At 37.1% G+C, this 72089-nt stretch overlaps 1 long non-coding RNA gene across 1 annotated transcript; it reads right to left on the bottom strand.

The window, feature by feature from the left end:
• Positions 1 to 16457: 16457 nt before the first annotated feature.
• On the bottom strand, positions 16458 to 35585 carry LOC105870635 (uncharacterized). The gene is made up of 2 exons (XR_012920221.1): positions 35412 to 35585; positions 16458 to 20043 (listed from the first exon to the last, which is right to left on the bottom strand). It is a non-coding gene; the product is annotated as an uncharacterized LOC105870635 (long non-coding RNA).
• Between the last annotated feature and the right edge of the window lie 36504 nt (positions 35586 to 72089).

Here is a 72089-nt window from a genome sequence, read left to right as displayed (position 1 = left end):
AATTCAACACCCTTTCATGATACGAACACTTAAGAAAATAGGCATAGAAGGGACACACCTAAAAATGATACAAGCCATATATGACAGACCCATAGCCAACATCATACTGAATGGGGAAAAATTGAAATCATTCCCACTTAGAACTGGAACCAGACAAGGCTGCCCACTATCTCCACTTCTGTTCAACATAGTGCTGGAAGTCTTGGCTACAGCAATCAGACAGGAAAATGGAATCAAAGGTATCCAAATACGGGCAGAAGAGATCAAACTTTCACTGTTTGCTGATGATATGATATTGGATCTAGAAAACCCCAAAGATTCAACCAAGAAACTCCTGGAACTGATCAATGAATTTAGTAAAGTCTCAGGATGCAAAATCAATACACAAAAATCAGAGGCATTCATATACGTCAACAACAATCTCATTGAGAACCAAATCAAAGACTCAATTCCCTTCACAATAGCAACAAAGAAATTAAAGTACCTAGGAATATACTTAACCAAGGAGGTAAAAGACCTCTACAGGGAGAACTATGAAACACTGAGGAAGGAAATAGCAGAGGATGTAAACAGATGGAAATCCATACCATGCTCGTGGATCAGCAGACTTAATATCATCAAAATATCTATATTACCCAAACTGATCTACAGATTCAATGCAATACCTATTAAAATCCCATGAGCATTCTTCACAGATATAGAAAAAATAATTTTACGCTTCGTATGGAACCAAAGAAGACCCCGAATATCAAGAGCAATTCTAGGCAACAAAAACAAAATGGGAGGCATTAATATGCCAGATATCAAACTATACTACAAAGCTGTAGTAATTAAATCAATATGGTATTGGCACAAAAATAGGAATATGGACCAGTGGAACAGATGTGAGAATCCTGATATAAAACCATCCTCATATAGCCATCTAATCTTTGACAACGCAGACAAAAACATACGCTGGGGAAAAGAATCCCTCTTCAATAAATGGTGCTGGGAAAACTGGATAGCCACCTGTAGAAGGCTAAAACAGGACCCACACCTTTCACCTCTCACAAAAACCAACTCACGCTGGATGACAGACTTAAACCTAAGGTATGAAACTATTAGAACTCTAGAGGAAAAAGTTGGAAACACTCTCCTAGACATTGGCCTGGGCAAAGAGTTTATGAAGAAGTCCCCAAAGGCAATCACAGCAGCAACAAAAATAAATGGGACATGATCAAACTACAAAGCTTCTGCACAGCCAAAGAAATAGTCATGAAAGTAAACAGACAACCTACAGAATGGGAGAAAATTTTTGCATCCTATGCATCCGATAAGGGACTGATAACTAGAATATACTTAGAACTCACAAAAATTAGGAAGAAAAAATCAAATAACCCCATTAAAAAGTGGGCAAAGGACTTGAACAGAAATTTTTCTAAAGAAGACAGAAGAATGGCCAACAAACATATGAAGAAATGCTCAACATCTCTAATCATCAGGGAAATGCAAATCAAAACCACAATGAGATATCACTTAACCCCAGTGAGAATGGCCTTTATCAAAAACTCTCCAAACAATAAATGCTGGCGTGGTTGCGGAGAGAGAGGAATACTCCTACACTGCTGGTGGGACTGCAAACTAGTTCAACCTCTGTGGAAAGCAATATGGAGATACCTTAAAGCGATACAAGTGAATCTACCATTTGATCCAGCAATCCCATTGCTGGGCATCTACCCAAATGATCCAGTGACACTCTACAAAAAAGACACCTGCACTCGAATGTTTATAGCAGCACAATTCATAATTTCAAGGCTGTGGAAACAGCCCAAGTGCCCATCAATCCAAGAATGGATTAATAAAATGTGGTATATGTATACCATGGAGTACTATTCAGCTCTAAGAAACAATGGTGATATAGCACATCTTATATTTTCCTGGTTAGAGCTGGAACCCATACTACTAAGTGAAGTATCCCAAGAATGGAAAAACAAGCACCAGATATATTCTCCAGCAAACTGGTATTAACTGAGTAGCACCTAAGTGGACACATAGGTGCTACAGTAATAGGGTATTGGGCAGGTGGGAGGGGGGAGGGGGGCGGGTATATACATACCTAAGGAGTGAGATGTGCACCGTCTGGGGGATGGTCATGATGGAGACTCAGACTTTTGGGGGGAGGGGGGAAATGGGCATTTATTGAAACCTTAAAATCTGTACCCCCATAATATGTTGAAATAAAAAAAAAATTTTATGTTACTTGTTAAATTTGTTCTTAAGTATTTTATTTTTTATGCTATTATAAATAGAATTCTGTTCTTAATTTAATATCCAGTTTACTTATTGCTACTATATGGAGAGGAGATATAACTCATTTTTAAAATTAATATCAAAGTATTACAGGGGAGCAAATCTTTTCATTACATGGATCACTTTTTTTTTTATTTCGGCATATTATGGGGGTACAGATTTTAAGGTTTCAATAAATGCCCATTTTCCCCCCTCCCCCCAAAAGTCTGAGTCTCCATCATGACCATCCCCTAGATGGTGCACATCTCTCTCATTGTGTATGTATGTACCCACCCCCCTCCCCCCTCCCACCTGCCCAATACCCTATTACTGTAGCACCTATGTGTCCACTTAGGTGCTACTCAGTTAATACCAGTTTGCTGGAGAATATATCTGGTGCTTGTTTTTCCATTCTTGGGATACTTCACTTAGTAGTATGGGTTCCAGCTCTAACCAGGAAAATATAAGATGTGCTATATCACCATTGTTTCTTAGAGCTGAATAGTACTCCATGGTATACATATACCACATTTTATTAATCCATTCTTGGATTGATGGGCACTTGGGCTGTTTCCACAGCCTTGAAATTATGAATTGTGCTGCTATAAACATTCGAGTGCAGGTGTCTTTTTTGTAGAGTGTCACTGGATCATTTGGGTAGATGCCCAGCAATGGGATTGCTGGATCAAATGGTAGATTCACTTGTATCGCTTTAAGGTATCTCCATATTGCTTTCCACAGAGGTTGAACTAGTTTGCAGTCCCACCAGCAGTGTAGGAGTGTTCCTCTCTCTCCGCAACCACGCCAGCATTTATTGTTTGGAGAGTTTTTGATAAAGGCCATTCTCACTGGGGTTAAGTGATATCTCATTGTGGTTTTGATTTGCATTTCCCTGATGATTAGAGATGTTGAGCATTTCTTCATATGTTTGTTGGCCATTCTTCTGTCTTCTTTAGAAAAATTTCTGTTCAAGTCCTTTGCCCACTTTTTAATGGGGTTATTTGATTTTTTCTTCCTAATTTTTGTGAGTTCTAAGTATATTCTAGTTATCAGTCCCTTATCGGATGCATAAGATGCAAAAATTTTCTCCCATTCTGTAGGTTGTCTGTTTACTTTCATGACTATTTCTTTGGCTGTGCAGAAGCTTTGTAGTTTGATCATGTCCCATTTATTTATTTTTGTTGCTGCTATGATTGCCTTTGGGGACTTCTTCATAAACTCTTTGCCTAGGCCGATGTCTAGGAGAGTGTTTCCAACATTTTCCTCTAGAGTTCTAATAGTTTCATACCTTAGGTTTAAGTCTGTTATCCAGCGTGAGTTGGTTTTTGTGAGAGGTGAAAGGTGTGGGTCCTGTTTTAGCCTTCTACAGGTGGCTATCCAGTTTTCCCATGGATCACTTTTATAACACCTGAGTCATGTTTATAAGTGTGCCGGTCACCCAGTGTTCACTATATCCATTAGGTAGGTTTCTGCCAATTCCCACCTCCCCCCTAATAGATTTCCATTGAGTTATACTTCCCTCTGTGCACATGTGTGCTCACTGGTTAGTTCCAGTTTAGTAGTGAGTACATGTGATGTTTGTTTTTCCATTGTTTAGATATTTCATTTAGAATGATAGTCTTCAGTTTCATCCATATGTTACAAAAGGCATTAAATCATCCTTCTTTGTGGCTGAGTAGTATTCAATGTACATATACCATATTTGTTAATTCCCTCATGAATTGATGGGCATTTGGGTTGATTCCACATCTTTGCAATTGTGAACTGTGCTGCAATAAACATTCATGTGCAGTTGTATTTTTGGTAAGACGCCTTCTTTTCCTTTTGGTAAATACCCAGTAGTGGGATCACTGGATTTAATGAGAGATCTACATTTAGGTCTTTGAGGAATCTCCATACTGTTTTCCATAGATGTTGTGCTAATTTGCTGTCCCACAAACAGTGTATAAGCATTCCTTTCTCTCTGCATTCATGTAATATCTATTGTCTTTGGACTCTTTAATAAAAGCTATTTTAACTGAAGTAAGGTTATATCTCATTGTAGTTTTAATTTGCATTTCCTGATGGTAGTAATGTTGAGCATTTTTTCATATGTTTATTGGTCATTTGTCTTCTTTAGAAATGCTTTTGTTCATGTCTTTTGTCCACTTTTAATGGGGTTGTTTGATATTTTTTCTTGCTGATTTGCTTGAGTTCTTTGTAGATTCTGGTTATTAGCCCTTTATTGGATTATAGCTTGCAAATATTTTCTCTCATTCTATAGGTTGTCTATTTGCTATGGTGATTATTTCCTAGGCTGTGTAGAAGCTGTTTAAGTTAATCAAGTCCCATTTATTTATTTTTAGTGTTGCTGTAATTGCCATTGGGGTCTTCTCCATTAATTCTTTGCCTAAGTCAATATCTAGAAGAATTCTTCCAACATTTTCTTCTAGAGTTCTTATGGTTTCATGACTTATATTTAAGTCTTTCATCCAACTTGAATTAATTTTGTAGTGGTGAGAGATATGGATCCTGTTTTGTTCTGCATTTTGCTATCCAGTTGTTGCAGCACCATTTAATAAATAGGGTTTTTTTCCCCTCAGTGTATATTGTTGTCTGCTTTGTCAAAGATACTTGGCTGTATATGGATGGTTTTATGTCTGAGTTTTCTATCATGTTCCATTGGTATATATCTCTATTTTTATGCCAATACTATGCCATTTTGGTTATTATAATATTGTAGTAAAGATTAAAGTCTAGTAAAGTGATGCTTGCAGAATTATTCTTTTTGCTTAAGTTTGCTTTGGCTATCGGTGCTCTTTTCTGGTTCCAAACAAAGCATATAATTATTTTTTCTAAATATGTGAAATATGACATTGGTATTTTGATGGAGATTGCATTGAGTCTATAAATCACTTTGGGTAGTATGGACATTTTAACAATGTTGTGTCTCCTGATCCATGAGCACTGTATGCTTTTCTGTTTGTTTGTATCATCAGTGATTTCTTTCCTCAGTGTTTCATAGTTCTATTTGTAGAGTTCTTTGACCTCCTTCATTAAGTATATTCCTAGGTATTTTATTTTCTTTGTAGCTATTGTGAATGGTATTGAGTCTTAGATTTGACTCTCAACTTGACTGTTATTATCTATGAATTCTACTGATTTGTGTACATTGATTTTGTAACCTGAGCCTTTACTGAATTTATTTATCAATTCCAGGAAACTCTTGGTGGACTCTTTGGGGTTTTCTAGATATAAGATCATATCATCAGCAAAAAGTAAGAGTTGAATCTCTTCTTTACCAGTTTGGATACCCTTAATTTTGTTCTCTAAATGAATCAAAAGGAAAAAATAATCTAGAAGATCAATTATACAAAAAGTTGGTTTTTTGAAAAGATAAACAAAATTGATAGGCTTCTTGCTAGATTAACAAGGAATAGAAGAGAAAGGACCCACATAAACTCAATCAGAAATGAAAAAGGAGATATTACAACTGATAACACAGAAATACAAAATATCTGTGAATACTATGAAAACCTCTATGTACATAAACTCAAAAATGTCGAGGAAATGGACAAATTCCCAGAAACACACAACCTCACAGGACTCAATCAGAAGAAATAGAACTCCTGAACAGACCAAGATGAGCAGCAAGAATGTAGCAGCAATAACAAATCTTCCAACAACAAAAAACCCCCAGAACAGATGGATTCACAGCCAGATTTTATCAGAGCTACAAAGAAGAGTTGCTACCCATACTGAAGAAATTATTTCATAACATCAAGAAGGAGGGGATCATCCCCAACTCATTCTATGGAGCCAACATCACCTTGATACCAAACCCAGGAAAGGACACAGAAAAAAAGAAAAGAAAAGAAAAACAAAGAAAGAAAAAAGAAAACTACAGACCAATATCATTTATAAATATAGATGCTAAAATCTTCAATAAAATATTAGCAAACTGAATTCAGCAGCACATCAAAAAAGTAACCACTATTACCAAGTGGGCTTCATCCTAGGGATTCAAGGACAGTTTAACACACATAAATCAAGAAATGTGATTCATCACACAAACAGAACCAAAAACAAAGATCATATGATCATTTCAATACATGCTAAAAAAGCATTAGACAAAATCTGCACCCTTTTATGATAAAAGCCCTCCAGAAATTTGGCATAGAAGAATAAATCTGAAAATTATAAAAGCCCCATAGGACAAACTGGAACAAGACAAGGATACCCTCTATCACCACCTCTATTCAACACAGTGTTGGAAGTCCTAGCTAGAGCAATAACTCATTTTTTTATATTGAGCTTGTATTCTGTTAGTTTATTGAACATGATTATTCTATCTAATACTTTTTAGTGTATTTCTTATGAATTTCTATATACAAGATCATGCCATCTTCAAATAGAGATACCTTTACTTCCTCCTTTCCAATATGGATAACTTTTATTTATTTTTCTTGTTTATTGTACTCTCTAGCATCCCTAATATGATATTGAATTGGAGTCATGAGAACATTTTTCCTGTCTTTGACCTTGATTTTAGAAAGAAAACACACAGTCTTTCAGCATTAAATATGACATTAGCCGTGGGTTTTTAGTAGATGTTCTTTTATCAAGTTAAGGATTCTCTTTTATTCCTCATTTGTTTCATGTTTTTATCATGGAGGAACGTTGAATATTCTTTTTATTTATTTAATTGAAATGAAATTTACATAACAAAAATTAACCTTTTTAAAGAGAACAATCCAGTGGTATTTAGTACATTCAAAATTTTGTGCAACCACTACCTGTATCCAGTTCCAAAATGTTTTCATCACCCCAAAATGAATTCTGTAGCCCTTTAGCAGTTGCTCCCATTCTTCTCCTTCTCCCAACCCCAGGCAACTACCAGTCATTCTGTCTTTATGGATTACCCCATTCTGGATATTTCATATAGATGGAATCATATAATATGTGACCTTTTGTATCAGGCTTCTTTCACTTATCCTAACATTTTTTAATTGACACATAATAGTTATACATATTTATGTTGTTCGTGTAATATTTTGATGTGTGCATACAATGTGTTATGATCAAATCAGGGTAATGAGATGTCCATCATCTCAAATATTTATCATTTTTTTGTATAGGGAACATTCCAAATATTCTAGCTATTTTGAAATACACAGTAAATGTTTCTTAACGGTAGTCACCCTACTATGCTATCAAATACCAGAACTATTCTATTAATATCTAACTGTATTTTTATCACACTAACTAACCCCCTCTGCCCTTTCCAGCCTCTGGTAACTACCATTCTACTCTCTGCCTCCATGAGATTAGTTGTTTTTTTGTTTTTTGTTTTTTTTTAGCTCCTGCTTATTGAGAACATACAGTATTTGTCTTTGTTTGGCTGGCTTATTTTATTTAACATTATGCCCTCCAGTACCATCCATGTTGCTATAAATGACAGGATTGCATTCTTTTTCTTTTTGTTTTGATATGGGGTCTTGTTATATCACCCAGGCTGGTCTTGTTTACTCTTTTAAGAGAAGGACCATGTTTTTAAATTATTTATAGTCTTTTCAGCACCTACCAAAGCATCTTTTATATAATAGGTTCCTGAAAATGGTTGATTTTAGACTTAGCCTGAAAGTCTTACCACCTAGTCTCCACTTACTAGTGACTCCATATATCACTTGCAAAGTCAGTATCACATAGTGGTTAAGAAATTTGACTCTGAATGCAGACTATCTAATTCATATAATCTATACCACTTTTTAGTATGAGTCCTTAGCAAGTTAGTTAACTTTCAGTACTAATTTTTTACATCAGTATAATGGGGATAATGATAGCCCCTGCCATATAGATTTATTGTGTGGATTAAATATGTGAAAGTACTTATAATAGTGCCAATCACCCAGCACTCAATAAATGTTAACTATTATCATTATTATTAATATTCAACACTACAGCTTTCTCATTCCTATGGAGGAGAAAATGATTTCAACCTGACTCCAGAAATCATTATAAAAAAGATCCAGTGTACCAAACTGATGAACTCAAGCCAGTCCATCTTGAATTCAAATAACTGGACCAGGATATCTAATTGCCATTCCTACTAAAGAACTAAGTAGAAACTACTCTTGGACGTGATCTGATAGTGAGTAAATTCACTCTCTGAGTTCATTCTGCTCAGTTCTGTGAGATGGATTATCTCTCCAATGTAGTTGGTCATCATTTAATGTTATATATTTGTCTAAATGACCTTTTGTGCCATATGAAATCTTTGTTATCTACAAAAAGTACAATGTAAGTATAAAACCCAAGCAAACCTTCCTTAGCTAACAATGTGTTGTTTAACAAGGCACCAGAGCTGATTAATGCCACAAACATTGTGTCTGTTAACAGTTGGGTTGAAAGACTAGGGTATACCCTACTCCCCCAAGTGATAACACAACTGTCATTCAGAATCTGTGTCTTGCTTTGTTTCAAAACCCTGGAGCATATGGTATTTGTATCTCAGACCTTAGGGAATTCCTTTTTTAAGTTTAGATATACAGCTTCTTTCTTCATTGTGAAATGGTCTAATTTATTTTCTTCTTCTTTTTTCTAACAGTGGAATAATTTTTTTTATTTTTAAAATTGACAATAAAATTGTATGTATTTACTGTGTACATGAAGTATATATACATTATTTTGAAGTATATATGCATTGTGGGGTGACTAAATCTAGCTAATTAACAGACATGGATTACCTTATATATTTATTTTTGTGGTGGGTGAGAACACTTTACATTCACTCTCTTTGCATTTTTCAAGAATACAATATATTGTTAACTATAGTCATCTTGTTGTACAATAGATCTCTTGAACTTATTCCTCCTATCTAATCAAAATTTTATTTTTTGATCAACATCTATTTCTTTTTTTTATTAGAAAGAAATATGCATGGAGAAACATTGATTATATTCTCTGTGAAGCAAAAAAATTATGAACAATTCAAAATAAACATGAAAGAGTTTTAGCAAGGATCAGCTAGAAAACCGCTTTCATTTTAGGAAAATCATATACAGACCCATGTTGAGAATATGACATTTAGTCACCATGAGTACCTCACTTGACTCTGTTTTTTAAAACAGCTGGAATGGAAGTCATATGATGATAATCAAGGTACTGAACTTGGTTGTTCTTTCTGGCAAAAAGTGCCGCAATTGTAAAGGAAACCATTTGGATTATATCATCTAAAATTAATAATGATTTAATGCTAGGGTTAGTGACTATTTACTATGAATAACAAACTACAGAAGCTACTTTATGTACCTCTTTCCACTGAATTTTCACACCTATTTTATAAGACAAGTAAATTCTCCCCATTTACAGAAGAGGAAAATGAGTCTTGAAGGCATACCTGATTCACTGAAGAACCTCAGTTCTTGAACCCAAGAGCCAGGACTTACCTCAGCTATAACTGTAAGCCTATGCCAATTCTCTTGTACACTTTGGCTTCTGCTTAGTTTACTATTTACCATTCGTTTATATTAATAATTTTAAAAAGCATTTATAAATCAAAGATTCACCTTATTCTTTTGGGAGCTTTCCAGTGGTCCACACTATCTTTTCTGATTTTTAGCTTAACTGTCCTTCCTCTCAGCTCCTCTTATGGAGTGAACTAATACTTTTCTTTTTTCACTCCCAAACAAGAACAAGATTTTGGTTCTGTTTCTATTTAACTATCACTTTTCACTTCCATTGCTTGATGAAATCGGTCTGTCCTTTGGCTCTGAGGTTCCTCTGACTTATTTTTGACCCCAATTTGTATAAAACCGCTGCTCTTAGTCATGTTTTCCATTCCTTCCATTTGGTCAGACTGCCTGAGATCAAACTATCCAAGTCTAGCGTCTATAATTATTCCCCTAACTCTTAAAAATATCAAATAGAGGGACAGAAAATTCATCATTATGTGTTTTAGGTGCTTTACTCTTATGACCCTTGTGTGTCCACAGGAAAGTGTTTTTGGTCTAGTCTAGCAATGTGCCTGGCCCATCATATGTGGATCACTGCAATTTATGTGGCTTAGAGCCCAGAATAACTGTCTGCCTATATCCTTGCCAACGTCAGCCCTTTGGAAGTGTCACTTTCTCCTACAAGATGACTATATGCTTTTCTTCCCAAATGCCTATCACACCTATAATCTAATGTCTAATACTCAATTTAAAACTAACTTTTAATGTTTCACACATACATTTTTATTCCCCAGAGTAGATGTAAGCTCCTTCAGGTTGTATCCGAGTTACTTTTTATTTCACTGGTGGCATTTCTTCCAGTGAAAACTGTATCTTTTTTTCATGTAAATTTATATTAAGAAACTCTAATTTTTGTCAACACTGGCTAGTTTTCATCATCTATTTCTGTAAAATTGTAGCTTACATTTTGTGGCTTGAATTTCCCACCCTGCCTAGCTCTGCCTTCCGGAGACCAAGCTGGTCTCAGTTTGAGGTCCAGTTATATTCCAGTCTCATCGTTGCTATGACTCTAGGCTATTGAGAATCAAGGAAATCTCTCAAATGTGAATTGTGGCTAAAACAAGAACAGGACATTGCAGCTCTTTAATTATTTCTTCTTCCAAAAAATTGTTAATAGGTCTGCCTTTTGTGTTTGGCACTTAGTGATCAATTCCTAGCTATGTTGACAGATTGCTTGTGACAAGATGATCCTATAGTGTTATTGTTACGAGTGGAGGTAAACTTCAGTTATTAAGTAGTTTATTAAGTCTACATTATTGAACTGCTAAAATGAAGTGCTATTTTCCTTCTGTAATGCTTATTTACAACAGCTGTACCACTCTATGTAAGATCTGAAGTTGGTGGAAGGAGGAATTTGATATAGATATAATTAATATTTGAAGATTATTTTAAAATACCTTTTTTATGTCATTTGAAATATAATATCCTTAAGCTTATCTTTAAGAAAATCTGGAGTTATTTGTATATAATTTATTATCAATACCATTAAGATTATCTCTTGGATTATACATTTTTTAATTCTATAAGAAAACCATACATTCTGAAGTCTGTTATCTAAGATATTCTAAATAAAATGATTAGCTAGAGACTATGGTTAAAAATTTGCCATTTTTCTCATAATTCTTTTACATTCAGAAGCTTGAATAATTGATTGAAGGAAAGAACATTTCATGCTTTAAGACTGTCTTTTCCGTTGTATGCAGCATTATTTACGAAGGAAATGAGGGAAGCTAAGTTGGTAACATAATTATTTAGATTATCTCCTCAAATTTACACATTTCACAATAACATATTTGTTGGAAAAGGCATCAGTGGAACTTAGGCTTACAAATTGATTGTAACTCCCCAAAGTCATTAGAATAATAAATTTATAGATTTTGATCTTTGTATTTTATATATGCAAACCAGATGAACCAAAACATTTGCTTTTTTTCCGTTTGGCAGTAAAGATGATTCCACAGCAAAATACAATGTGAAACATGAAAAATTATACCTTATTGAATATTTTAGATCATTTTTAAATCTCTGGGTCCCACCAGGTTAGGGGCTTAAACACAGGTGGGTTTAAGACACGAGCCCAAGGCTGGGTGCAGCGCGGTGGCTCATGTCTATAATCCTAGCACTCTGAGAGGCCGAGGTGGGTGGATTGCTCAAGATCAGGAGTTTGAAACCAGCCTGAGCAAGACCGAGACCTGGTCTCTACTAAAAATAGAAAGAAATTAATTGGCCAACTAAAAATATATAGAAAAAATTAGCTGGCCATGGTGGCGCATGCCTGTAGTCCTAGCCACTCGGGAGGATGAGGCAGATGGATTGCTTGAGCCCAGGAATTTGAGGTTGCTGTGAGCTAGGGTGATGCCACGGCACTCTAGCCCGGGCAACAGAGTGAGACTCTGTCTAAAAATAAAAAATAATAATAGACATGAGCCCAGTAAACTGTGGCTGTGCTGCCTGGGAGAGACTTTTCATTTGTGAAATCGAGCTCATGATGTAGGCGAACTCATCTGAAAGGAAACCACTCCAGACCTGAAGAAGTTTGAACACAGACATATCCTCTTCCCCGTGTTGACACACCAAAAGGGCTGTCCCAGGTTCCTAAGGGATCCCATCACCGCACCCACACTTTCTGTCGGGGCTCAGGTTGGAATCTGGAAAGAGAGGTGTGATGATGAAAGACCACAGTGAAAGGCAGCTGGGACCTGGACACCATCAAAAAATTACCAGTGTATAATGCTTTTGCTACTCTTTGTTGTGGAGGGGCAGGGTGCTCCCCCTTCTGTTTTTCCAAATACTTTTAAGGTTCGGTTGGTCTGCTCAACTGCCTGTCCAGTAGGGTTATATGGACTATCAGTGATGTGGGGAAAATAGATATTGTAGATATTAAAGGCGCCTGAAGGCAGGGAAATAAGTAAAGTCCATTTGCAAGAGTGAGTTAGGAGTTAGGCAGGGAGGGTTATCCCCAGGTGATAAAGGCACACCTTGTACAGCCTAACGAGCTGAACAGGCATTTATTATGAGACGAGGTTGTTGCTGGGTAATGGGAAACTGTTTAATACCCATTCAAGTGTTTTGGTGAAAGAACTGATGGGATGTTATGGCATTTTTAAAGGCATTAGTGGAATGTATGTTGTAGGAAACGAGATGACCAACAGCATTATTTCCTTCTGTCAGAGGTCCAGGCAAAGGGGTATGAGCATGAATATGAGAAATAAAGAGGGGGTTTCACTGGATATCTAATAAGCACTGTAGAACAAGGAATTGTTGAAGTAAAGTTTGATTATGTATATCCTTAATGATAGCATTTTTGATACGGAGAACAAATAGAATACGTAACGGGAGTCAGTGATGATGTTTAGGGGTTCTAATGGAAATGTGGAAATGTTTTCAAAGGTAATGTAAGCACCCTAACTCTGCTTGTTGAGTGGAGGGAAAGCCAGAGGTGGATAAATATTTCCAATCACCATCTTTCCATGCAATTCCTGCTTTAGATTTATCATCCTGAGCCATCTGTGAACACTGGGCAGTGGGAAGAGGTATAGGGGAGAGTTTTGTAAGCAGTTGTACAGGAAGTGAGAAAGTGGAGAGAAGCTTGTCAGAGGGGTAATGGAAGGAAAGAGAACCTACATAACTTGCAAAAGCTGACTGCCAAAGTAAAGAATTATGTAAAGTTGCTTCAAAGCAGTTTTTAGGAATAGAGAGATATGTAGTGTGTGGATCTGATCCAAGCAATTGTGTACAACAGCATTCCTTAACAATCAAAGAAGCAAAGAGATCTAGAAGGGAAGAAAAGGTTTTGGAGGGAGTGTGAGGCAGAAATAACCATTTGGAAGGAATGATGTGAGGTGTTAATTGGCCTATAAGAGCAGTTGGAGATAGGGGGTTGTTGAAGATAAAAGAACTGGTTCATCTGAGTTGTGAGAGTTGACAGTGATTAAGGGTTTCCTTGATAGCATGAAATTCTGTAATGCCAGGGATGTTAGTGAATGAGGTGGATGGATCTGGATCACCCTTTAATATATTAGTAAGATGATGTATTTGTTGGCTAGTCATTCCTAAAGTGGGATATATCCAATTTGCATGTCTCAAAAGTTGTGTAATGAATGTAGTTTCAGGGTAGTAGGCAAGGAGATTGGTATTTGTTGGGGTCACAGTGAACATGAACAGAAAAAAATGGATAACCAAGATAACTCCATGGTTGGGTAAGTTGTAGTTTGGGGCAATTTGCAGCCCACGGACAGCAGTATATGTTTGTACATGGGCAAACAATAATTCTGCTTAAGTAGGAACCGCTAACACGTCATCCACATAGTGATAGATATAGTGGATGGGAACTGGTACCGAAAAGGGAGTAGGGCTTGATGAACATAAAGTTGACAAATAGTGGGACTATTTAACATTCCTTGTGGAAGGACTTTCCAATGATACCTGTTGACCAAGTGGGATTATAAGTGGGAACAGAAAGTGCAAATCTTTTCCAGTCTTATTTCGCTAGAGGAATTGTGAAAAAACAATCTTGCAAATCAATTACAATCAGAGGCCAATCTCTTGGAATTAATGACAGCTGCGGAAGACCGGGCTGTCGAGGTCCCATCGGGACTATAATAGCATTAAGAGCTCTTAGGTCCTGCATTAAATGCCATCTATTGTTCTTTTTAGGTATGACGAATGCAGGAGTGTTCCATGGGCTCAGGGAATGTTCTATATGTCCCGCTTTAAGTTGGCCTGGACAAGAGATTTTAAGTGTTTTAATTCATCCTGCTTAATGGGCCACTGCTCTATCTAGATGGGCGAATTAGTAGTCCATTGTAAAGGTGTGGGTTGTATAGGATGCACCTAAGCAGTGGCCTGTAATGAAAAGGCTGAGTAGTTAGAAGAAGATTCCATTGTTCTAGCAAATCTCATCCCCATAAAAATTGGCCCTCTCATAGGTAATGTTGAAAAGTGGCTGGCTTACCAGGGGAGGAATAGAGATCCCCTTTTGGGGGAGGAGGAGGAGGAGGAAGGAGCTGCTGCTCCTGTTGAGCCGCAGCAGGCTAAGGTGGAGAGAATGGCTCTGGGCTTGGGGAATTTTACGGCACAGGACCCAGGCTCCTCTGGTGGAGCAGATGGCAGCGGAGGAGGAGTGGGTTCCAGTGGATTAGAATCTGCAGGAATATGCAAGGAAGTCACTGCTATTCGCACCAGACTCCGTGTAGTTAACACAGCAAGGGGCACCGGAACCCCCTAAGATTCTTCTTAAAAATTTTCCCTACTTGTTACCAGAGCTCTAAATCTAATGTTCCCTCCTCTGGGAACCAGAGGCAATGCTCTCTTACCACACATAAGAGTTGTTGTAAAGCTTTTGGTTCGACAGAACACTAGGCAGCCTTTAAGAATTGTTGCAAAGTGCAGATACATTCGCTGATCTTTTGTCAGGTGCTGCCCCATATTAGGAATCCTCTTCTGAACTACCCACGATGGTTCCTTTCCTAAAGCAGCAAGCCTGACTGTCCCTTACCAGGATGATTCCCCTTGTAGTCTGGACTACAAAAATGCTCACTGGACCTGCGGATTTCTGAATGACGTCAGGGTCACCATTTGTTGCAGCTGCTTTGCACTCCTGAGCTCCATAGTGAAGGAAGGAATAATTACTCTAACACATAGTGTTTAGAGAGAAGAGGAGAGGCCAAAATCTGAAAGAGAAAATGGCCTCCTCAAGACTAAGTTCCTCCCTGTGTTTATTTCCAAGGTCACGTGCAAAGGGTCACAGCCATTTGTTAATTTCCTTAACAACTTCCATATAGGTCAGGTGTTTTCAGCTGACCTTTGCACACAGCAAACAAGCAGCTTCTGGCAGGCATTTTCACCTGACCCTCCGTTCACCTTGCTCACGTTCTTTCCATCCATCCTTTCTTCTAGGCCCAGCCCCTATAGGTTAAGGCATTGGTATGTAATTGTTATTTGTTACTGCTGCATATCCTATGCCATCTTGACTAATGCACTGGTTAAAACCCTGATGTCTAATTTAGACAACCCTGAGTGAGAAACTTGGTTTGACATTTCCCTTGTTATTTCCTTCCACTCTCCTAAGCCAATTCCATCAGCTGTTTCCTTTGCTTCAGTAAAGTGGTATAACAAAAACAAGAAGAATTAAAAGATTCTATCCCTGAAAAATTCCTTAGGATTTTGGAAAAAATCTTATGAGCAAGAGTGAGGCTTCCTTGCCGTCTGATGTTTAAAGCTCTCTAGGCTGGGAGGGTAAGGAAAGGGAAAATGATGGAAGTGATGAAAGAGGTATGTAGGGTCTGCATCTGACAATGGGGACAGACCAGTAGACCTTTGAAGTAAGCAGCTACCTCAGTAACAAGCCCTAAGGAGCCCAACAGAAACCAAGGCCAACTCTTTTTCTGTGGGCCACCAGTATCTGCTAGCTTAAGTAAATATTTTCAATCAACAGTATCTAAAAGCTGAGAGTCTACAGACCAACAAGTTTCTATTGGACCAAATACTTAAATAGCCTTAGCTCAGAGGTTATGATAACTGTCCTTCATGGATTTTGATAACTTCCCTTTGAATTAGTTAGCAGATCTGATGCCCACCTATATCCTGATACTTGCTAGTTATTACTTTAGCTCCATAAATTTTAGCTTCATGTTAGGCTCTCACTGTTTAGATCAAAATATTTCTATTAGGTCATTAAATATGAAATACCCAATCTCAAATCAAAAGTATAGTTTATTATATTTCAAACAAGAAGTAGTACAATTAATCAAAGTTCAAAGTGTGTGCCTAAACTATTGACACAGTTTTGATATCTTAACAGTATCTTGTTTATGCCAGCAGTGAAGAAACCTGGAGAATGAGTGGCAATGAAATCATGAAAGGCATTTTCCACAGATTGTTGAGAATTGAATATTTTTCCTTGCAAAAAGTGGTCCAAAGCCCAGAAGAAGAGGTAGGCAGTTGGTACAAGGTCTGATGAATACAGCAGATGACAGAGCGTTTCCAAGTCTAGCTGCTGTAGTTTGAGTAGCAGTGTTTGTGCAACATGTAGTCAAGAGTTGTCTTGCAAGAGGATTGGCCTGTCTCTGTTGACCAATCTTGATTGCTTGATCACAAGCATCCTTATCATTTCATCCAACTGGCTGCAGTAGACATCTACTGTAATCAATTGACCAGGTTTCATTGAAGCTATAGTGGATAATACCAGCACTGGACCACCAAACAGACACCACAGCTTTTTTTGGATGAATATTGGGTTTTGGAGTGTGTTTCAGCACTTCATCTTTGTCCAACCATTGTGCTGAATGCTTGCAATGGTCAAAAAGAATCCATTTTTCATCACATGTACAATAGAGTATAGAAATGGTTCACCTTTATGTTGTGACAGTAAAGAAAGGCAAGCTTTGAGATGATTTCTCTTTTGATTCTTGTTTACTTCATACAGAATCCATCTATCCAGCTTCTTTACCATGCCAATTTGTTTCAAATGGTCCAATATTGTTGGCATAGTAACGTCAAACCTTGCTGCCAATTCATACATAGGTTGAGATGGACTTGCTTCCACTATAGAAGCTCATCATTATCCAGCTTGGTCTGAGGTCACCCACGTGGCTCATTTTCAAGATTAAAATCACCAGAACAGAACTTCTCTAGCCATCAATGTACCATGTGTTCATTAGCCACATCCTTCCCAAACACTTCGTTTGTATTTTGAGCTGTCTGTGCTGCATTGGTTCCATAAGGAATTCATATTTGAAAATAACACAAACTTTTGACTTATCCAAGTTTTCACAAAAATTGCTCTTAAAAAAATATGAAAGATAATCACAAGTAACAATGTGCATTTGCAAGACCAAGCATGTACCATCACAATAAAAATAAAACAAGATGTGTCAATGTGATATGTCAGATTTAGTACTTAAGGAAATTGGACATTTCATACTTAATAGTTTCTCAAATGCCTTTGAATTATTTTGATGTATGGTGTTTGATTTTCAAATATTTGGATATATTTCTGGATATCTTATTGGTATTTGTTTCTAATTTAACATTATGTCAGAGAACATCATATGTATAATTTAATCCTTTGATAGTGAAGCTTGTTTTATAGCTTAATATACGATATATTTTATTAAATGTTACAAATAATTTTGTAATAAATCTATAATTGGTGTTGTCGGATAGAGTATTCTATGAATGTCAATTGGTTTAAGGCAATTATTAAGATTGTTTAGGTCTTCCATGTCCTTAATAGATTTTTTTTTTTTTGGTTTACTTGCTCTATATCAATTATTGAGAAAAGAGTGTAAAAATTTCCAACTATGATTGTTTATTTCTGCAATTAGTTCTTTCAATTTTTGATTTATGTATTTTGAAGCTCTGGTGTTAGTGGCATATGCACTTTAGATTGTCTTCTGGATAAATAATTTCCTGGTGATATTGTGACATTTCCTCCTTATTTCTGGCAATTTTCTTTACCTTAAAGTCTACTTTATTTGATATTATTATAGCCATGCCAGCTTTGTTAAGTTCTAGGTTTATATGGTATATATTCTTCTCTTATGTGTTTTCATATTTAAAGTGTGCTGCTTTTAAATAATATATAAGATGGTATTACTCTTTGATCTCACCATCATTGTCTTTTAATTGGAATATTCAATCAATTTGCATTAATCCATTTATGTGTAATTACCAACATTGTATACATACATGTTCTTTATCCATTCATCCATCAGTGAAAATTTAGGTTTATTGTATATCTTGGCTAATGTGAATTATTCTACAATGAACTTGAGAGTGCAGATATCTTTTTGAGATACTAAATTCATTTTCTTTGGATATACACCCCAGAGGTGGGAGTGCTGGGTTATATGGAAGTTCTGTGTTTAATTTTTTCAGGTACCTCCATAATCTGTAATGGCCATACTAATTTATATCAATTTTAACAATGTAGAAGGGTTTCTTTTTTTTCCACATCCTCCTTGACACCAGTTATCTTTTGTGTTTCTGATTATAGCCATCCAATCAGGTGGGAAGTGATATCTCATTTTGGTTTTAATTTGTGTTTCACTGATGATTAGTGATGTTGATCTTTTTTTTCCTACACCTATTGGCCATTTGTATGTTTTATTTTGAGAAATATCTATACAGGTCATTTGTTTATTTTTAATTGGGTTGTTTTCTTGGATTAGGGGATACCCTAATGACTTCATTTTAACTTGATCATCTGCAAAGTCCTTATTTTCAAATAAGGTATCATTCATAGGTGCTAGGAGGGGAGACTTCAACATGTTTGGGGGCAATACAATTCAATCCATGACCCAAGTAGGTACTCATAACACCTTGAATTGGGGTGTGTGGGAAGTTTATTTCCCCACTTACGTTAGGAGTCTTTTCTTCTGGGGACGTACTACTCTAGATAAACTTGTCTGCATTGTGCTACCTCTAGAACTGTGCTGGACTCTCCTCTAGTTGATATAATATGGTTTTCCAAGCTGGACTTGCTGGTTGCTAAAGTTTTTCCCCACATATATGGAAATTGAAGTTCCTAGTACTTTCTATTTCCTAACTATGCTGTAGAGAAAAGTTTTGACTGGATTTATTTGCCCTTTTTATTGATCTGCATGGCTTTTGATGGATGTTTTAAGAAATTCAGATTTTAGTGCCTACTCTTAAGAGTATGAGAAATAAATATTGTAATGTGTATTAAGATTGATATAAAGATTCCCATTTTTTTAAATTAATTTTAGTCAGAAAATACTGACTCCTTGCATTATATTCAATACTGAGCATGTGTTTTCTTTAAGATGTAGGAGCTGTGGTAACAAACTATAAAGCATTTGATGGTCAGATTCTAGTCAATACAGACGACTCAAGTAGCTCAGTTAGACACATCTCTAGCATGTGATTGGTTTCTAGCTTTTCTGATTTATTGAAAACTCAAGTGTAAAAAAAAAAGAAAATCCAAGTGTATGTATTATTAATATTAATAATTATTCACTTTCCCCATCCATTTGGATATGACAGTCTATTCACAGAAATAGAACCTGGGAGATAATTTGACAATGACTGTGAATTTAATATAACCTTATAAACTCACTAAAATAGCATCGCTTGTAGGTTATCCCATTGCTTAATCTGAACTGAATATTGTACTACCTAAATTGTTGGGAGATCAGTGGAGATAGTATCCATTTTCCTCATGGCTCTTTTTGGTGTCTGGATCAGACTTTCTCTTGGACCAACAGACTCTAACACCTCTTCTGGAATTGATTCCAACCGATGATGAGCTACATCTGGCCTGTGAAATGAAAATAGCAAAACCTTTGATTGAGTCCAAGTTAAGTGGATCTACATCATCTGCTCAGTCAACTTTTGCCAAGATGAATGATGCTGTGTCAGTGTTCCATAATTTCAGAGGTGGATTTCCCCTCTTTAAAAACAAAGTGTTTTCCTTTATATAGGCAATGAAAGAAGAAGAGGAAAAAAACCTGCTGTGTGTGAAAATACATTTTGGCTCCTCCATATATTTGGAAACAAAACCCTAAAATAACCCTATTTGAGCCTTTCTTCTTTTCCTTGGATCCCTGCCATCCTAGCCCTTACCAAGTTGCACAAGGGGGCACTGTAGCGTGAAAGTTCTGGGGAAGTGCGTTATTTCCTTACTTCCTAGGATCTGAAGAGTCTAGACAGGAACAAGAAAGGATGAGAAAGGAGAGAATCAATAACTTTCAGAGACTATGAGTGTTTCTACTTGTTTTGAGTCCCAGCTCTGAGGAGAAAATATTTACTCCAGAAGAAGCACAAGTGGTCACGATAAGCAGAGGGAGAAAGCTGAGAACCTCGAAGTCTATTTCACAAATTTGCCCAGTTTCCCACATAGAAGTACAATAAACATAGAAAGAGAAACGAGCTGAATATGGATGTTTTCAAAACAGGAAGTCACCCAGCTGTGGGGCTAGTGGCTATGGTGGAGGCTGCAGTTTAAATCCCAACATCTAAAGTCCGTTCCAGGCCTACGTGATCTCCATGGAGAGAGATGGAAGCTGAGGATTTTAATGTAAAGGTTGCTAAAGCATCACAGTGAAAGTGTTTGGGGATAATTTAATTGAAGGCATTGTGATACTGTGATTACTGGTATAACCACTATACCCTTAGGTCTTGCCAACCCATGATGCAGATGAGGCCATGTTGACATTAATTTCCAAATTCTGTCTGCTTGGTGTCTTTCATCTCTGTAAAGTTTTTCCAGATTACTTATAGGATATTGGGCATATCCATATCAACTTCTAGTGCCAAGGCATAATCTAGGTTTTTACTTACTTAGTGATTTTGTACTCTTGGTTAATGTTTTAATAGTCTCTATTGCCATCTTTCCCTTCTCTTCCTCCTCAGTTAACTTCACCCTTAGCTAGAATACAAGGGATTCTTCAGTTGTCTTGTAAAGCCTGAGCTATCACATTTAACTCTAAATAGCTCTTCTGTTTTTTGCATTAATTTAACTGAGCTCACTTTGTATCCATTTGTTCAGCCCCTCTCTGTACTGCAGTAAGTTATTTAACAACACAGAAGTAAAAAAAGACCTGAGAAGTCAATGTGCTGAGCTGCAAAGGAAACTAGCTAATGAGCTTCAGGCAGAGATTAAACAGGGTTTGCAAAATTAAAACATTGCTTAAAAATGTATGAATTATATATATGAAAACTATAACATATGCTAAATTCACATATAAATTGTATAGATTTATTTTTAAAGTAATGATTACATTGAAGAAATACAAAACCACTGTTGGCCCTAATAGAAAGCAGAATCATCAATGTAGAAAATATACCTAGTAACATGGAGGAGAAACGTGAAAAATTTTCTCAGAACTCAGAGGAAATGTTCAAAGAAACTAAAATGATGGGACACCTTTTAAACACATAGCTTGGATATTCAATATACAAATAATGTTTCTAAAGAAGAAAAGATGAACTACATATCAGTAATTATGGCATAATGCTGAAAAAGTTTCCTGAACTAAAAGAAAACAAGAGTAGGCACACTAAAGTTCCCATCATGAAGCAGGTAAAATTAATGAGAAACAATAGGTGGTAGAATATTTCCTACTGAAATTTTAGGATTGCAAGATAAACAAAAACATCCTCTAAGTAGCCATAGAAGAAAACCAGTGTACATATAAAACAACTAAATCAGGTTAGCATTAGACCTCATGTGCAGTTCATGTGTGAGAAAGAAATCCACTGGTATTTATAGAGTGTTGGTAGTATAAATTAAATGTACATTGGCAGCATCAAAGACATAATCAGGCATAGAAGAATTCAGCAAATAAACATCCATATACTTGTCTTCCAAATATTATGTGAAGGTACCCTCCAACTTACCGAGATATGATATAAATAAATATTAAATGGTAACAATTGGGGAGTTATAGAGGAAAAAAAAGTGCTTTGGAACTGAATGTAAAAAGGATTAATCAGTTGTGTAAGTAATTATTGTATGCATAATTTATTACAAAGCCTAATACAAAAGTTAAATATATATTTCAAAGATAGAATATGTAATTTTTTTTTAAATGGGTAAACTCTGGTTTTAAATTCTTAGATTGTATCGACAAGAACTGGGAAGTGGATAAAAAAGTGATGGGATGGGCTGAAAGTGAAGGAATCTCTTATTGGCCTAAGAGAGGGACTATTCTCTTTACACTGATATTTATTTAAAAGTGTAAGTGTAAATGTATTTTAAAATAGCAAAGGATTATCTAATTTAATTAAAATAGAATTTATTTTTTTTTAATTATAAGGCAACAACAAAGTGAAGATGAAAAATATCAAACAAAACAATTAAACCAAACCAAACCTAACAGAAATGTCTAAAGAAACTGCTTAACTTAGCAAAAGATAGAATTCATGTCTGAGAAATGGAGGAGAAACACAAGGCAAGGGCAAAACACAGAAGTCATAAAACAACGTGACAAAAATAAAACCAAAAGTGCTTATTATTATAAAAAATATAAATAGCCTAACTCTTTTTTTAAAAACACAAAGTTATAAATTGACTAAAAAACATATTTGTGCTTAAAAAAGCAAACTCTAAGTTTAGGCTCAATTCTTTTGTGCCACAATTTCTCATATGTAAAATGAGAATTAAGAAGTTAGTAAATACCTAGTACTCTGGGAGGCCAAGGTGGGAGGATCATTTGAGCTCAGGAGTTTGAGACCAGCCTGAGCAAGAGTGAGACCCCCTCTCTACTAAAAATAGAAAGAAATTAGCTGTACAACTAAAAATATATAGAAAAAATTAGCCAGGTGTGGTGGCAAATGCCTGTAGCCCCAGCTACTCGGGAGGCTGAGGCAGGAGGATCACTTGAACCCAGGAGTTTGAGGTTACTGTGAGCTAGGCTGACACCACGGCACTCTCTCTAGCCCAGGCAACAGAGTGAGACTCTGTCTCAAAAAAAAAAAAAAAAAAAAAAAAAGAAGTTAGTAAATCATGGACTTAGTTTCTGGAGCATAGCAAGGACTCAATAAAGGTTAGTTAGTATTTTCATTAATGGTTATTATAGTTCTCATATATCTTTTTCAAAAGAATCACATAAAATAAGAGCTAAATTATTTAAATTGTATAATATTTTATATTGCAGATATAAAATTACACTATAAATAAACTTGCAAAGGTAGTGGTGAAAATACATTTACTAGAGAAGCAGAATGGCCTGGAATAGTGGTTCTCAACTCTGTTCCTTGGAGCCCTAGGAGTTTTCACAGGGCTCACTCTCAGGCAACTATGGACTTGAAAGACAAAAAGGATATAGAGAATAATGGGACAGAGCTCAACACCTTATATAAGCAAATAAATGCAAACAACAACAGGCAAAAACAAACAAGCAAAAACCTCCTCATTGACATAAAGTCTGAGAAATTATAGGAGTAAGTTAATTGACCCTTTTAAGAATCAGTTTTCTCATCTATACAATGGGGTTAATATTACCTAGGGTTATTTTGTGGATTTTCCTACATGTTGAATGTTAAATGCATGGAACACCACAGCCATCCCATAGCTGCTGGCTCCCTGTCTAGCTCCTCTGCATCAACCATTAAATGGCTAACTTTTGGTAGTGGCCAGATTATGTGCTTTGAATCATCCTCATCCTCCCTCAACCTGTTATTCATATGTACATCATTCTTGGATGCTCAAGAAATAATACATTTCCTTTTCCCTAAACTAACAGGAAGATTTCTGGCAAAATGAAATCACAAAAGCATATCAATGCCAAGCACAAATAGCTGTTAGATCATCCACAGTTTGTGATAGTCTACATCATCTATTGGCTCAGAAGACTGGGAATTGACTCTTTGCATATTGTTGCCCAGTGCATACAAATTTTCTTTAGTTTTGAAGTAGTGTGTGCCAGTAGTTTCTAGGTCCTCTGTTTTTCAGAACACTCAACTACATTTAAAAAAAATTCTCATTGTATCTGGTTTAATTGGTGAGAAAAAGTTTGCATGTAAATGGTAAATGCATATGCTGATCTTTAATATCCCTCTAACAACAACAACAACAAAACAAAAACAAACAAAAAATATATATATATATAAATGGGGGGATTGTGAGAGAGAGAGAGACATGAAGAACTGAGAAGTGAAAGGGCTCCTTACCCACTGCCACCAGGAATACCCATTGCTCAATACCTGATATTCCATGGGTTGTGTGTGTAGCAGGCTGCAAAGGTAAAAAGGACAAAAAAAAGGAGAGAAATGGACATAGGGAACTATAAGAGAGGAATTTTACTATTTTTCCCAGAACATTCCTTCCCACTGCTCCCTCCCTCCCCAAATCCCACTGCTTCAAATAAATGCCAGCGCTAATGTTCATTCATACATATATTTCATCCAGGAACATCAGAGTGGGACCAGCAATCCTTCGTACATTCATGTGCATATGTAAATGCTATTTCCCCCTCCCAAACAGTCCTTGTCAGTAAACTGTAGCATTATTTTGCTATCTATACTTTGCTAAAAAAGAGTAAGCACGGTTTTACAGAAGTCTTAAATACAAATGTCTATATAGATAGGTGGTTATTCAATCTGCGTTTGGAGTTTATGTGATTAACAAAAATACACTGATAATATTAAAATGTAAATAGGAGTGAAATAAGGATATTGAGAATTCTAGAAAGATTCAGTAGCACAGAAAAACCACAACCTAGGGTGCAAAATGATGCTAACAAGTGCATCATATTGATGTTTTGATTTGGAAATTTCTCCATGATATTTATCCATGGAGCAAGACTTAAAAACCCATCATTTATTCAACAAGTTGCTCCTTTGCTTTTCAATTTGTTAATACGATACTCCTTAGATTGAGCATTTATCTACATGACACCAAACATACAGATGAAAACCAAAACATTCAGTCAATCATTCAGCTATTTGTTAATATACACTTGGCATCACTTAGAAATGAGTAATTAAAAATTGTTAACTAGAATTTCCATTTTTACTTATATATTTGGCAATATTTAGGTATAGTCATCATTACAAGGAAAGCTGGTCTGATTAGTAAGTGCTTTCCTTTGACTTGATGTTTTGTACTCTGTTAACAAAAGCTTTTTGTCCTAATGTGTTTATTTTTTCTGATTGTTAAATTACAAGTTTCATTTCCCTGTGACTGTTGAGCTCTGATCTCAATTTTTTTCCATCAATGTTTTGATTCTTTTTATTCTCATTTTAGCTTTCCTAAATAAAAAACATTAATTGTTCTCTATATGCTTTATGACTTTATTTCTTACCTATTTCGTTCATTCTTATATAAAGGGAGTTAAAGTGATTTAAATTTCTATAACAAATATGAAATAAGAGAGATAGACCAAAATATTACACTTGAATCAAAATCAAAAGACATTAGGGGAAGAAAAGCAAAGAAAAATGAACCAGCTCTCTGGGATGAGTGAGTTCCTGTAATTGGGTACCAACTTTCCTAAGAGTTGAGGATAAAAACAAAAACTGCCTTGAGGGTGAGGAGTAGGATGATATTTTCTGAAAAAGAAAAGAATCATACAAGTCCCCCCAGGGCAGTGGTACTCAACCTATTGTTTTTCTTCCCTAATACAACCAAGGACTCCAACAAGCTCTGATCCATAACTGTGCTTTGTTTATAATAGGATGGTTGTACCCCTAGCCCACCTCCCAGTCCACTGCAGGAAAATTCCTGGTTCAGAGAAACATGTTATCTGGACACTCATTTCTTTTAGGAACTCACTGCATACGTTAGTGCTATCTAAATAATTTTCACTGATTTCCAATGATTTAATTCAATGCAGGGATAAAGCTTAAAGAAGCTAATACATATCATGTGCCAAACATTTCTTTTGTGCAGACCGGCTGAGCATTTTCCATGCATCGTCTTATTAATTTCCACAATGTGCTTTTAGCTCCATTTTGTAGGTGAAGAAACCAAGGTTTTGAAGAGATTGAGTAACAGGCCCAAAATTACAAGCTAGAAAGTGGTAAGTGGCGGAGCTGGTGCATAACACCTGGGTGGCTGAATGTGCATAAGACTCCACTGTGTGTAAGAATCTCCTGGGCTCCCACCCCAGAGATTCTGATGCTGTAGATATAACGTGGGGCCTTGGAATCTGCATTTCACAGCATCTCTGGTGGTATTTGCCAGTGGTGGAGGCAGGTACAATACTCAAGTGTGCTGACTGCCCAGCCCTGGCTCATTCTCACTGCAGAAAGATCACTTTTCACCGTAGGGTCTCACAGTCATTTCAGTAGGTTTCCTACAACACATATGAAAAAACGTCCATGTGGGCATCATGCTTCTTATTGAGTTCACTATGATTACAAAAAAAAAAAAAAAAATCCAACATTTCGACAATAATAATCGTAATTGCTCCTTATACAGCTCTCTTAAACACAACAAACATTCTAAGTGTTTTACCTCTATTATATCCTCAAACAGCCTATCAGGCACTATTATTAATATTATACTTCTCAGAAAACTAGGGAAGAACTAAAATTTGGCTTCTGAGGCTACTGTCACTAGGAATCATTTGGCTGAAAAACGAGTAGACTTTTAGGACTTTCTGGAATAGTAAGCTTTCTTTTGGAGTATGCTTAGTGATGTAGTGATAATTACCACAATGGGCCACTAGACATTTGGACAGACAATTGTTCAGAAGGTGCTTCAAAGCTGAGTTCAAGAGGAGCAAATAGGAATAGTTCAGCAGCCTGCAGAGCACTGGCAGTATGAGAAATTCTCCCTCACTACTTTGCAAAATTTGTGAGAAGTTATGAGTTAGGTATGACTTCAGTCTCCACCACGAAGTTTGTATTTTTAAGGGGTGAAATAAAGCACTTACAACTTTTCCCAAGTTTGAAAAGGCCAAGAAAGGGAAATTTCCCTTACTCAAAATTAATGTAGTCAATCTTATTGAGGTTTTCATTTTCACTGAAACTTAGATACTAATAAAATACATGACACCATTAAATGGGTTACCAATAGATGTCGTATGTCAGCCTCGCTAAAAGGGGTTTCCCTTTTCTTTTTATAATATTCATTTCTTCATCCTGTCAACATTCAACCATTGGGTCTGGTAGAACATGTCTCACCCATCTTTGCATTCCCAGAACCAAGAAAGTGTTGGTACAAAACAGGAGCTCCATGAATATTTATCAAGTTGTATTAAGCACCTGCAATATAAGTTACCTCATGATAACAATTATGTAAGATGCTATAGTAAGATGTGTCTTCTCAGCTCTTCAGGAGCTTACAACCCACCTAGACCTCGGGCATTTTCATCAGGCAATGTTTCAGGATGCCAGATCCTCAATTTTCAAATGAAGCTTGATTATGAGACCAAACAATTGTATAAAAGACTCTATCATGGATTACATAATGAAACTTGGTAACTCTCTAGTTCAGAGGCTCACAAACTCTTTCTTCCTGACCAGAGTCTTTCTTTCAAACAGAATTTTATGCAGAAATCCAAAATGTTGCTCAGTTGAATCTGGTTGAAAAGGTACATGAAGCTGTCTTTTCGCTAGGCCTCAGAGGAGCTTCATTGCTCAAGCCAGATTCCCTTGTTGTACAGTGGAGACTAGTGAGGCCAAGAGAGGGATTCAGAAATTGACTTCGCAAGGGCAGATTGCTAGTTAGGTACAGAGTAGAAAATGGAATCTGCATATTTATTTACCTCCCTATTCTTTCTGTCAGAACTCAAGCTGGTTAGGAGAACAGTAAAATCCAAAATAGGCTCTGGCCAAGGCCCAGCACTGCAGACCTGGGCAAATCACCTGAGCCAAACATGGGAAAGTGAGAGTAACATCTGGGAGTAACATGGGCCATTAGCATGAAGAGGCCAAACTGATGAAAGGAAAGAGCCAGGCCCGGAGCCTCTGCTATGAAGGATGTGTGTAGGAGCTTCCTGGATAGTAATCCCAGAGAACTGCCTTTTATGAAGGGGCTAGTCCCCATTCCAAGGGCAGCCGGCTGGGTTGTAGAGTCCCAGTGAGTGCAACATCCAATACTGCTCAGATTCTGTACTTCAGTGGTTCAAGTCCTAAAACAGTTAAGTTTCTAATTTATAAGCTACAAAACATAGGCCCAGACAGGTGGCCTTCCTTTTGATCTTATGTGGGAATCTAATTTTGCAGTTTCTACTAAGGGGTAGTAGCCTCTGCTGTCTTCTTTCTGACATCTTTTAACTTGTGTGACCTGATACACTGCTTCTATTACTAACTTCCCTTCAATTTCTGCCTTTTCCCTGTATATTCCTACTTTTCATCTGTCAAAAGAGGGTTACTATTTAACGTCATAAAATGCTCCAAATTTACCTGTGCCTCACTGGGTATTTTTTAGAAGAAAGTTGATCTGAAAAAAACTTATTGGCAAGTTAGGAATCCTGGCTTTTATTTTACTACTGAAAGATTGAGTACTTTCAGGTTTTCCAGTTCCAATCTGTTATGATCCTGTGATAAACAGATGCTAAAGAAGCAGTTCTTGATAAAGAAATATTTGTTAAATGATAGTTATATTCAGGAGAAGTCCAAGACTACTCCAAAATCACTGAAGGCTTTTCTTGCTGGAATTGATTGAGTTGTCCTTCCAAAGAGGGTTAAGACCACTGGCATGGCAATTTCAGTGAAAGAACATCTGTTTGCAATATACCTGGCTGGTGGATGTATTCTGGAATTTAATTTCTATAGCTGCCAATCTTTTGACCTTTAAAACACAAACATTGATCCTGGCAGGAAAAAAAGAGAGTTTGTGGTTTAGCTTCCCAACCCCTGAAATGGGCCACTGATTAGGGAATCTTATATATAGTATATTTTATACATTGAAGATTATAAAACACACTCAGAGCATTCAGAGGGACACAGACCCCCCAATGAAATTCTATAGGGCTCTAGTATCTTTATATACAAAATGTATTTTCCATGTGTGCCCAACATTGATTCATTTTTTTATTCTTCCTTGTTGGCTATGTGACAAAGCCATATTCTTTCATAACAAGCACTACCCCCTTCATGCATATATAAGCATTTCAACTTCTTTGCCTCTGCAAACAATTGGATGATGTTTTTTTTTTCTTAAGTACTCAACTAGCAGAGTGTGGCATGAAGTACACCTCTCCAAATTAGCCCACTGCAAATACAAACAGAGAGGTTCTAAATATTGCATTTGATCATTTTCTCTGTAATTTGCTGTTCATACGGATGCTTTGCATATGTTGATTAAATATGCACTTTCCACTGCCTGGGGAGCCAGAGCCCCTCACAGCAGACCAGTGTAATCTGGTCCCTGGAGACTGCAGCACTCCAGAGGGGCACTGTCACACGGACTACCTGCTTCAGCTTGTCTTAGCAACAATGATCGCCATATGTGAAGCTGCAGGAAAACAGATGCTGTTTTTCCATTTGTGAAATCAAGTTGTTGGAAAGTAGTCAGGTTTCCAATGTATGAAAGCTCATCTAATCAACCTACGGAGACAGAGACAGTGTGAGCTTTCTCAGAAATATTTGACAACATTCCCTAGTATTGGTGACTAGAAGCATATATGAAATCATAGTTCCAAAGTGATAATCCTTTTCCCACACTTGTGTTGATATTATCTGTTTTGATGGCTGTAAATGGAGTCCCTAATTTTCTTAAACAGAGGGAATTTGAAACCCAGTTTTCAATTGTAAAAAGGGTTTCAAGGCACAGTCTTTAGGTATACAGTAAATTAACTGTAGCATCTTATTTTATCAAATCAGTCATAAGTATCAAGGCTTATTTCCCCCCTATGACCAGGAACAGGAATATAAGGGATTCATAAATGAAAACAATTTCCTCTTTATCAATTCAACACTAAAATTGATCCATCCTACCTCACTCTTGCCCCGTATTACAAGAAGTCATGTTACCTTCCATTTGTGTAACAAAATACTTTAGTTACTTGCAAAGCTCCTATTTATTCAGAAAATGTGACCTGCTTCTCGGAGTCAGTGCCCATAGCAAAGTATAGTTTGAAATCTGATTAGCTAGATTATATACCATACCATGTCAGGAAGAAAAGAAATGATATTTGTCAATCACAAAGTGTTAGAGCAATATAGTCACTTATAAACCAGATCAACTATGAATATTAGTTGATCTGTAATTATCATTATTTTAATTTATAGGAAGAAATGTAGACAAAACTTGAATATAAGCAATATTAAGTTTACAACCAAGGAACCTGGTTTCTAATCCTATTTTCACCATTACTAACTGATTTTATTGTAGCCTGACTTTTAATTTTTCTACAAAATATAAGCAATAATCCATCAAGAAGTTGTCATAAGAAATACAAGCTTTAAGAACTAAAAAATCTGCAGAAATCAAGGTGTTAATAATCTCTGTTCTTCACTTATGAGCTAGTCCTGGTGTCCTGATAAACAGGAGATTCAACTTTCTGGAATGTTACCCTTCTGAGATGACTAAGAAAAACCTATTGAAAGATAACTGTGTAATAGTAAAAGCAACACAGACACAAAAATTGTTGTTTTTTCAGAAGATGAAGATATTATGCCACTTAGAGTAATGTCATTTAGTTAGCATTTGAGCTGGTGTTTGAAACATGGAGATTCAACAAGCTGGGGGTGTTTCTAGAAACAGGACACATAGGACAAACACAATGGCAAGAGAGCACAAGGCATTTGCAGAGGTGAGGAATTTTAGGTTAATTTGGCCTTTTGGTGAAGGAGAATCAGAGAGAAAGACAGGTAAGTTAAGAACAGATCATGAAGATCCTGAGTTATGGTTTAACGAGCACGAGTGTGACTCTGAGCAGTGGAAAAACTTGAGATGGCTTTTGGCAGCTGAGAATCAAGGCCAGAGCTGAGCTTCTATGTACATCAACTTGGGACTTCGGTGTGTGGTACACGTTCAGCCTACGACGGACGAGCGTTGTGCTTGCATATTACAGAGGGGAACGTGCTCTGATAAAGAATCCTGCAGTCCAGGAGGAAAGACCAGAAATATATGAAACAGTTATAAATAAGTGCCAGGGTATAATTAAGCACTAAATTGTGTGGTAACAACGATTGTCATTGAACTTTATAGTCTACAAATCACTTTTACAGTATTAATCTCAGCCTCTCAATAAATACTGAATGAACAGTCAACTCTTTGAGGTAAATAGGAAAGTTAAGGAATCTGAGGGAAACAAAGTGATATAGGTATTATGTGTTGATCTGGGGCTCAAAACCAGATCTCACGGCACATTCTGCTTTTTGAGGAAGGATATGTCAGATTTAAAAGGAAAGGACATTATCTTTGACTTGTTCTGCCTTTGGAGTCATAAGTACTATTGATGGAAGAAAGAAAAAAGATAGATTATATTAGACTAGTAGCCTATTAGTAATAGTTAGATATTTCTATGAACAAAGCATTCATGAAGTGGATATTTAATGACAACTAATGGATGTGGCAAAAGTCTCTTTCATGGAGGGTTTTGGGCTCATAAAGGAGACCATCCCTCCAGCCCACCAGGCCATGAGACACACCCAAGAGCTCTTGAATAAATTAACTCTCTGCTTTAATCAGCTAAAACTGATTTTGTCTTCTGAGATCCCTGACTGATGTATACAGTAATTTGATGTAAACAGCAAATACTGGTATATGGATGTTATGAAGCCCTGCAAAGTTTCTGTAGCTAATTAAATATGGGCCTGAAGTCCTGATAAGGATTCACATCTGAGTCCTGGCTCATTACATATTATATATCCATGGACATTTCACTTAACCTCAATGAGCATATTTTGTAACCATAAAATTACAGTTGCAACTTCTAGCCCATCTACCTTATCAAACAAGTAAGTGCGTGCAAAATTACTCTGTCAAATGTAAAGCAGGTTATGCTATAAAAGTATAAAAGGTATTAGTTGCCCAAAGTATGATAAGCGGTTTGATTTCACATCATACCAACTGGTGAGAAATTAATAAATATATTATTCTAAGGGAAAAGTTTCATTTATTCCTGATTCACATAGTCCGTGTTTCCTCTTCTGTATTCTCAGGACACACTGGCTCGATGCTTTTCCAGCTAAGGGAGGAAATTCCCTCTCTCTGTCTCTGAAGGAGGCTAAAGAGCCCTCAAAACACTCCTCAGTCATTCTGCTGCGTGATGAGTAAACTGAAGGAGATTCTCCTAGGAGCTTGAAACTCAATCTGGAGGAGCATCAGAGGCTGGAGTACACTGTGTGGGGAACGAGCCGCAGGAAATCTGCCACTCAGCAACAGCAGCCTTTGCCATTTGTTTCCAGGGTGTTCGAGGACAGGCTCATAAGCCCAAGATGCACTTGTGTGGCAGGCAAGTTCATGACCACCCCGCTCATGTCGTGAAGGGAAAACACTTGCCTCCCTCTAGGAAATCTCCACAGTCTGTCCCCCCCAGTCATGATTACAGCCTCCTTCACGTTTGACAGAGGCCCAGGATCATTATAACGGAAGCCACGTGCCGGAGATGTTTGTGGCATGGAGGGCCCGAGTTACTCTACAGACAAGTGACATTTATAATGGCTTTTGGCCACACCGAGGAACTTGGAAACTAGGCGTTCAAGTTGATTGGCACCAGTTCCAAACTGTGCAAGCACCTGGACTATGATATGACAGAAGGATGTTTTACTGAGAGGAATAAAAAGACTACAAACATTTTGTAACTGTAACTGGCAAATGGCGATTACCTCAAGTCTCAATCTGCTTATAGGGGCAGATAACTGAACGTCATTTTTATGACCTATTCCTTCAAAAGCCCTTTTATATATTTTAGCCCTGTTTATTTCAACAAATATTAAATGGCTATATCGAGCATGAAGTAGGACCTGGTAACACAAGGACCTTGTCCTCCTGGGATGTACCATCTGGCAGATTACCCTCTGTTGGTGAGAAAATTCCATTGAGTTGATCTGGCGTCTCACTTCCACCAGAGTCGTAGAGAACAATACTTCCACCGACACAATTATTTCATGCCACTGTCTTTACTTTTAAATGGTTGCTTTTGTTTGTTCAATGGGGAAGGCAGCATATATTATTATAGCAATGAGCAGGTGCATACATAAAAACCCCTGCAGGGATTTCTCAAATAGTCACATTGCATTTTAGGAGTTTCAAGCAGTTAACAAAGGTTGAAGCTTTCTTATCACCTTTATGCTACTGTGGCATTGCTATATTTCATGCGTGCTATCCAACCATACTGTTGCCTCTCTTGAGAAGGCTTGCTTATTTACTGTAGCCCTAAACGTTTGGCTTTTTTTGTTGCTTTATGTAGTAACAGAATGACCTTGATTAAATGTGTTCTGTATTTGCTTAGTTTGTTCAAGAGGAAGGGAATCCAATCCATTAGCAAATCCCATCAGTTCCCAACTCTGACCACTTTCATTTCCACCACCCTCACTACCACATCCTGAGCCACCATAATGTCTTTCCTAGAAAACCGCAGTAGTCTCTTACATCTTTCCTGTTCTCTGTCTTCCCTGTTACAATCTCTTCTCCACATGGTAGCCAGAGTAATGTTTGTCAAACACAAACCAGATCCTGTCACTTTCCTGCCCCCAGTTCCCCACCGGCACCCCGTCGCAAAGTCAGATTGAAACCTAAAGGAGCCCGTGAGTTCTAGGAGGAGCCAACGTTGGGAAGTCCTCATGTCATCACTCCCAAGCCCTTGATGACTTCAGGGCTACTACTTCCCTACTACTTCAGTTACCAAAGTCAGCTCCCTCCTCCCAGAACTCACTTCCCCCACAATTCTCAGGCTTTGCTTCTTTGCTTCATTCCAATCTTCTCTAATGTCATGTTCTGGAGAGATCTTTTCTCACCCTCTACCTAAATATCACCTTCCCTTTGCCACTGCCCTTTATCCTCTTATTCTATGTTATTGCTTCATAGAACTTAAGACTGCCTGTAATTATAGAATCTGCTTATTCCTGTTTCCTCCACTCGAATGGAAGCTCCATGAAAACAGGGATATTGTGTCATTCACTATTGCCTAGAAGAGGGACTGGCACAAAATGCCCTATAAACATTTATTAAATGAATGAATCATCATATTTTATCCTCGCTAAAAATTATGAGATACTCTTAACCTCAGTTAGCAGAAAAGGAACATAAGGTTTACAAAGGGTTAATTTATTTGCAATTCAATATGGAACAGATCCAAAGTACAAATTCAAGGCCTCCCGATGTCAAAGGCCTTGCTCATTCCTCCATAGTTCTTTTCATGTGCACTCTTTCAGCTAGTTCTTTGAATAAATATAATAGTCTGGGCATTTATTCAACAAATATTTATTGAAGAATAAATTTTAAATGAATTTGGGAAAAACTATCCCTATTGGATTTAATTTTATCATTTAAAATCTGAAGCAAAGAAATCATTTTTACAAATCATCAGCATCTTTCATGAGAGTTCTTCAGGAGCCTGGGAAGCACGGCTCTCTCCTGAAACACACATCCCTTGGTCTGCTCTGTCCCATGCTCTTGCCCTAACCACAGTCTCAAATCATAATTGGAAGTCAGTATTTTTAAGATAAAAACTGTACCTGGCAAATAAAGAAACATATTTGTTCTAAGTTTAATTAAGTAAGTCTGGGCAGCCTTTTTGCAATATGGAGATTAACTGTCAAATTTATGTTAATATGATCTCAGAGAATGAAGCTGCTATAAAAAGTTTCTTCCCTCACCCCTCTCTTAAGCTCCTCATGTTGCCTTGTTGAAGTTTCCTTAAATTGGTAGTATCTTATGAAACTATCAGCAGGTCAGTTCTACAAGAGCAAAGTGGTTAAAAATGCCTAACAAATTCCAAATGTTAGTTTTAAAGGCATTAGGACAAATAACCTGAAATCGCATCTATTATACGGAGAATGGTTGAGTTTTCAGCATCTCGTTGGAATCATTCAATGCCAAGCTCTCCTTTATCTGATTAACACGGGATTATAAAGATCTTCTGAGCACTCTCAGTAGAATACAAAGGGCCTTTCATTTCTTTGAATAGCCCCCCCTTTTCTGTGTGTGTGAAAAAGATGTGCCACCCAATTTTTTTATTTTGTGATTTAAGAAAAAAATGCTAACAGTTTGAATCATGAGTCCTGTTGTGGGGACTGAGTTAATTAAAAACCTGATGTATACATACAGCTGATCCTACTCACCCTAATGAAGAACATTAATTCTGGAGCATGTGTGGCTGTAGTCACATTGCTACAAATTACTGGACTCTTTCCTTTATCTGTTTCCAAGAAAGTCTCCCCCTGTTAGTTAGGAAAAAAGAAAAATATGATGCTTTAGTTCTAGGCAGCATAAATTACACGCATCAATCAGAGGAAGCTTAAATTAAAATACACATTTGGCAAACAAATATGAATATGTTGATCTCATCTGTGAATCATAATGATTTAGTGGCTGTGTTGACCCCCTACTGTTCAACATGAAGGTCACCGTTAGCAGCGTCTTTCTCATGGAGAAATGCTTTCGTGTCTTTTACGGATGCAATTTTATATATGCCCTAATGTTCTATCTAACTAGTGATCCCTATGTAGAGACACCGATTTATTTTATAGAGAAAATACATAGGCTCATTTTTATTTATGTAATCCGAAACAGATAGCTAAATTAAAATATGGAGGAAAAAAATACCAGTGGTTTCTTGTTCCTGAACTGAGGATTCTCCAATATGTTCATGATATTCTCTCATCTAGCAGAACACTCTTTGTGAAATGGAATGCTACCCTTTTTTAATATTGAGAGATCATAAATCAGTCTACTCTTATTGCTGACTGTATGTATTTTTAGGCCAACATAACACTTGAGGGTGCCCATTACATGGTAAACCATGAGTAAAGATGATCTTGGGTCTCAGGTTGCCATTCCTTGAAAATAACTGCAGGCAAAGCAGGTAGATCGAGTAAGGCAGTGATCTCCCTGGACCAAAGCATGTTTTATGTTATGACATTTATTTTAATATTCATGTTGTATTTTCTTGCTAAGATTTCATTCTCACAACCACAAACCAGTATAAGGATCCTGTCTGTATTAATAGGAAAGGTATGCAATGCATGCCTTTAATAGTTAGGTTACAACTTAATACCGAGAATCCTCACAGCAAAATGAAAAAAAGCAAATAAAAAATTAAGATAAAACTGTGTGACAACTTGCCCACTGAAGAGTGAAAAACAAAAAAAATCACCTGTGGAACTTGTTAAATTATAGATTCCCAAGCCTCATTCCCCCAAATTCTAATTCAGTGTTTCCAGAATGAGGCATGAATCTGCATTTCTCATGAGTTTTCCAGACATTTCTTATTAAATGTTACTGAGAACAAACTTTGAGAAAAACTGTTGAAAAGATGGATGGGTGAAAAGAAGACCAAATGGTTCACAACTTGGTGGGTTTTAGCAGTTTAACAATAGACGCTATCAAGAGGGAAAATCCAGAGTTGGGATAAGCCATTTGTGCACAAATGTTCATTTAGACAGCAGAAAGAATGGTTCAAAAGTGATATATTATAACAGTTGTTTTATATTGATTTTTTTTCTTTTGGGGGGGATGGACAGGGTAAGAGTTATCAGAGAAGGAAGCACCCAGAATTAGGCACCTTTTGGCTGCAACAGCCAAACATCCCAGAATTTTTAACAAATTCTAATTCAAAATATTCAGTCCCATTATCCCCATATGTCATGTGCACCGATTTTTGACTTAAAAGATAGGGTCACTGTGTTTCTCGGGTGAATGCTCAGACAGACTATGGTTATTTACATTCTAGGGTACTAATAAATGAACATGGAAACTTCTAGAAGGAAGAAATCCCACTGAGGTAGGGAGAAAGAATGATCATCATGTTTTGCTGTGTGGCAGGGTCGGGGGGTGAAGGAGCAACTATCTGGTCTATTTCTTATATGAGGCAGTTGAGAAACTCTAAAGTCTTCAGAGAAGTAAAATGATATGACAGCAAGGATGTTTGAGAAATATTGTGTCTGAGGGAGGAAAAACAGACTAAGTCAATTTTGCAGAGATCCATGTTGATTGTGAAGATGGCCAAGATGAATGGGCTGGTTGTGCCGCAGTCTGTTCGTTTGGCTCAGATTGGCACTGCCAAGAGTAACTTGGGTATAATTTTACTCTGTGCTAATTAGAGTTGGTCAAATGATCCTCTGATGAATTTCCTCCCCTAGACAGAATTTGAGAGAACATACAACAACAAAGTAATTATCAGGGGTGCCAATTATCCATAGGGGCACCTACGCTGGATCCAGGCATGTAGAACCATCATCTTAACTTCTTAGAAATTTTCCTCCCCAACGAATGCAACCCCATTAAAAGTCCTCTTTTAGTGGGCACACAACCAATAGTGCATATGCTGATAGCATTTTCACATACAAATCTGATAGTTAGGCGTGCCATTACCCAATTTACACATGCAAATGCAGTGATTGTGTGTGCTGAGTGCTCGGGAAAACCTGGCACACACCCAAAGTGTGGCCAACCCACCAAATTCCTCTTCCACAGCAACTCATGGTCTTGTTTTAGCTCTGCCTCTATCATACAAAGTCCTGTGGGATTCTGGACAGAAGCACGTGTGCTTTGTGGACTTCCCTGAATAACTGGAACTTTTTACCTCTATTTGATTTGCATGTGTTTTAAGTTCTCCTGTTCTTCAATTAATTGATAAGACTTTCCTTTGTAATAATTCACCATTTCATTTCTCTGCTTTAAAAAAAAATCAACTCTAATTAGAAAGTACAAATTCTCTCATTATGACTTATTCTCATCTAGAACTTAAAATGAGAATGATTATGAATTGGTGTAATAACTGATTTGTGTTTTTTAAAGAATGGAGATTACTATTTACAGCTATGTGCACATGAGTTTACCCCAAGATGTATTTGATTATTCTAATTTACTGAGCTGCTGCAGCAGTAGCCATTAATTGTTTCCTGTTTCTTTGTTAATATATTTCAAATATTCTGGGGCCACTTGACTACTCAGGCAGTATAATGCAGGCAAGGTAATTTAAGAAATATAAATAAGGTTGAGTATATGTACTTTGCCAGTATTTTTGAGAAAGACAAAGTCTAAATAAGAGTCTGACATTGATCATGAAAAGATTTTTAGAATAGCTGATGTTAGCAGAAAAATCACAATGGAGGAAATTTTACTGAAAGTAGAGAAAGGAGGGATATTTTGAGAGAAAAAAATTGTAATTGGAAATTATTAATATAATTCTTATTCATTCAGAAAATATTTATTGTGTGTTTACTTAATGTTCCATATACTGTCTTCAGGTATCCTTTTATCTCCTTGCTCTTGTCTCAATTCTGAACATTCTATTTCATCTCTGTCTACCCCTTAGCTGATGGGATTCTCCAGAAGTCCAGATTTCATCAACCTACTCACTTTGCCATCGCTTCATCAGAAGCCCCAGCTTCATTTCTGTCTTCCCTCTCTCTTTCTCCAGATTAGACTTCCATTCCAAAGTTCAAATCTGTATTTCCAGAAGTCTTTTGATGTTCCCAGCTGAAGCCTCTACATGTACAGCAATCCAAATGGGTCCAGACTGGGATGTATCATCTTCCTCTGAATCTTCATCTCCTTCAGAATTTCTGAACACTCCTCCCTCCATCCCTCGTGCTAGAGTCATTTTCAAGTCCTTTCTGTACCTTCAATCTGTGTATCCTGTTAATTTCTGAGTCCAGTAACATGACTGCCATTCAAAAATGTTTCATTGTGAATCTGTCCACTCAGTTCTCTTCCCACTGCCTGCCTAAGCTCAAGCTACTATGATTTCTCTCCTGGACACTTGCAATAGCTTTGCAATCAACATCTGTCTCTTCCCTAGGCTATCCTATTTCCTCACTTTTTCACCGGGGTATCTTCTAAAAGTGTGTTCTGATTCTATATCTGCCTTACTTAAGTGTCTTTAATGGCTCCCTGCTGTATACATGCTACAGTCCAAACTCCACTGTTTTCTGTTCCAGGCCCAGTTTGCTTGACTATTTGGATTCACTGAAAAACCCATCAACTTTCATACTACAATATCATTGCTCATGTCATTCCCTTCTATTGATATGATCCTCCCTCTTCAGTAGTGCTATCCTTCATTCTGTTGCTTTTTCTCTTGGTTTTTCAAAGTCCACCGCAAATCTTTTAAGAAACTGTCATAGGATCCTCTCCAGCAACAGAATAAACTGTGATTTCTTCTCTCTAATGATACTGCTTTTTAATGTATCAATTACCTGCCGGTCTGTATAATAAACGTTAACCCAATTGCCCTTCATTAGGTCCTACCTCCCCACACTGCCACCTTGAGGATCAAGTAGCCAACACATGAATTTGGGGGTAACACATTCAAACCATAGCAGCATCTGAAATGGAAGAAGTCTTGTGAGACTGAGTCCCTAACCTGTGGAATCTGACACTATCTCCAGGCAGGTAGTATCAGAATTGAGTTTAATTGTAGGATGCTTAGCTGGTGTCCAAGAATTGCTTGGTGTGGAAAAAAACCCACACATTTGGCCCTAGTTGTGTTCTGTGTTGAGTGTTGAACATGAAGTAGGAAAAATCGGTTAGTTGATTTTTCTGATTATACAAGTGGATCATATACTTCTTTAATTAGGAACTGTATGTTATTGATCTACTGTCAGTGCTTTCCAGCCAAAGATCATCAAGAACATATTTGTAGGTAAAGTCAGGATTTTTGCAAGAAAGAATACACATCATGGGGGAACTCGGGGCATGTTAGCATGCTAGAAAGAACTAATTGTATAGAGTATTTTAGGCTAGTTTTTAATATCTGAAAGTGTCAAACAATTAGAATGAATACACAGGGTAAATTAGGGTGTAGCAAGCAGGTATAAGTTAGGATTAATTTTCATTTCTGATGTGGTACCTTTTGCTGATAGAATTGTAGTGTCTTCAACCAGACGCTTTAGTTGACATGGGATCTAGTTCCAATTTTTATAATACTTAAAGTTTGGGATTAAATGATGTAAAGGAAACTGAACTACCAGAAGGTATCTATAATAGGGAATCTATTTTCTAAAGTGTTAAATAATTAATTAATAGTTACTAAATTTTGTTATCAATAAGCCAAATTCAGAGCAGTATCTACCAATTTAGAAAAGCATGCCAGAGAGTTTTAGCTTTGATCTAAGTAAGTGGCAAAAGGTTGTAGGAATTTAAAAGTAACAGGATGAATATAAAGAAGATACTAATCGATAAATTTTTAATTAATTAAGAGAGGATATTAAAGTGTAATAATGGAAAATATTAGTGGTAGAGCAGAGGAAAAGAAAAAGGGTGCTGCAGAAGCAGAAAATCAACCCTGTTCCATGGCCATACACGGAAGCTGTCTACTCTTGCACTCAGCTTATTCCAAAGTTTTAGATGGGAGCTGTCTGCTTATGTAGTTGTCACTTATAAGGAATTCCTAAAAATACTCATCTTTAAGGTCCCTTGGGATGCCCAATGGTCAAGAGGATGTGTCCTTAAGTTGGCAATAGTTGCTAACAATTCCTGGTAATTTCTTTTGCATCAAAACTCAAAAGAAGTGTTGCTCTGGTGCCTTTTTCAGAAAATCAAATCTTTAGGTTTCAGGTTGTGAAGAAATGGCTTAGGTGGATGTTTTAGAAATAGAGCTCATACCTATTGGTGACAAAGCCTGAGATCCCATGTGAATCCATGACATTGGCTTGAAATAGGGTAAAATAAAAAGAGAAAGTACAGTTGACCCCTGAACAATGCAAGGGGTTAGGGGTGCTATCCCACTGTGCAGTAAAAAATCTGTGTACAACATTTGACTCCCCAAAATATAAGTAGTGATAGCCTATGGTTGACCAAAAGCCTTACTGATAATGTAAAGTCACTTAACACATATTTTGTATATGTATTATATACTGTATTGTTACAATAAAGTAAGCTAGAGAAAAGAAAATGTTATTAAGAAAATGACAAGGAAGAGAAAATATATTTACTATTCATTAAGTGAAAGTGGATCATCATAAGGGTCTTCCTCTTGGTTGTCTTCACATCATACTCAGAAGCAGAAGGTCTCAGGGGTGACAAAGATGGAAAAGATGGAAGAGGTGGAAGGGGAGGCAGGAGAGGCAGGCACACCAGATGTAACTTCATAGAGGTGCCTCTCATAATTCAGTCTGATTTCTGCTTTTTCATTTCTCTAAAAATATTTCTATATGGTGCCAATCCTCCTTCTACCATTTGTTTTAGTTTCAGTGCCTGTATTATAGAATGCTCCATGTATTAAAAAAAAAAGTCAAAACCAGTCTTGAAATCAGAACCTTTCTGCCATATTGTCTAATATCAACTTGTTTTCTGGCACTGCTTCTTCTGTCTTCTTACTCATCATCTGTCACTGGTTTGGAAGCACTCATCTCCATCAGGTTGTCTTCTGTTAATTCTTTGTCTATCAGCTCTTAAATTTCTCCAAGATCCATATCTTGAAATTCTTCACTTGTCCACCTTTTGCCATATGCACAATCTCTTTTGTGGTTTTCTTGACTGGCTCTGTTGTAAATCCTGTGAAATTATGCACAACATCTGGACACAGCAGGAATTTATTGTTTCAGGCTTTGTGGCTTTTTCTATAACAATGAGAGATCTTCAATAGTATGATCCTTCCAGACTCTCATGATATTCTCTCTCTCATGGTTTTCTTCCATAGTGTTGGCAATCTTTCCCATAGAGTACTGTGTTTAATGAGCCTTAAAGCTTCTTATGACCCCTAATCTAGAAGCTGAATTAGAGATGTTGTGTTTGGAAGCAAATAGACTCCTTGGACACCTGTGGTATTAAATTTGTGGTGTTCTGGGTAGCGAGGGATATTGTCCCATATCAAAAGAACTCGAAAAAGTAGTCCCTTGCTGGCAGGAATTACCTGACTTCAGGGACAAAGCATTGATGAACCCAATCCAGAGCTAGTGTTCTTGTTATCCAGGACTTCTTGTTACATAACCAAATGACTGGCATCTGGTGTTTATTCCTTCCTTCCAAGGCTTGGGGGTTAGTAGCTTTATAGACAAAGGCAGTACTGATCATAAACCCACTGCATTTGCACAAAACAGTAGAGTTATCCTATGCCTTCCTGCCTGAAATCTGAGTGCTCACTTCTTACTAACGCCTACTTTTGGCATTTTTTTCTCAGAATAGAGCACTTTCATCTGCATTAAAATCCTATTCATGCAGATATTCTTTCTCTTTAATGATAAAGGCATCTGGAAATTCATCTATTGTCTCTTGGTCAGTAGAAGCTACTTCTCCTTTTACTTTGGCATTTTTAAAATGGAACTTCATTCTAAAATGATCAAACCATCCTTTGCTGGCATTAAATTCTCCAGCTTTCAAAACTTCCTTCTTTTTGCTTTAAGTTGTCATATAATGACTTTGTTTTTTTTTCAAATCATATTGCAGTATATAGGCATGCTGTTCTTTTAGTAATCCTATACCCATGTAAAAGCTACATTTTCAATATGAGATAAAAAGTTATTTCAAAAAACGTACAAAGTTTTTGCTGCACATTTTGCTGGTGTAGCTGCAGTGATGGCTTCATGAATTTCCTTTTCTTTTTTATGATGGTCCTCACTCTGAATTCAACTTTCTTGAAATACTGGGCAACCACAGCTGCAGACCTCTACCTAAGGAACTTATCAAGCAATTCAGCTTTTTCTTGTGATGTCATGGCTTTTGTTATGGCATCATAGGAGCATAGAATCCCTAGTGAAACCTCAAATGGATCGCATGGTGTTATTCAAGGTTATTGCACTAAACATGATGCAAAATACATAAGAACCTGGAGAGGTCATTTTTTACTGCAATCTGCAATTTACTGGAGAGATAAACTGCTCACTTGGAGATGATCAGTATCACATGGAGTTTTGTGGGAATACTTGCAACACTTGAGCTCACCACAAAAACAACAAAAGGTGGCTATAAAGTTATTATAGTAGTACATTATCACTATAGTTAGTTTTATGCAGTTATAATTTAAGACTGCATGTTTACATTTCTCTCAACTGCAAACAGCACCATGCAGGGTCCCTGTTTGTGTGCGTACGTTTTGATTAACTTAAACTTTTTATAACAGACTCATGTATATTTTATGATAGTAAATGATAAAATAGACTAGCATCCACATATATTTTATGCATTCATGACATACCTAGCTTTTTCTTAATTTTTTTCAATATGTCTAGGCTACATGTTTCATCTATGAGTAATTTCAAATTGTCACAAGTCTCCAAAAAAGTTTTCCATGTATTTATTGAAAACAATCTTTGTATAGGTGGACCCATGGGGATCAAACCCATGTTGTTCAAGGGTCAACTATAACAGATATATAGCTATAATTAAAAGCATGAGGTAGCCTGTCATTAATTCAAGGGATAGCTTGTAGGTCCTAACAAAGATTTATCTTTACACCATCAAGGACAATGACAGGACTTTGGGCTTTATAAGTTTAGTATATTTATATAAGTATATCATGTAACAACTTTTAAAATAAAAAATCTGAAAAATATCCATTATCTTGTATATATATTTCTATATTTCAGTAACCATTATACCTAGTTTTATTAACCATTTATATTAATTGTTATCATTAATCAAAGTAATCATTTTTCCTCTCTAGGCACAAAAAAAACCAATGACAGAATGTCATTAAATTATTTAGCTGTTTCTTACATGAGTACTTGAGGAGACAAAAATAAACATATTTAACATCACCCAAAATCATTGCATATTTTGTTAATCTATTGCCATTTAAAAAAATATAAGTAAGTTAAAATTAGGTTCAATTAACCAGTGTTTGTTTCTTATTTAGAAATTGTTTCTTATTTATTATAACAAATAATCCAAAGATTATTTATTAATTAACTCAATCATTTGTGTAAGCCTATAAGGTCCTAAATTTGGTTAAGTATCTGGATATGGTAGAATTCAGTTAAGACATTAAGTAAGATTTGTAGCACTGTAAGAATTTCATAAAGGTAAACTTTTAAAAAGTTATTCATCATTATCATTCCATTTAGTTGAATCCAATTTTATACATATAATTTTTAATTTTAAATAAGTTATGGAAACAGTGGCACCTTAACTAAAAACGAATCTAGGATATTGAGGAAAGATGAATCATGAGAAATTTACTGTACTGACACTATTATTATATAGTAAACTAATTTTTAAAGTCTTTGAATCATTTTAAAGTACATCTTTTATCTTAGAACTAAGCTTTGTCTTGTTATCCTTGTAACTGTAGCAACAAAGACTACTATGTAAATGTACTTTCCAGTGTCAGAGAAACACTGCTTGGTAAGTTATTTTTACTTTTTTGGACTCTTTAGATTATTCTTTAGAATTAAATATTCTTGAGTGGGCACTTAACTGAAAATTATTTTTATCAGTTAATCTTAATGGTTTCTCAAGGGAGGAGAAAAAAAGAGAAAGAGAAAAACAGATGAGAGGGAGTCAGCTACATACAAATGAAATTATTGTGGTAAAAGTAATTACATGACATCATTTTCTATTCCCCCAAAATAAAAAACAAAAAGTCCTGAAACCTAATATGAGATTATAGCAAGATTACATGATAGAAAATTAATATACAAAAGTAATTGTATAGAGAAAAGAGAAAAAAGAAAAGAGAAAAGAGAAAAAAGAGAAAAGAGAGAGAAAAGAGAAGAGAGAAAAGAGAAAAAAAGTTTAGATATACAAAAAATAGTCTGACATAAATACAAAAGAGAGTGGCATTACAGCTGATTTAAACATGCTGTGGGGTTGTGACAATTTTATCAGTGCTTACAATTAAAAAGCTTGCATTTCTTAATCCCCAAAGTAAAAAAAAAACACACACAAAAGCAAAAAACACAGAGGAAGATAGATCTCCTTTGTTAAATGAAGTGATCTCTCGTTTAGACAGGGTAACCTCCTCCTAAAGATTATTTCACTTTTTCTTCTAAACTTAATACTTGTTGTGTGTCAAAAACTCCTCAAAGTGGCCACCGAAATTTCAAATTGTCCCTGGTAGCATTGTGCTTTTTAGAGAAATAAGCATACCAATTAGCATTATTATGGGAAAATGTGGAGGAGGCAGGTGTCTGATCTGGAAGAGGCAGGATTTTAGATTGAGAAGAACCCATCAGAAAGCAAATCAGTACCAAGGTTAAAGCTGTAATTGCTAGAGAAGAAGTAGTTACATATTTTATCCATGATAAGGGGAGGTAGATCATTTTGGGGATTTGATCATTTGGGGGTTTTCGTGTTTTATATGTTCAGACATGCCTATGTGTTCTTGTTTTTGTCTTGATCTATTTATTAGTCATAGAGTAGCTTTATTTGAAATTGGTATCCCGTGAAATTGTTATGTTTAACTGTAGAACACCAAAACCTGTGAATGCCTGTGAATCCCAGGCCAGCTCCTAGCCAAGACCAAAACACAAGTGACGGGGCTCAGCACAGGCTGGGGCGGGAGGCAGGTGAGCTGTTAGAGAAATCAGGTTTATAAACACTCATAATTGGCTTCCCAGGGAAGACAGACACCAAGATGGAAGAGAAAGGATGGTATGCAAATGAAATTATTAATAGATAAACCTAACTTGGGTGACATCTAGAACCCTTCTCACTTTGGCCCGACTCAGAATTTTAGAGTCAAATCTTTTGTCTTAGTCTGTTCAGGCTGCTATAACAAAGTACCATAAACTGGGTGGCTTATAAACAATAGAAATTTATTCCTCACAGTTCTGGATGCTGGGAAGTCCAAGATCGAGGCGCTGGCAGATTGAGTGTCTGGTGAGGGCCTGATTTCTGGTTCATACATGGAACTTTCTCTCTGTGACCTCACATGGTGGAAGGGGTTAGGGGTCTCTTTAAAAGGGCATAAATCCCACTGATGAGGGCTCCACCTTCATCACCTAATCATGTCCCAGAAGCCTCATCTAATACCATCACCTTGGATGCTAGGATTCAGCATATAAATTTTAGGGGAAACAGCCCATAGTATCCTGGTAAAGTCACTTAGCAGAATTTCCCTTTGTGGATTATAAGAACTGTGAAATTGACTGTGCCTCCTATTATAGTTTGAACTTCAGAAAGTTCAGCCAGATATTTTCCTCCTGGTAAGTACCTCCTTTACTAATTCATACTTTGTTCTTCTTCATTTTACCATTTTTTTTTTTGAGACAGAGTCTCACTCTGTTGCCCAGGCTAGCGTGAGTGCCATGGTGTCAGCCTCGCTCACAGCAGCCTCAAACTCCTGGGCTCAGGCAATCCTCCTGCCTCAGCCTCCCGAGTAGCTGGGACTACAGGCATGTGCCACAATGCCCCGCTAATTTTTATATATTTTTAGTTGGCCAATTAATTTCTTTCTATTTTTAGTAGAGACGGGGTCTCACTCTTGCTCAGGCTGGTTTCAAACTCCTAACCTTGAGTGATCCTCCCGCCTTGGCCTCCCAGAGTGCTATGATTACAGGCGTGAGCCACCGCACCTGGCCCTATTTTACCATTTTTTAAAACCATTTTATTGTATGTTTCCCTTCAAATCTTCTACGAAACAAAATACCCTTAAAAATCAACCAACTAATTGATACTTTTGTAAAAATTGCCTCCTCTTCACATATGTAAGGCATTAAATAAGATAATAGATAATATGGGAATCGTGAGCAAAGATGTAACCATTTAAACATGGGATTGGACTCTAATGACTGGAAAACTCTCTTCAAGTCACTGAACTCTAAACCTGGCTCTAGAATTAATATCAATTCTGAAATATCTGGAAAATATTCTTTAGAAAGAAGTTTGAAGAACTCCAGCTGCATACACATGTGTGAAATGCTTTCTGTTGATGTATGCAAAATACTTTGCTTGGCATTTGAGAAGGCACCATTTCAAAAACAGGAGATAGAAATCCCTCAAGAGGTTTTTGAATCCAACTGGGAAAACAGACACACCCACACCGTTACTAAGTTGTATCAGAATTGAGATTTGAAGTTGACTTTCTTTTTGCTAGACTATGCTGCAAATCACATAACTTTGCTTCTCCCAAGCAAGACACAGGTCTTTCTCAATGTTAACGTAATACTTGGTATAGAGTGTGTAGTCATCAAATAGCTGTGGGTTTGATTTGGTGCAGCAGGCATCAATACAACTTGACAGCTCTGTTATGAAATACTAGAGTTATGTTCTTTCTGTTTAAATGTATTTACTAGAAGTTATAGACATTTTCCAAGACAACTTTGGGGCTTTCATCTCTATCTACCTCTGAAAAATACTGAAAGCTAATTAAATAAATTAAGTATTGCCAGCCACACAAGTTCTGTGAAGACACATAGAAAGATTATTTTGTTCATTGAGTTCTAGCCTATAGGGGCAGCAACACACTCATACCTTCTTATCAGTAACCATAAATTGGCAGCCTCAATCCACTATGATTCTCTTGGGCGGGTGCTGTTACACATTCAGTACTGGATGCACGTTTCTTCCATGGAAATGTAACTGAAGAACTAAGTTGCCATATCAGGCGCAGATGTAGAGTTTCCCTTCAGAGATTTTAACTGGTTCGTCTTCATTTTGACAAACACTTCAGAGAAAACTGAGGCTAATAGAAAAGAAGAGAATGAATTGTATATATATATATATTTATTTTAATATCTACAATAGGACTCATACTAGTGATGTAGCTGCTCAGGACTGATAGCACGAGACTGGCAGCATTATATTTCTCTTGTGAGACTGAGACATGGTGTGCCACTGGGGCATACTTGGACAGGCAGAGACAGTGGATCAGGCTCACGAGACCTGAATGGGTTTGATAGATGACTAACTATGGAGGTTCTAATACGGGGCCAAAGAAAACATCTAAAGGATAAAGCAAGCTTGGTCACAATTCGGACAACAAATAACACTGAAGTTTGTAGAAGTGGCAGCAAGGTCACAACAAGGAAGTGTGGCCCACCACTGAGAATCAGTAGGAGGCTGTCACTATGCAGATTCAGCTGTAGAGTAACAGGCCCCATTACTCAGTGAGTGCTCAAGGTAGGGCTTGTGCTCTTCAAACAGGAGAGGTAGTAACAGGAACCAAAGCTGCAAGCCTCACCACTGGGCACCCCTGTGTGGGGAGAGCTGGGACTGAAAAGGTAGTGAGAAGACCACTGGTCAGCACTGGGACACTGTAGCACCTCGATGTGGGGGCTGCTCACTGCCCCACCGTGGGGAGCTGAGGTTATTTGGAGCTGAGGTTATTCAAGTATAGTTCTCAGCACATATCATGATTACCCCTAGCAATGGTGCAGGGTTGCACAGTCTAATGGTGAGGCAGAGGCTTGGAAAATAAAACAAGGACTCACATAATGTAGCGCATGGAGCTAGAATGCTACCCATCTATTTACAAAGGCCTTATAGTCTATGAATTCCACCCACTACTTGAACCCTCCCAACACATAGCACTGCCAGTCTTCATATGTGAACAAAATGAGAAGACAGAATTAAGTAATTATTCTTTAATATCTTCAGAGTTTGAAAATATAATCCTTTGATACATATCTTCTTTAAAACATATATCCTGCTAAGAATGGTGGTTCATGCTTGTAATCCCAGCACTTTGGTTGTATTGCTTGAGGCCAGGAGTTCGAGACCAGACTGAGCAACATAATGAAAACTCATCCCTACAGAAAATAGAAAAATTAGCCAAGTATGGTGGCATATGCCTATAGTCTCAGATTCTTGGGAGGCTGAGGCAGGAGGATAATGTGAGCCCAGAAGTTTGAGGTTTCAGTAAGCTGTGATGACATTACTGTAACCTAACCTGGGTGACAAAGCGAGATCCTGTCTCAAACAAACAAAAACCCTCAAAACAAAAACAGATATATCCTAAAGGAATAGAGGTTAGTTTCTATATTTCGAGGGAATTAATTACATGTCTTTTGTTCTTAAAATATAAAAGACCAAATAGCTGATAGAGAAGATTAACAGCACTATGGAACCAATTGATCTTGAGCATTAAAACCTCATTTTGAAATCCAGCTTCTCTACTCATTTTGTGATATTGAATAAGTTACCCAATATTCAAGTGGATAGTGACCAAGTCATGAAGGTCAACAGAAGTGGTAGAAAAATAAAATATAAGATTTAAATATTTCATGTAACTTTAAAATGTTTAGTATGCCATATTTATAAGCTACAAACCTTTTCTGTTTAATTTACTAAATCTGTGAAATTAAACAAACCAAGTGTCCTATACTTAGTTTATTTCTTAATGCCTTAATTTATCATTAGCAGTGAGCTACAACCTCAAATTCTGAGAGATGCTCTCTTCTTCCCATGAATCCCACCATTTACCCTGCATAGGCCATGATGCAGGATGGAAACAATTCAGATTTTGATGTCAAGTAGATCCAGATTTGAAAACTTGTTCTGCCTCTTCCTAACTATGCAAATCTGGACAAGAAATTGATTTTCTCTACACCTATCTCATAGAGTTGCTATAAAGATTAGAAATGATGCATGTACAATGACTAGCACACATAGTAGATGCTTGGTAAGTGTAATTCTTATTATAAAACAGCATAGAATAGTAGAAGAAAATGAGATTAAGCCCTAGGTTAAATCTTGTCTTTAGCATTCAGTAGTTTAGAAAATGTAAGCTCACAAAACTCAAGATTACTCATCTTAAAAATGGAGATAATAATGGCTACCTTACAGGCTTGTTTCTATTTGTTTGCTTAAATAATGCACCTGACATAATGTGTACCATTTAGTAGTCACTAAATGATCATTATCATTGGTACTATTATTATTATCATTATTATTTTAGAGACAGGGTCTTACTCTGTCGCCCAGTTGCTGGAATGCAGTGACGTGATCAGCAGCCTCCAACTCCTGGGTCAAGCAATCCTCCTGGCTCAGCCATTGGTATTATTATTAAGTTCCCCAGTGGGAGCCCAGGTGGAACATATTTACAATGACTTTCTGTTTAAAAAATGTTTACCCTATTTTACTAGCCTTATTTGACTTTCTTTAGTTTGGTGTCTGCATTTTATCCTTATTCCTACAGTTTAAACAATACAAAATAAAGAGCTGAAAATTATATTAAACAATAATGTTGAATCCAAATCACAGGCATCTATTTGGTAAATTGGGCTAAGTCAATAAGATTCTGATTTCTCCTTATTTGCTTTAGAAAAAAAAGCAGGTTGTGTTTTGGCTTCAGAAAGCGAGATCCTGCAGTTGAGACAGGATGGAGAAAGTCTTTAAAAGCTAAATGAAATAAATAGTCTTGCAAAAGGAAAAAAGAGGAATTTTTCATGAGTCCCTAGAAACCAGCAAAAAAGGGCGTCAGAACTATTGTTTTCAATAATAACCATGATTACTTAGTTAAAATACCCTGTACGAGAAGCTTTCTATGCTTTTGTTGCCTCTACAAGGAAAATTAAAACAGAACACACAGCATTGGGGCCAATTTGTTTCCAAGGAAGTCAATTATTAATACAGTATTTAGTATTTAATGAACTAAGCCTATGTATGTAGAATGCTGCAAAGAAATCTCCGTACCAGCCGAGAACAGGTGTTGATATAAGCTTTGCCCGTATGTTTACCAGCTGATTAGTACCCATTAAAATGGTAATAATCTAATAAAAATTACTTTATATCCAGTGAAAGTAGAAACTCCCCTGTGTGTTGGAAAATGATTTTATTCTCATTGCCACTGCAGAAATAGGACCGAAGTGACAAGCATCCTGACAACCAAGACACCCTGAATATTCTGAATTTCTATACTGTAGACTTTTCTCTATAAGCCTCCATTCCTCCAACAGACTGTCCCAGGCAATCAGGACAGTTCACTTCTTTTCATGGCTTCAAGAGAAGGATAGAGAGTTACTTACTCACCAACATCCTCTTTGGCAACAGGAAAAAATCTGTGCCTTAGTAAACAATGCTGCTTTGTCTGCCAGAGAAGACTAGAGGCCTAGGTGAAGGTGTGGGTGTTCTTAGGAACATCCGGGGCCTCTGCTGTCCCAGACAGCTCCAACTAGTTGCTGGGGAAACTCTCGAGCCTTCCTTGAGCTGTCAGTTCCCCAAATCCCTTATTTTAGGCTGGTCATAGCAAAAGTTGTGATGAATGTGAAGTCATGTCATCCCCGGCTTCACAATTCCTACCGTTTCTCATGAAGCTCTATTGGCTGTTTCAACTGAGCCCAGCAAACTTTACTTTTGCTCTTCTACCAAAAGCTGAGCCCAGGCAATTTTAAGAATTTAGTTAAAATGTAGGGTAAAAGTAGAAAACTAAAGGCTACTTGCATTGTAACCAGAATCAAATCCTCCAAGCTAACCAACTGAAGAACCCCTGGAGGAGATTCAGGCAAGTGGCAGAGTGCATGTGAGGCAGCCTCTGTGCACTCACCTGCCCCGTTTATCCATGAAGTTTCCAAGGCCCAGCCTGCTACACCGTGGAGTGTCTGGCATACTTCTTACTGACTTCTTACCAAAAGTATCTATGGAAACTCCAATAGTTAAAGGAATGAATTTTGGAGGTAGAAATGTAGTTTTTTATTGATGTATTTTAATACATCAATAAGTGATAGAATCCTTATTGAAATTGAGGCCACAGCAAGGAGACATAGGGAGAAAAAAAATCACAGGATTTCTGGAAATGAGGAATTTGGTATCTCAATATTAATGCCAAATTCCATCCTTTATTCATGTGCTCTGCAATATTGAGACTGGGCAATATTTTAATTGCTTTATACTTCTGATTAGCATGAGGCCAGGGTGATTTAGGGACTGTTTTGGTAAATGAAAGATTTCACATGTAAAAAATAAAAAGTCTGCCTCTGAATGGGACAGAATAAGCTTCTTTCCTAAGGAAGACTCGGTCAGGTACCAGGTAGAGGCAGAGAAGGACAAGGTCAGTGGAATTACTCTGTGGAACTGTCCTCTGCTTTTCTGGGTTGCTACAGGAAACATGAAGGGGCCCCCAACAACCACACCAGAACCTCAAGGGCTCAAACTCCTTCCCTCTTGGAAAGCACTTGCTGTGAATTGGCTCCCATATCGTGCATAGACTTGTGATGTGCCACACTCACCATGCTGGAAGAAAAGCATTGTTGTCAGATCTATGAAGGAGACTTTGAACCTTGGTGATGTTTGCTGTGGCTGGTGACATTCAGTGAGAACCTCTTGTCCTAGCTGGTGAACTTGAAAACTGGAGCTTGGATTGGGAACCAAAAAGATATATATCCCAGGACTGTATATTGAACACTTTTGGAAACGCAGGCTTTAGAAAGTGTGGCTAATGACTCTTTTGTATTCATATTTCTTTGTCTTTAGCCCAGAGGAGAGGAAGCTACCACTGAATCAACAGTTCTCAGAATGAACTGGAAGCGCCATCCGGCCTCAGGATGGCAGCTGGGTGGGGGCATATCTGGGGTGAATGGCTACAATGGCAGGAACTGCAATTAGATCCTATCTTTTCAGCACACAACCAATTCAAGTCTATGCTCTTATGTCTGATTTATGACTTACCTGGCAAATTAATGCAATGAGCTCTGTCTATTTTTATTGGTTATCTGCCCAATACATCTGGGTGAAAATACAATTACCACAGAATCCAAATAGTGAGCAAGGAGCCCAAAATCTCATTAAAAATAAAATCTTCTTTCCTTATAAAAATTTGGGAATAGTATTAGGATTTTTTTATATAAAAATTGAGTTTAGGGTAACTAAGCTTGTTCAAGGAACTAAGTTGCACAAGTGCTTTATGGATAACATAGAAAGGAAAAAGGAGAGGACTTTACCAAGTTTCCTAGGTGCGCTGGAGTGATAACTTGTAGTTTCAGGTGAGCTCACCCTAGGCCAGCCTCGGGCCCCAGACATTCCTGAAGAAGGAGAGTTGCACAGGTATGACAGAATAGTCCTCCTGATGTAATCGCAAGGCTTTTGGCCAGTTCTGGGGACAAGTTGGGTAACACAATGGCTATCATTAATACTGAGTATTGTGCCTTCCTTAATTTGAATTCTAGAAGTCATGGAAAAGGGGCTCTGGGTTCTCTAGGATCTAAGGGCAATTATACAACGCAAGACTTTAAGGGACAGCCTCTTCTTTGGCCCTGGGCAGCCAACTGGAGCCGTCAACTGGGATTAGCAGAATATCATGACAGTGAGTCCCTTCTGTTGTAGGGCTATTGTCAAACTCCAAGTGAAACTCGTAAGTCAGCTGTCCCCTCAGCCTGACTCCTTGGGACAGAGCTTTGTAACTCTGTGTAATCTCCATGAGGAGCTCATCAGCCCACAAATCAGTAGTGAGCAATGTGGAATTGTGTGGAGATTTTATCAGGGAAATTAGATATCCAACAGCAAATTATTTAAAAATGCTCATTGGGCATATTTGTTGGCCAAAATTTTGTCTTCCTTGCTGCCCCTCACCATAGTTTTTCTCTCTGTTCTTCCTTACATGGTGTCCAGACTCCTTCTGCTGGGTCCTAGCCTCCCCTGTATATTATGCAGTTACCAAGACCAATCCCAACCCCCCCCCAGAAGGCAATGGCGAGTTATAAACAACAGCAACAAAAGTATTTCTAATATACCAGAATAAAATCCTTAAGGAGAGATGGCCATTTCCATATTCACGATACTATTTACTCCTCTTTCTAACCCTGGGACACATGCACTATTCTCCATTGCTTATAGAGAACTGAAGTCCAGGGATCTTTAAAGTTAGTTTGCAAAAAGAGGTGAGATACAACCCAAATCATATAACTCCAAGTCAAGGATATCTCTGTATCCCATAGGGTGTCAGATACTCTTGGATACTGAAGGAGCTCAGGAAATTTCATCTCAAATTGTAACTCGTTGGTAGAAAGAGTATTTTGAATTAAAGGCACTTATAGATCAACAGACCTTAGAAGGGGCTTTCCCTTTTTCTTCATTAAAAAACCAGACCCTTAGCTGGGCATGGTGACGCATGCCTGTATTCCTAGCTAGCCGGGAGGCTGTGGCAGTAGGATTGCTTGAGCCCAGGAGTTTGAGGTTGCTGTGAGCTAGGCTGACGCCATGGCATTCTAGCCTGGGCAACAGAGTGAGACTGTCTCAAAAAAAACAAACAACCCCCCCCCCCCAAAAAAACAGACCTATCAAAAAGAACAATCAACTTCCCTTCCTTCCCTATTATCTCAATATATTACAGGAAAGAAGATCAAGTATACAACTAGACCTGGCCCAAATCATTTTAAATATATTACCTATCTTTCAGGTTACTTTGATTTTCAAAGAGAATCATTTACAAGTCAATCTGTTTCCCCTTATCCATTCATTCTCCCAATTAACCATATCTATTCATGCTCCCGAATTAACCATTTATTGCCCCTAAACAGAATTACCTATATTCTTCATCTCTCCCCACTCTCTAAAATGAGAGTATATAAATGTCTGGCCCCCACTGGGATACTGGGTAATCACTCTGTGATTCTCTCCCATGTGCACAGTAAATAAATCTCTTTCCCTTATTAATCTGCCTCATTGTGAGTTGATCTTTTAGAGAACCTAATGGGTGAAGGGGAAGTTTCTCCTCACCCCACAGTGCTTAGCATCTAAGAGAGGAAAGAGATTGTTGACCTTTCATTATAATCTTAATCACACAAAAAAGGCAAAATATTTTGACCAGAGTGAGTTCAGAGGCCTTGATTTGATCCATCTATCAGATTTCCTGGAAAAGGCGTGTGTTCTGAGAAAAGAAGTAACCACGCCAAATTAAGAACTCTCAGTTAAGAAAGAAAATGAGAGCCCTCACACAGGGTATTTTTCTGTAATTTTCTTATTTTGTTAGCAGGGGTTCTCTTTGACTGTGAAACACAGGAAGAAGAAAATCTTTTCTTAACAATAACATACACGTGCCATGAAAGAGATGAAGCAGAAGATCAAGCAAGAAACCAGCTATTTTATTGCCCTAAGGCATTAATCATTTTCCTGACACATTATGTTTTTAATTAAAATTGCATGTGAGTTAATTAAAATGTTCACTCAGGCACTTTTCCTCCTCTTCTTGCATGGGTTCCTTGTTACTTTTTTAGCTTTTTAGTACAACTCAGTTTCATTTTTACTCTGCTCCCTTTATCATCTGTAATTTAAGCAAAAAGTCTGTACACTAATTTTTTAAAAAATTTAATTTGATAAGCTTATCCTTAAGTGACCAGGAAAACAAAAGATAGCCAGGGGTGGAATCATTTTGGCTTTTGCATTTTCCCCTAGATATTTAATTAAAAACTTATCAAATTGGCATCAATAGAAAGTGTATTAAAAAGAGTTCTGTGATTTTTCTTGCAATGGACATGTTTATCCATCTACAATCCTTTGTTCTGGAAAGGATCATTGCTATGGCAGCAATGGTTATATGATCTCACCTCTCCCTGACTACAGTTGACTGATGAGCCTTTGGTAGACATCTGTCTAGTTCAACTCATCAATTGACAGGCCAGTATTCCAAGAGAGATATTCCTCCTTGAAAATTTTGATACAGAGATGCAGAGATCTTGGTTACTGGTGAGGTCTGTATTGGATCTGTGAGGACAAATAAGGTGGAACTGTACCTGTGTTCGCTGATTTGCAAACAGAGGAAGCGTACTGAAAGGAAGACTAGGCAGGAAGATGCAGAAATGATAACAGTCACGTAGCCCATGAAGAAGACAGAGAGAACCTTCCCATCTCACTTCCCCTGAGGCCTGGCTAAGTCCTTGTTGTACCCATAAGATGGCCTATTTTTTTGTTTGTTTCTTTCTTTTACAACAAATTTCTCTTTTCCAGAGTTAGCTAAAATGAATTTTGGATCCTTGTAAACAATGAGCTCTGACTAAAATATTCATGCTTCAAAAATTCACATATCCCTAAGCAGCCCTGATAGACATAATATTAGAAAACAAAATTATAAAGTGAGTAGTAAGAAACCAACTATGGCAATTCAAGCATATACAGGCTGAAGTTCCATGGGGAAAGTGAGGTTCAGGAGAGTGAAGAGCATTCTTTTCAACCAAATTAGAACTCCTCTCTGAAGAGTTTGGGGGAAATCTTTTATTCTTTCTTTTTTCATTTCCAGTGATTACATGTACATATAATAATATTTAGTACATATGAGAAATTGATGCCCAAGCAGCTGCCTGGCTGACCCATTTGTTCATTTTTCTCTGTTACCTGGAAAAGGGATACCACACCTTTCTTTCCAGATCAGATTTCTAGAATACCAGATGAATGTGATGCCCACCCATTTGGAATTAGTGCCGTGGATGGACAGCTCTGCCTAGGACCTGAAATCCGTTAATTCCTAAACCCCTGAACCTTCTTCCCAGCTTAAATTTCATGATCTATCATTACAATCTGATCCCAAATCTTTATGGCAAAATCATGGCTTAGGCTTAAATCTCTGCGTAGGTCTTGCCTGGATTTGGACAGCATCTGGGTGGAAAACTTACAACCACATTGACTGGACTTCCTTTATGTTTACAATCATGAACCTTAGGTGCACCCAATGTGTGCTTGGCAGCTATGGTATTTCCCCTGCTTCCTTCATTCTCTCACTCTCCAGGCCTAGAACTCCTTGATGAAATTTACTGAGCTAGTGCTTCCTGTTCCTTTGCTCTCATTCCCTCTTGAATCAATTCTCATCAGGCTTTGGCCCCCACCCACTCCATCAAAACTCTTCTTACCAAGTTTCCAACGGCCTTTAAGTTTCTAAATGCAATGGTCAGTTCTTTTTTTTTTTTTTTTTTTTTTTTTTTTTTATTTTGGTATATTATGGGGGTACAGATTTTAAGGTTTCAGTAAATGCCCATTTCCCCCCCCTCCCCCCAAAAGTCTGAGTCTCCATCATGACCATCCCCCAGATGGTGCATATCTCACTCACTATGTATGTATATACCCGCCCCCCTCCCCCCTCCCACCTGCCCAATACCCTGTTACTGTAGCACCTATGTGTCCACTTAGGTGCTACTCAGTTAATACCAGTTTGCTGGAGAATATATCTGGTGCTTGTTTTTCCATTCTTGGGATACTTCACTTAGTAGTATGGGTTCCAGCTCTAACCAGGAAAATATAAGGTGTGCTATATCACCATTGTTTCTTAGAGCTGAATAGTACTCCATGGTGTACATATACCACATTTTATTAATCCATTCTTTGATTGTTGGGCACTTGGGCTGTTTCCACAGCCTTGCAATTATGAATTGTGCTGCTATAAACATTCGACAATGGTCAGTTCTTAGCCCTCACATTCTTGACTAACCGGCAGAAATTGGCAGAGTTGAGTACATCGTTCTCTGTGATACATTTCTGTCATTTAACTTCCCAGACATCATTCTCTTGGTTTTGCTATCTCACTAGATCCTCCTTCTCTGTCTCCTTTGTTGCTAATTCTTCTTCTCCCTGAACTCTCAATGTTATGGTTCCCCAAGACTTAGCTCTTATTCTCATATCTTTTTACAGTCTCACCCCTGGTGATATCTTTGAATTTCATAACTTTAAATATAATTTCTATGAAGATGACTCCAAAATTTATATCCCTACCTCAGATGTCTCCTCTGAAATTCAGATCCCTATGTTCACTTACCTGCTAGAGATCTTTATTTGGATGTCTATTAGTAATATAATACTTCAATCTAAAACTCAACTCCTAGTATTCTTCCCACAAATAGGCTTTATCCATAGCCTTCTCTATCTTATTGGAAGGAAGCTCTAGCCTCCCAGTTTCTCAGCCCAAAACCTTGAATTACCTTGATATTCCTCTTTATTTCTCTTTCATGCTCACTATCTTATTTTATAAGATTTTATGAAGTTCACCTTAAAAATATTTATACAGAATCTGACCATTTTTTGCTATCTCCATTGTCACAACACTTGTCTGTGATCATGACTATTGCAAGAACCTCAACTGTTTTCCCTGATTTCCTGTTTGTGCCAGTACTATCCACTAACAACAGAGCAGCAAGAATCCTTCTTTTTAAATGTAAATCAAATTTTATCCTGCATCTGCTAAAACCCTGCAATGGCTCCCTACTTTACTCAGAGCAGAAGCCAACATCTTTGCAATGGCTGACATGGCTTTACATATCTCACTCAGTTCTAGACACAATAACTATTTGCTGATGCTTCAAATCTCCACAAGCACTCTTCTGTTCCCTCAGCTTTTCTCTTAGATATCCATGTGGCCAATTAGCTCATCTCATTCAAAATTCATTGTTCAAAAGCCACATTTTTAATGAGATCTACTCTAACTATCCATTTAAAATTGCAATCTTCCATATCTTGATGCCTTTTAACCTTCTCTTTTGTTTTCTATAGATATTATCATTTAACATATTGTATAATTTATATTTTTATTATTTATTTTGCTTTTATTCTGTTGATTGCCTCCCACATATGTAAATGTAATCCCCCTCTAGAATTTAGAGGTTTTGTATGTTTTTTGCATTAATATTCCCTCCAAGCATCTAGAACAGCATGACTAGCATATGGTAGTTGAACAATGAACATTTATTGAATGGATGAATGAATGCTCCTAGGCTGAGAAGGCAGATTCTGGATTAGAGAGACAGAGGTGACTTGCATTTGCATGAAAGAATATAAGATAGGGTTCAAAAAACCTGAATGAGTTACTCTGAAATTTTCTGCCAAATATTAAGCTGTGGCACACATAAAGTGAGACTGCATGAAGCTAGACAAACAGCAAATACCAAGAAAAGATCAACTACTTGAGAGCTATAAGCTAAAACATGATCTGAATCTTGACATGATTGTCCTGAGCAATCAGAGTGGGGAGAACTTCTTGAACACTATGTGTGTTTGTAGACCCCACAAAGGTCATGCCTTATCAGTAGAGCCAAAGTAGCCCTAGAGTAAAGGCTACTTTAGACTCTAGACTTGCTTAAATGAAGCTTGGCTCTCTGGGAGGCCCAGGCGGGAGGATCGTCTGAGATCAGGAGTTCAAGACCAGCCTGAGCAAGAGTAAAACCCCATCTCTACTAATAATAGAAAAATTTAGCCTGGAGTGGTGGTGCATGCCTATAGTCCCAGTACTTGGGAAGCTGAGGCAGGAGGATCACTTGAACCCAGGAGTTTGAGATTGCTGTGGGGTAGAATGCTGCCATGGCACTCTAGACCAAGTGTCAGAATGAGACTCTGTCTTAAAAAAAAAAAGTATCAAGCTAATATATAAGTAAATTCATGCCCTGAAAAATTTTAACATTATTTAAAGGAACACAGCAGAATACAGACGACAAAGGAAGACAATATGTGGGTTTTTTGTGGTTACATACACATTTTAGGATAGTTTTTTTTATTTGTGTGAAAAATGCCATTAGAATTTTGATAGGGATTGTATTGGGTGTGTATTATGGATATTTTAACAGTATTTTTCCAATTGACAAATATGAGATATCTTTCCATTTATACTATCATTTCAATTTCTTTCATCAATGTTTTAGAGTTTTCGGTGTATAGTACTTTCACTTTTTTGGTTAAATTTATTCCTAAGTATTTTTTTTATGCCATAGTAAATGAGTTTGCTTCCCTGATTTCTTTTTCAAATAGAGTGTTATTGTTATAAAGAAATGCAAGCCATTTTTGTATGTTGATTTTTATATCCTCCTACTTTATTGAATTCAGTTTTTAGTTCTAACAGTTTTTTTGTGGCATTTTTAGGGTTTTCTACATATAGGATTATATCATCAGCAAACAGAGATAATTTTTTACTTCTTCATGATTTGGATACCTTTTATTTCTTTTTTTTTTTTTTGTCTGATTCTTCTTGTTGGAGGCATCAACCTTCCTGATTCCAAATTATGTTACTAAGATACAGTAATCAAAACTGAATGGTACTAGCATAAAAACAGCCACATAAACCAATGGAATAGAATAGAGACCAGAAATAATTCCAGGCATATATGGTCAACTAATTTTTGACAAAGTCATCCAGAAGGTACAATGGGGAAAGGATAGTCTCTTCAATAAATTATTTTGGAAAAACTAGATAGACATATGCAAAAGAATGAAATTGGACCCTTATCTTATACCAAACACAAAAATCAACTCAAAATGGAGTAAAGACCTGAAATGTAACACCTCAATCCATAAAACTCCTAGAAAAAAACACAGGAGAAAAGTTCCTTGATATTAGCCTTGGCAATAATTCTTTGGATATCACATCAAAAGCTCAGGTAACAAAGGCAAAAATAAACAAATGGAACTACATCAAACTACAAAGCTTCTGCCCAGCAAAGGAAATAATCAACAAATGAAAAGGCAGCCTACAGATTGGGAGAAAATATTTGCAAACCATTTATCTGATAAGGGGTTAATATCAAAAATATGTAAGGAACTTAAACAACTCAATAGCAAGAAAACAACATAATAAAAAAATGGGCCAAGGACCTGAATAGACATTTTTTCCAAAGAAGACATACAAATGGCCAGCAAGTGTATGAAAAAGTGCCTAACACTACTGATCACTAGGGAAATGCAAATCAAAACTGCAATGATATATCAGCTCATATCTGTCAGGATAGTTCTTTATCAAAAAGAGATAACAAGTGTTGTGGAGGGTAACAAGGATGTGGAGAAAAGGGGACCTTTGCACACTCTTCATTAGAGTGCAAATTGGCACAGCCATTATGAAAGAATATGGAGGTTCCTCAAAAAATTAAAAATAGAAGTACCAAATGACCCAGCAATCTTTCTGCTGGGTATATGCCCAAATGAAATGATATCAGCATTTTATATAGATATCTGTACTTCTATGGAAAGAATATAAGTCTTCATTGATGGATAATGGATAAGAAATTGTGGTATATACACACACACACACACACACACACACACACACACACACACACACGAATATTATTCAGCCTTAAAGCCTTAAAAAGGAAGAAGATGTTACTGTTTGGAAAAACATAGATGAACCTGGAAGACATTGTGCTAAGTGATATAAGCCAGACACAGAAAGATTATATGTGTAATCTTTTTAGGAGTCAAATGTATAGAAACAGAGGGTAGAACAGTGGTTCTTGGGGTGGGGAGGGAGAGGAAGTGGGAAGAAGTAGGTCAAAGGGTACAAACTTGCAGTTATGTGGGATGAAGACATCTACAAACCTAATGTACAGAATAAGGACTATAGCTAATAATATTGTAGTGCATATGAAAAAAATTTTTTTAAAGAATACATTTTAGGTGTTCTTGCCACAAAACAAAAGGTAACTATGGAAGGTGACAGATCCAATAATTTGCTTGACTGTGTGTGTGTGTGTGTATGTCTATATATGTGTGTGTGTGTTTGTATATATATCCAAGCATCACATTGGACACCTTAAATATATACAACAGAAAGGAAAACAACAAAATCTAAATGCTAAATCTTATAACATTTACAATATTCAGCAGCGACTTTATAAAAATTACTGTACTTGTAAATAAGTAGAAAATGTGACCCATAACCAGGAGAAAAATCAGCTAGTTCAATGCAAAATATGTAAAAGAGAAAAATTTGGTTTAGTGCTTTCTTTCTGCACAACCAGTGGAATCCCATATCCCAAACTTTCCCAGCTCAACATATTTCCCAGCATCTTAGAACTCAGAGCTCCACAGAGCAGTGCTTTCTTGTCTTTCTCTTCTCTGTACCAGGCTGAGCTCACTTGATTATTATTCTTTTGTACTTAGGTTCTCTCTCCTGTTCATTCTAAATTGTAGGCACTTCACTTGAGTAGGGGAAGAGATAATTGGATGAAAAAGATCATTTTGAATGTTGGAAACTCATGGAACCACCTATTAATATAGTGTAGTTGGACACCTACTTTGAGTTTCGTGTCGGGGGGCCAAACCTGTCTATGATTATTGTTACCAGAACACAAGATCAGGGATAGTTAGGCTGTAATGTTATGGGATGCAGAATCACCAAGTGTTGGCCAGATTTCCTTAATTTTCCCCTGCCTTAGATTGGTTTGTGGTGTTTGAGACGGACGTGGGGTACACCTAGCAAGAATATATCAATTGGCCCAGATGGTGGGTTAAGTAAGTTCCAGGAGTTAGAACCTGACATGAAAGGGTCAGTATTGCTGAATGAAAAAAGGTTGAAAGCTCTCTTGTGAGCCCTGGTTACTCTCAGTTTATCATAAAACCTCCTGGATGTTTGTACAGAGAGTACAGAGAATCTCAGTCTCCACAGCCTAACCTTTAGACTTATCTTTGGAATGATCAATTTCACTTGGAAATATTGATTGTTGTAACTAAACATTTACTAAAATGCTTAGTTTAACCCAAAATATGTTAATGTATTTCTTCCACGGAATCGGCTAACTACCTAATTTCGAAGAAAAATTACTAAGGTTTCTTCTTCTTTTTTAAAATGATTTCAACTCAGCCAGCGTCTCACCTCAGAAATAGAAAAACATTATTTAATTTTAAAAGTGTTTTAGTGTGACATTTTAGGCATTTTGAAAAGTGCATAAAAGATAAGGTTACCTGACAGTAAGGCTGTTTCACAACATCATTACACTGATAACTACTGGAGCCATTTCATTTGCATCAAACCATTTGATTATGGCTTTGGGAATCAAGTGATATTGTGTTTGGAACCATTTGTGTGTGCTATTTATTTTAGCATAATACATATTTATTGGTATTTTATTCACAATATAAGTCACATGTTAATAACAGTTTAACAGCCTTTAGAGTCTTGCATTCTCACATGTTCAATAACAAGTTCATGAGTAATTCCACAAGGTACACTTATCCATGAAGAGGTTCTAATCGTATATATAAAGCAGCATTTCTCCTAGAATTGAGCAGATAGATACTTATAGCCTCCTTTGTAGGATTGCTAGATTTAGCAAATTAAAAGACAGTGCACTAAGTTAAATTTTATTTCAGATAAACAATGAATAAATTTTTAGTATATCTCATGAAATATTTGGGACATACTTGTACTAAAAATTATTCATTGTTTATCTGAGTTTGAAATTTAACTAGGCATTCTGTATTTTATCTGGTAAGTCTACCCCTAGAAAGATAGACTTGTTATCAACTTTTAAAAATCAACCACCGATATTTCAAGCTAGCACAAGCTATATAGAAATTTTACTTCAGTTAACATGACATTTAGAGATGCCTTGAGTTATCAACTCCCCCACAAACCCAACAAATCCACTGCCATTTGGATCATGGGTGATGCCAGAGAGAGCTGGGTGGAATCTCTTTCCCATAAATTATATCTGTGGAATTACATTGCACGGAGGAGTCTGTTGGGAGTAAAAGGGTATAGACCCTGATTTAGAACTTCATTAGCTCCATGGGAAATTTAATTATATATAAATGATTGGCTGGGTGGCCCAGGCCATCAGATTGGGTTGTAGAGGAATAACTACACCCCTGATAGAAAATTTGCCATCAATATTGATGGTATCTGGCCTGTTGATCTGGCCCTACCAACAAAGTGAAGTTTGGAGACGGAGATCGATGCAGGTTCTGGGTTGTCTTGACACATTCCACCCTGAACTGTATGAATTCTCGGGATCTTCACTGGAAGCAAAAAGGGGAGCATTTGGAACAGCTCATTGCTGGGGCTTCAGCTCCATGCTCTGCTACACCGGCACACTGCCACTAGCAGCCAAATGATGACTCTAATGGCAATTCACAACCTGACAGGAGGCTAATGTAGACTTCCTATCCTGTCTTCTCATGCCCAGTGTTGTGCCACAGTGCCCTTCCCCATCTCTCACTTCCATTGGAAGTATTTGGAAGAAGGCTGTGGGTGAAGAAGACAACCAAATCACATCTGCATTACCTCTGCATTGTGTGGTGCTGATTCAGAGCCAATGAACGAACAGCCCTATGTGTCCAGGAGCTGTCAACGGCATCTACTTCTGTGTGTGATTTGTGGGTGATCTGTGTACCTCGTGCCAAAAGAGTTCATAAACTAAAGATTAATGAGAGGAAGAGGCAACCCACCAGGGACAAAGCATTAGTAAAGCAGAAAAGTCTTTTGCTTTTTGGAGCTAGAATAACCAAGAGGATTCATCATTGTTTCAGCTGACTTTGGTGTCTAGCCAAGCCAGAGGCACTGACTGCAAGCACATTTGGCTCCATCTTTTCCTCTGCCACCCCTGGTTCCCCAACAATCCTGCCACCAATGCACAAGTTGTTGCCAGACTGAAAAACAGTAGTTCTTCTTCTTCTCCCTTCTTCTTTGCTATTTTTAGATAAACTTGAATAACAGCCTATTCCCCTCATTTATTATTCTTGATGAATAGTAAATTATTCTAATAGCATTGACTGTTCTATTCATTTATTATTTGAGGATGATTAGAAGTGAATAGCTATTAAGAAGCCTCACCAGTTCCAAAAATTAGACCTCAGAATTTTGTGTTTCTTTTTAGCTTTGAGCAATTATCTCTATTGCTTCCTCTAATTCTGTCACACACACTTCTTTCTCCTTTCCAGGTCCTGGTCTGTTTTGACTTGAAAATGATGATGCCCAGTACCCAAAAGTTATCCAGAGAAGTGATGGATGAGCCTCTGAAATGTGATTTCCCCCAGACATACAGGGTTTTAAAATTATGTTTAGGTTCAATAAGGTCTCATACCTCACTTACAACCATATTATATAAGTGTACGGAATACTGAGTAATACATGGCTTGCAGATGGCAACAGAGGTAATGCCAGGATAAATCACATTGCTATTTATAGAATAGTCTGTGAAATGGTACCTGAGGATAAAATAACATGCAGGGCAAAAAAAAATCATTTTTATTATTTTTTTAAACAATGAGAATTGTTATAAAACCTTTTAGTCTGGGTACAGGAAGTTTTATCCTATGTCTTCAGCCTTATCTTCTTCATCACTCCCCCAAAATTCTTCACTTAGGTCAAAGTAGACCAATTGCTTTTCCCCAAATATGATATCAGCTTTCCCATTATCTAAATTTTCTGTTTTTCTTGTCCTGTAATATCTTTTCAGCTTCTTCACTCTACCTCCCCATTTCTACCAGTGAAAATCCAATTCTCTCATGAAGGCTTACTTTAAATCCCTTCTTTAATCGCCTCATCTTGATTTTTTTTTTCCTTTCTGTGATATTGCATCCATTCCCTGAAGGACTCCTATTCGCAATTGTCCACTGTCCTGTATAAGGATAGATTCACATTTGCTGGGGATTTATTTACATATTTTGGGGGATCCTCTTTAGAAAAAATATTAAATTATAAATACAAAATTAGGTACAAAAGAAAATATTTTTGGAGTGATATAAGTGTAATAGAGTAAGGAACTCCAAACATTCACTGTTTTATAAAAGCAACAAAAAATAGCAAAAATAGATAGAATTAACTTTTTTAGAATTTTGAAAACTAACCAAACATTTATAGCAATTCAAAGAGTACTTATTTTAAAAAATGGCTTATTCTTCATAATCCCCAGAGCAATCACTAAGAAAATAAGTTTAAAATTAAAAAGTAAAAGAAATAACAAGAGTATTAAAATGGAAAATAAAGACATATTTAACACATAAAAAAGGCCACCATAGAAAAATTGAACAAAAAATGTGTAAGACATGTAGAAAACAAATGGCAAAATGGCAGATTTAAGGCTTGCCTTATCAGTAATTACATTAAACATATAGATTAGCCTCTTCAACTAAAACACAGAGATTGGCCCAGTGAACCGTTTTTCTAAAATAGTCTATTTGCTTTCTACCAAAGCCACAATTTAGATTCAAATATACAAATAGATTGAAAGTAACAGGATGAAAATAGATGTTCAATGCAAACAGTAATCAAAAGAAAGCTAGAGTCAGACGGAAGAGACTTTAAGATAAACATTGTTAGGAAAGACAAAGAAGAACATTATATGATGATGAAAGGGGCAATTCATTAAGAAGGTATAAAGACTATGATCATATATGTGCCTAACAAAAGAGATCCAAAGTACATGAAGCAAAAGCTGAGACAATTGAAAGGAGAAATAAGATTTTTAACAATATTTAGAGACTTCAATATCACAATTTCAATAATAGATAGAACAACTAGACAGAAAATAAGAAAAGAAATAGACTTTGAACAGCACTTTAAACCATGTAGATTTTAAAGGCATCTATTGAACACTCTACCCAACAACAGCAGAATACACATTTTCTCCAATACACGTAGAACATTCTCCAAGATAGACTATGTGTTAGGCCACAAAGAAAGTTTTAACAAACTTAAAAATATTAAAATCATACAAAATATGTTCTTTGGCCACAATGGAATGAAATTAGAAATCAACAAAGAAGAGACAGTAAGATGGTGAACTAGAAGCAGCCTGCAGAACACCTCTCTCTGGAGGGGATCGAAAGTGGTGGATAGATACCCACCTTTGGATCGATCATCTAAGTGAGAGCACTGGGAATCCACGGAGAGGAAGTGGGAGTGAAGTGGAAAGAGAGAAGTAGGATGACCTGCTGAGCAGGACGAGAGTTACTTAAGGAAGGTGCCTATTTGTGGGGAAGGGAGAGAGGAGAGAATCCTAGGCTCCATCCACGGTTCCCTGAGGATACTGCAACCAGAGCAGTGGGGGAGGGCCCCTCCACCGCAGCAGGCCTCCTTACTAATAACAGAGACCTGATTGGAGGCCATACAGCTGCATTGCTATAGAAAATGTGGAGCTGGCTTGCAAGCCTTGGGCTTTATGACAGAACGTAATTCTGGCCAGGGGTCAGATCTGTAACTTCTACCTCCACCTTGCCTCTGCCAGGTGGTGAGGAAGTAGGGAGTCCCAGTGCTCATGCATGCCCCATGGGCTTGTGACATGCACCCCCTACCACCACTGCTGCCACTGCCATGGGACCTGGGCAGAACAGGAGACTACAGTCTTGGTACCCATTGCTGTGGCCTGAGTGATCCCACTTGGTCACACTTCCCGTGAGACCCAGGCAAAGCACTGTTAGGGCAGAGAAACCACAGCCAATGCCATCTGGAAGGCCCTGAGTGGGGCAAAAGCTAACGCAGCCACTACCATTTGATCAGGATGGGCTGTACCTGGGCACCATGTCCTGCCCTTTGGAACCATGTGCATAGCAGGCCACTCCATCCTGTGGGTCTGCCATGCCCCACAGGCCCAGTATGCCCTGCACATGCACCACACCCTGTGCACAACTTCCTCTGTCCACACACCCAGCGCCTCTGCTGCCCAGCGCCTTGGCCACTCAGCCCGCAGGTGTGTGTGTCTGTCACACCCAGCAGAACTCCTTTGTCCCCCACACACGCCCTGTCCTGTGGACCAGCACTGCCTTGCATGCATGCCTTGCACCATGGGCCTGCCCTGCTACAGAGGCCTTGTGACAACCACAGAGGAATGGGGGAGACCTAGCAGAGCACCAGTGTTAAAGACTCACGGTGCTTCTACCCCTCTCCTGCTGGGTAAAGCTTCCATTGCAGGACCCAAGCTCACCATCCAGGGACCAATGCCTAACTCCACCAAGCAACAAAGATTCCAGCAGAAGAAAACAGGCATGCCTTATCTGCTAGCAGTTTCTTTTCTTCATTTGCTTGGTTTATTTTAATTTCAAAATATTAATTAAGAGGGTACAAGTGATTTTGTTACATGGATAATGCTTAAGTCGGGTCTCCTGGTGTGCCCATCACCAAAATAGTGTTCATTGTACCCAATAGGTAAGTTTTTATCCCACACCTCCCTCCCACCCTTCCCCTTTCTTGTCTTCTCAAGTCTTTTGTATCACTTTGTGCCCATATGTACTCAACATTTAGCTCCTATTTATTAATAAGAACATATGGTGCTTGGTTTTCCATTCCTAAATTCTTCACTTAATAAAATGGTCTTCAGTTCCATCCAAATTGCTGCAAGAGATATTAATTTGCTCCTTTTTATGGCTGAGTAGTACTCCATGGTGTGTGTGTGTGTGTGTGTGTGTGTGTGTGTGTGTGTGTGTGTGTATGCCTCATTTTCTTTATCCATTATGAATTAATGGACATTTTGGTTAATTCCATAGTTTTGCAATTGTGAATTGTGCTATGATAAACATTCAAGTGCCGGTGTCTTTTTGATAAAATAATTTATTTTAGTTTGGGTAGAGACCAAGTAGTGGGATTGCTGAATCAAATGGTAAGTCTACATTTATTTCTTTGAGGAATCACCATACTGTTTTCCATAGAAGTTGTACTAATTTGAAGTATAGCCACAGTGTATAAGCATTGCTTTCTCTCTGCATCCATGCTAGCATCTATTGTTTGCTGATTATTTAATAATGGCCATTCTGACATAGTAAGGTGGTATCTCATTGTGGTTTTAACTTGCATTTCCTTGATAATTAGTGGTGTTGAACATTTTTTCATATGTTTGGTGGTCATTTGTCTCTCTTCTTTTGAAAAACTTCTTCATGTCTTTTGCCTGCTTTTTAATGGGGTTGTTCATTTTTTTCTTGCTGATTTGATTTCTCTTTAGACTCTGCATATTAGCCCTTTGTTAGATATATCATTTGTGTTGAGATATTTTCTCCCATCCTATAGGTTGTCTATTTACTCTGTTATTTTCTTGCTTTGCAGAAGCTTTTTAATTTAATTAAGTCCCCTTTATTTATTTTTTGTTGTTACAATATTTGCCAATGGGGTCTTAGTCATAAATTCTTTGCCTAGGCCAATATCTAGAAGAATTTATTCTACATTTTCTTCTAGAGTTTTTATGATTGCATGCCTTACATTTAAGTCCTTTATCCATCTTAAATTAATTTTTGTATATGGCAAGGGATGGGGCACTGTTTCCGTCTTGTACTCCCTTCTCCAGTGTATGTTGTTGTCTGATTTGTCTAAGATCAGTTAGTATAGGTAGATGGTTTTATTTCTTAGTTCTCTGTTCTGTTCCATTGGTCTATGTCTATACTTTTATACCAACAGCATTCTATTTTGGTTACAATACCCTTGTAGTATAACTTGAAGTGAAGTATAACTCCAGATTTGTTCTTTTTGCTAAAGATTTTTTTGGCTATTTAGACTCTTTTTTTGTTTCAAACAAAGCCTAAAATTATTTTTTCTAAATTTGTGAAATATAGTTTTGGTATTTTGATGATGATTGCATTGAATCTCTAAATCACTTTGGGCAATATGGACATTTAAATGATGTTGAATCTACCAAACCATGAGCATGGGAGGTTTTTTCATTTGTTTGTGTTATCTGGAATATCTCTCATCAGTGTTTTGTAGTTCTCCTTGAAGAGATCTTTCACCTCCTTGGTTAAGTATATTTCTAGGTAGTTTATTTTATTTATAGGTATTGTGAATGGTATTGATTTAATTATTAACTTGACTGTTATTAGTATGTAAAAATGCTACTGATTTGTGTACACTTATTTTGTAATCTGAGACCTTGTTGAATTTATTTCTCAATTAGAAGTGTCTTTTGGTGAAATCCTTAAGGTTTTCTAGATACAAGAGCATATCATTAGCAAAGAGGGATAGATTGACCTCCTCTTTCCTTTCTTTCTCTCGCCTGATTGCTCTGACTAGGACTTCCAATGCTATTAATACACTGAATAGAAGTTGGGACAGTGGGTACTCTTGTCTTGTTCTGGTTTTTAGGGGGAATATTTACAACTTTTCTCTATTTAGTATGATGTTGGCTATGGGTATGGCATATATGACTTTTATAATTTTGAGGTATGTTCCTTCTATGCCTAGTTTGATGAGGAGGGTTTTTATCATGAAAATGTACTCGATTTTATTGAATGCTTTTTCTGCATCTATTGAGATGATTATATGGTCTTTCTTTTTGTTTATGTGGTGAATTACCTTTATTGATTTGTGTATGTTAAACCATCATTGCATCCCTGAAATGAAACCCACTTCATATGGTGGATTATATATATTTTTTTTTTTTTTTGAGACAGAGTCTCGCTTTCTTGCCTAGGCTAGAGTGAGTGCCATGGCGTCAGCCTAGCTCACAGCAACCTCAAACTCCTGGGCTCAAGCGATCCTCCTGCCTCAGCCTCCCGAGTAGCTGGGACTACAGGCATGTGCCACCATGCCCGGCTAATTTTTTATATATATATCAGTTGGCCAATTAATTTCTTTCTATTTATAGTAGAGACGGGGTCTCGCTCTTGCTCAGGCTGATTTTGAACTCCTGACCTTGAGCAATCCGCCCGCCTCGGCCTCCCAAGAGCTAGGATTACAGGCGTGAGCCACAGCGCCCGGCCTTGGATTATATTTTTGATGTGTTGTTGAATTTTATTTGCTAGTATTTTGTTGATTTATGCATCTGTGTTCTTGAGTGATATTGGACTATAGTTTCTTTTTCTTTTTCTTTTGCCCTTTCCTGGCTTTGGTATTAGGAAAGGTGACACTGCCTTCAAAGAATGAGTTAAGGAGGATTCCCTCCTTCTTGATGTTATGGAAGAGTTTCTGGCAGGATATGTACTTTGTAGGTCTGGTAGAATATGGCTGTGAATCCATTTGGTCCTGGGGTTTTATTAATTGAGAGGTTTCTTTTTATTATACTTCAATGTTGCTGCTCATTATTGGTAAGTTTGGGATTTCTATTTCTTCCGGATTCAGGCCTGGGAGGTTGTGTGTTTTCAGAAATTTATTCATTTCTTCCAGGTTTTCTATTATAGTTTATTTGCATAGAGAATTTTGTAGTATTATGGATGATATTTTGTATTTCTTTGGTATCAATGGTAATATCTCCTTGTTCATTTCTGATTGCTGTTCTTTGAGTCATGTCTCATCTATTTCTGTTTCATTTGGCTAGTAATGTGTCCATTTTGTTTATATTTTCAAACAACTAACTTTTTTTATTGATCCTTTGTATTGTTTCCATGTCATTTAGTTGTGCTCTAAGCTTTATTATTTCTTTTATTCTGCTAACTTTGAGTTTAGTTTGTTTTTCTTTTTCTGATTCCTTCTGGCATAACATTAGATTGTTAATTTGGGAACTTTCTGTCTTCTTGGACATTTAAGGCTATAAACTTGCCCCTTAAGACTGCTTTATCTGTATGCCAAAGATTCTGAAAGCCTGTGTCCTATTTGTCATTCAGTTCAATGAATCTTTGCTTTCCATCTTAATTTTATCATTGACCCAAGGATCATTCAATAGCAGGTTGTTTAATTTCCATAACTTTGTGTAGATTTGAGTATTTCTCTTGGAATTGATTTCTAGTTTTATTCCACTGTAGTCTGAGAAGATACATGAGGTGAATTTGATTTTTTTGAATTTGCCGAGACTTATTTTGTGGCCAAAGATATAATCAATCTTGGACAAGATCCCATGTACTGATGAGAAGAATGTATGTTTTTTAGTTTTGAAGTAGAATATTCCATAAATGTCTATTAGGTACATTTGTTCTACAGTCCTGTTTAATTCCAGTGTTTATTCATTTTTTGCTTCAATGATCTGTCCAGTATTGTCAGTGGAATATTGAAGTCCCCAGTAATTAAGATGCTACTATTTATTTCTTTGCTTAGATCTAGAAGAAATTGATTTATTAAACTAGAAACTCTTGTGTTAGGTACATATATACTTAGGATTGTTATGTCTTACTGTTGAATTTCTCATTTTATCATTATATAATGGCCATCTTTGTCTTTTTTTTTACAATTGATAATTTAAAGTCTATTTTATCTGACATTAAATGGCTATAATTGCTTGCTTTTGGTTTCCATTTGTGTAGAATTTTTTTTCCATCTTTTTCCACCAGAGACTCCAGAACCTCGAGTCTCTGATTTCTTGTGGTTTAGATGTGTTTCATGAAGAGAGAAAACACTTGGGTTGTTTTTCTTTTTTAATCCATTCAGACAGTCTATGTCTTTAAATGGG

This window comes from Microcebus murinus, chromosome 7, assembly GCF_040939455.1.
Source record: "Microcebus murinus isolate Inina chromosome 7, M.murinus_Inina_mat1.0, whole genome shotgun sequence".
In the NCBI taxonomy this organism is placed as follows: Eukaryota; Metazoa; Chordata; class Mammalia; order Primates; family Cheirogaleidae; genus Microcebus; species Microcebus murinus.
Note: the sequence above shows the minus strand (reverse complement) of the source record. Positions and strands in the feature narration are given on the sequence as shown.